Source organism: Nuphar pumila, chromosome 5 (assembly GCF_984573655.1).
Source record: "Nuphar pumila chromosome 5, dmNupPumi1.hap1.1, whole genome shotgun sequence".
Taxonomy (NCBI): domain Eukaryota; kingdom Viridiplantae; phylum Streptophyta; class Magnoliopsida; order Nymphaeales; family Nymphaeaceae; genus Nuphar; species Nuphar pumila.
Genome location: NC_143253.1, coordinates 35,248,860 through 35,320,948, shown reverse-complemented (window position 1 = coordinate 35,320,948; position 72,089 = coordinate 35,248,860). Strand labels below are relative to the sequence as shown.

The 72,089-nt window shown below is 35.7% G+C and overlaps 1 protein-coding gene and 1 pseudogene across 4 annotated transcripts; both read left to right on the top strand.

Moving 5' to 3' along the window:
* Positions 1 to 903: 903 nt before the first annotated feature.
* On the top strand, positions 904 to 13,845 carry LOC149837356 (calcium-transporting ATPase 3, endoplasmic reticulum-type-like; annotated as a pseudogene).
* A 20,906-nt stretch (positions 13,846 to 34,751) lies between these two features.
* QWRF8 (QWRF motif protein (DUF566)) lies at positions 34,752 to 62,209 on the top strand. 4 transcript variants are annotated; one of them, XM_090005989.1, is made up of 9 exons: positions 34,752 to 34,887; positions 34,959 to 35,035; positions 35,343 to 35,416; positions 35,539 to 37,124; positions 46,472 to 46,591; positions 58,601 to 58,717; positions 60,386 to 60,475; positions 61,688 to 61,795; positions 61,875 to 62,209. In XM_090005989.1, the coding sequence occupies exons 3-9, from the start codon at positions 35,413 to 35,415 to the stop codon at positions 61,968 to 61,970; spliced, it is 2,121 nt and encodes a 706-aa protein (XP_089862115.1). In that variant the 5' UTR covers positions 34,752 to 34,887; positions 34,959 to 35,035; positions 35,343 to 35,412; the 3' UTR covers positions 61,971 to 62,209. The 4 variants fall into 4 exon arrangements, with proteins under 4 accessions (XP_089862115.1, XP_089862117.1, XP_089862116.1 ...); XM_090005991.1 differs by having other exon boundaries at positions 34,783 to 34,861; XM_090005990.1 differs by lacking the exon at positions 34,752 to 34,887 and having other exon boundaries at positions 34,922 to 35,035.
* The last annotated feature ends 9,880 nt before the right edge of the window (positions 62,210 to 72,089 follow it).

Here is a 72,089-nt window from a genome sequence, read left to right as displayed (position 1 = left end):
CATGTTCAAATGTGTTCCCTTGTGTGAACTTGTATTTTGTGATTTCTTTACACATGTGAGTTGACTTCTTGGTCATGTTTGTTTCCTACACACAATAGTCGATTTCTTTATGGTATCAGAGAAGACTACTACCTTTGTTTTGCTCTCTCCCAACTCTCTTTAATATTTGTTTTCTATCAAATTAACCGCAAAAAACAATATGTTATGGGAGTCTCAATTTACTTCCCTGCTTATTTCTCATGATTTGGAAGGATTCATAGATTGATTCAATCCTTGTCCAAATCAATACATGTAACAACCCAAATATTTAACTCAAAATTTATGTAATTGTTTTTTTTTTCACAACGGAAATATTAAGGAATCACTCGGTTAAATAAATGGACGGTTTATAGAAATCAAATTGTCATTAATAACCTCAGACTAAATAAAAACTTGTCTATCATTATTACAATTAATGAAATTAATCAGAGCTCCTCAGGACACTTATAGAAAACAGAGTCTCATAACTCCGCAGAAATCATTACCAAGCTATGCATCTCATGAATGAATCATATTTATACTAAAACAAATATAACATCAAGCATTGTATGTACTGGAAGACTTTCTGAAAGTGCATTGAGTTTAAGTTTCTCTTGTTAATTACCCTCTGAGTACGCACAAGCATTCGACATCATAGCAGACTGATATCACACGGGGGTATGTTATGCCTCTCCAATTAATACCTTGTGTAACTAGCCGTATGGGTATCCATTGGTGATGGTTCACGATCGAGAGAGTACTCCTTAATGGCAAGAACTAGAATTAGGATGCACCCTGATAACTTCTGCAGAAGACTTAGATCTACCACTTAGGATGCATTGGTAGTCCTGACCTCCTAACTCTAAGGACTGAAGACCGGGTGAGATGCCTCGCTCTCACAAACATAATTGTTTCATGGAGCTTGTACCATCTACCCCCTCCAAGGTAGAACACGGGTCCGATAACATATATCGTCTTTCAGGTGTACCCAGAACCCTGCAAGTCAGGTTATGTGGGCGAAACTTAATCCTTTATTTTTAGTGTAATACATGGCACCTCGAGGGTTAAAAAGAACCCAACCCGTATTCGGGTGATCCAGTAGTGGGTTTAACAATGAACTAATGTGCAAAAAGCACTAATAAGGTTATCACTGAAAACCAAAGACTCGTACATGAGCCTCATCATGAAAGTTTGTTTGCCCACGACCATATTACCTTGTATTATTCATACTTTAAACCCGAATTGGGTCATATGTAGTTGTCATTCAAGTTTATATTTTTTTTTCTTAATTCACAAGCATACCCTTGTATGCATTTGTATAGTCAATTTCTTGTGTGGGTAATTATGAATACCCCAAATTTTCCAAAAAAAAATTCTTTTTGCCCTTGGCCCTCATCTTCTGAATAATCGGGTCAATTTCTGATCGAAATTCTATTCATTTCTCGAATTCACTGGAATCTAGATTCAATTTCCATATCTGACCCAATCTCAGACCCAGATCTGATATCTGAATCCGATTATGAGACTGGATCTTATATTCTTTCAAAAAATCAAAACAATCAATTATTTATATTTTCTCAGATATTTTATCTGAACCCATCCCAATTCGAGGTTCAAACTCAAATATTCTCCCAAAATCTCAAGTCTAGACCCGTTTTTGAAACCCATTTAACAAAATTAACCTTGTATTTTCTCAAAAACCTCATTTTCGGAAAACATTTAATTTCAAAACAAATATTTTATAAAAATCTTTCAAAAACCTCGTTTGGATCCCATTTTTTTATTAAATTCCTCATATTCTTAGAATTTTTCTCAAAAAATATAAAAGATTTCAAAAATATATATATATTAGCTTAAACCTTTTTCTGAAAAGCCTTGTAAATGAAAACCCTTTTGTTTTGAATTTTTAAAACTTAAAAGGACCATTTTTGAAATAAGCCTAACGACTTTCCATTATAAAAGAGAGCCGCAGGGTCGACTCTTCCCGATCGCCTCTTCACCCCTCTACATCCGATCTTCTTCTTCTTTTCCCCCTCTTTCTCCAATTTCCCTTCTTCCTCCTTTTTCCCCTATATCCTTCTGGTCGACTAGAGGTATCTGGTTCATCTTCAACCTCCATAAAAAGCACCACCACCAGATTGATCAAACTAGGGGCTGGATGGGTCTCCAATCATAAGAGCGTTATTGATAGAAGAGAAATTCATAACCCAGTTCATTAAGTTGATTGTGCATTTTGCAGAAATTTCTAAGCAATGGAGAAAGGTAAGTCATCCAAATTTTGTTATCAATTTACTGTTCATTTGAATAACCATTTTTTTTATCATGTTGTTTTCTTGCATCACCTAAATAATAAAGAGGCATCCGATCTAATCTAGTATTAGATCGGATCTACCCCACAATAATTTTTCATTTCACTTCATATTAATCGTGGCTGGATTACTGCATTTCGTTGGATCCAACACTGCCATGAGAAGTATTCGTGATGCAATGCTAAGATCTGAAGAGGAGATGACCCCTTTGAAGAAAACCCTTGATGAATTTGGGACTTTTTTTTAGCAAAGGAATTTGCGTGCTTGTATGGCTTGTAAACATTGGACACTTTTATGATCCTGCTTACGGTGGCGTCCTACATGGTGCAATTTATTATTTCAAGATTGCAGTCGCTCTTGCTGTTGCAACAATCCTTGAAGGGCTTCCGGCTGTTATAACAATGTGCTTGGCTCTTGGCACAAAAAATATGGCTAAGTTAAATGCAATTGTGAGATCTTTGTCATCTGTTGAGAGATTAGGTTATACAACTGTAATTTGCAGTGACAAAATTGGTACTCTTACAACAAACATGATGGTTGTATCAAAGGTGTGTGTAGTTGAGTCTGTGCATCAGTGTCCTGTTTCCTTGGAGTACACGGTCATAGGAACCACATATGCCCCAGATGGTGTGATTATGGATTCAGGATTGTAGCTTGAATTTCCTGCTCAGTTTCCCTGCCTTCTTCACATTGCTATATGTTCAACACTTTGCAATGACTACATTACAATACAATCCTAAAAAGGGGACTTATGAAAAGATTGGAGAGTCAACAGAGGTTTCACTATGTGTCCTAGCAGAAAAGATATAAGATCCGAGTTGGAAGCAAGATTTCACAGCCTTGCCGGTAAAGAGTCATTAAGATGCTTGGCTCTTGCGTTGAAGAGAATGCCTCCAGGCCAACATATTTTATCTTTTGAGGATGAGGAAAGTTTAACATTCATTGGATTGGTTGGAATGCTGAACCCACCAAGGGAGGAAGTACGGAATGCTATTATGACATACGTGTGATAACAAATCTACTGCAGAATCTCTATGCCATCGAATTGGGGCTTTTAATCACCTGTTTGATTTTGCTGGATGTTCTTACACTACTTCTGAATTTGAGGAACTTCCTCCTATTCAGAAAGCATTGGCTTTGCAACGTATGGTGCTCTTTACCAGGGTTGAGCCTTCACACAAATGCATGCTAGTTGAATCACTGCAACATCAAAATGAAGTGTTTGCAATGACTGGCGATGGTGCCAATGATGCCTCTGCACTGAAGAAGGCAGATATAGGAATTGTAAGGGGATCAGGAACTTCTGTTGCAAAGAGTGCTGCAGATATGGTGTTGGCTGATGACAACTTTGCATCTATTGTTTCCACTGCTGCACTTTCATACCCAACACCTGCATATTATCTTCTGCTATATTGCAATCTCAACTCCACCTTCACCTTCATTTCCCACTTCACCTATAACACATGCACAATGCTTTTCCCTCTTCACTCACACGGTTATGCCCCGCTGCTACAACACTTTCACCCACTTATATTCTACATCTCCACTTAACCAATACTACATAGTAATCCTCAATACCCTCTACATCACCAGTTGCCACATAACACCACCTTCAGCCCCTTTGATTTGCACTTACACCCATCCATTCACCTTTTGTAGCATCATTTTCCACCTTCATCTCTTCACATATGTTACACAACACCCACTCCACCAACAACACTACCAATTTCCAACACTCACCTATATTCAGCATACATCCACCCTTGATGTAACCTCCCACACATACTTACAACAATGTCTAGCAATTGCTGCTATGTGAACACCCCAATTTTTTCAAAAAATTACAAAATTTCCCTTTTTGCCCCTGGCCTCATCTTCTGAATAATTTGGGTTGATTTCTGATCAAATTCCAGTCATTTCTCAAATTCACTGGTTGAAGATCCAAAATTCAAATCAAACTTCACATCTGACCCAATTTCGGATCTAGATCAGATATCCAAATCCAATCCTGAGCCTTATTATCCAATTTTTAATTCAAAATTATAAAAATACAAAAATAGTTTTCTGAATGGCTCAGATAGTTCATCAGGTGTCCATTTAGATCCAATGTTCTTTATTCCTCGATTTGAGATCCAAAACTCGATCATTTTATTAAAACTCTGGATCCAGACCCATTTTCTGAAGTCTAACCCTATATTCTCAGAAAACCCCTCTTTTGTAAAAATTTCAAGCTTTATAAAATTGTTTCAAAATCTCTTATTTTTCCATAGTTTTAGAAGGTTTTCTTTCAAAAACACAAAAAATATAGAAAACACAAAGAAAAGAACAAAAAAAATATAAAAAGAAAAGGAAATTCAAAAACAAAAAAAAACTTAAAACCCTTTTTTTGAAAATATTTCATAATCAAAACCTTTTTTTTAGAAAAAGCTTTACAAAAGACCACTGTTTTCAAAAATTTTGAAAAATAGGGAAACCCGATTTGCAAAATTTGCAACGGTTTTCTCTTATAAAACCATTGCAAAGGGGGTCAAATTCGTCATCGCCTTCACCCCAGCACCCTTCTCCTTCTCATCTGATCCATCGCCTTCCATCGCATTTCCCCCCTTCTTCACCTCGATCCTTCCTCTTTCTCCTCCTTTCCCCCTCTTCTTCTTCTTCTTCTTCTTATTTCCCTGGCTTTCCCCCAATTGGCTGAAGGAAGCCGACCATCCTTATAGCAGAACTACGGTAAGTACTCCTTTTCCTTCTTTGCTTTTTCTGATTTTCTTTTGGTTTTCTCATTTTTTTTTCTTTTGCCCCATTGACACACTCTCTGTAGCCTTGATTTGCATATAGCAATATCGAGTTACAGACCTGCAATATCAAGGGAATAATTGTATTCCAAAATCTCCCTCCTGTTTTGTAATTTATTTATTTTCTTTGTTTATACTATTTGGATTTGATACCCCTTTTGTATTTCATCTGGATCACAATCTGCATTATAACGTCTGATTCAATCTTCCGTTTCATATGATCCTTCAGTTGATTTTAGTTGTATCGTGTTTATGTTGCATTCACATTTTGTTTTTACCTCATAGATAGCCTCTGCATTTGTGTTTACAACATTACAGTTCATCTGTCTTTCATCATCCCCATCTATGATTGTATTTGTTCATGTTATATCCCATTTCCTTTTTCTTATTTTGATTTTGATTTCTTGTTTTACTCTGATCATCTGTTTATATTTGATGTCTTGTTTTGATAACATCCGATCGTATCTCGTTCACTTCTGTTCATAATATCTCATTCATCCTAATTGCAATGTGCTGCATCACCTATTACAATTTATGTTTAGTTTCAGCCGATTTATTGGATGTCCATCATACGTTTCCTGCATTTTCCCCTACGTTATATTTTCTTTATTTCATAGGTTTATCATACCTGCTAATGCATTGCATTCCCTGCTATTGCTATCTGATGTTTAGCATATGTTCTCTGATTGGTTTTGTTTATGTTTCATTTCTAGCATTACAATTCCGTAGGTTTCTCTGTAATTTTAAGCCAAATGCAGCATCTCATTTTGTTCTTTCTTATTTTGTGATTTTTCATTTGTTGCTATGTGATGTTCACTCTGCATCCACCATATCTCATAGAGAAAGGAGCATCATGCGCCACATTAGAGAGTTTCGATGTTAAAAGATGGCTAATAACTACTGATAAAAAGATGGGTATGTATTTCAGAATGGTTGGACGAGTTATGTGAATAGTGCATTTACTGTTAATACACTTAGTGAAAGCTATTATGAAGATAGCTATGTTCTCAGTAATGAACGAACTATGATCCCATTCCCTCTGGCTCTGATGATGGGAGGGGTGAGACATAACAAATTTGTATATATGATAGATTCCATACATACAAGACTTGCATACTTGACAGATTGCATGCATACCGGATTTGCATATCTAACATATTGCATACATACCGGATTTTCGCATCTAACAGATTGCATACATACCAGATTTTCATGCTCAACTATATGATATTCACATATTTATAGGCACACTCTTGTGTGCAATGAACTTTATATAGGCCCACCTTGGGACCACTTTGCTGCTTCAACACACCGTCATATGTATGCACTGGCTTCCCACTCACACACTCTTGCGTGTTACACATGGTCATTTCCACATGAGCAGAGTTTTAGGCATAACATTGTCTAATCCTTTATGGTTTACCCCTAATAAACAGAGTATATGATGGATGATTAACTCTGTAAGCCTGGTTCATTTGGAATCTATGGCATTTCATGGTACTATAAGTCATGTAACAGCCTTATGCGCCTAAGCACAAGCTGGATGTCTGTCATACCGATATATAAGAAGAAACTACTTGCTGGAAATATAAATTTTCCTACCACACGTGGGCGATGTATTGTGAGTGATCAGGACAATGAAATTTATAAATTATTGTTCGATTATCCATTATGTGCGCAGGTCTTGTGATCTAACCTATACATTTGAATGGAGTGTTAACTATAGATCATATTGATCATTGCTCTATATGCTGGAAAACTTTTTTGTAATAGAATCTGTCATGTGTATAGGTTGAGTGATTGGGTCTATGCTTGCAACACGTACATGCATCATTTCTATGTTGGGATAATATTTTGACCCTCTAATGTGTTGTGTGTGCAGATCCATTATGCTGATCTATATATTTATATGTTTGGTCATACAATGCAGCAACTATATAAATGTTAGAATAATCTTTTCAATAGTATAATGGGTGCAAATCGAGTGATCAGATATGTGCACTCACATACTCAATCCTGTCATGAAACACTCAAATAAACAAGTTATGTGTTCTTGCTCTCCCAAGAAAATACATAAAAATTTGAAAGTGAGGTTGTTTCAATCTCTAGCATGTCTGGTGGCAGCCATGATAGACTTACCTACATATATTTTTTTCTATTTATTTATTTATTTATTTTTTCATCGAAGATCTTGATCTACACTATACGTGCCTTCCATGGCACTATGTGCAAAAAAAAAAAACATATTGCCAAGACTATTCTAAACGGTTGTACGCCCTTACATACAATCAAAAGGTGTTGCAACATACTCGTGCTACAGGACACCGAACACATGTATATAGATATGATCCCCTTACCTCTATTGATGAACGAGTCTTTGAACATGTTCAGAATTTCGGTTGGGTCAATGGGCTGTCGTGCTTCTCCTAGGTGCACGGCTTCCACCGGAGTCTATCCCACGAATGAAGAAGGGAATGACAGAGAGGAAAGAAGAGATGGGAGAGAAGAGAAAGGTGTTGGAACGATTTTCACTTAAGGTGAAAAGCAAGAGAACATTTGGAAGTTTTCTAAATGGAACCTCCTCCATAAATTCGTTCCTAATGTGTCCACCATTTGAATCCACCCATGCAAATTCGTGGGAATGGAAGAGGAATTTAGTAACCTTTCTTTAATGGCATTTTTTGTCACCCTTCCATTCTTTCTTAAAATGTCATCTTAATCCCCTTCAGGGAATACATGTATTATATAAGAAAGTCTTTCATGCTTTTAAAACTTTGAGATTTCAAAATCTAAATCCCAATTAAGTCTCCTTCAAAGTTAAATATTCGGCTAGCCCATATCTGTCTTAATTAAAACGTGTGCTAACTAAGGAATGTTATACATGTTTTCAAAAAAAAATCTAGATTTGCATATCATGGCTTTAGCTGAGTTACTTATTTGGGATTTTCGGCCAGCCTTTACCTTAAAACATGTGATTTTCCGATTAAATCTAGATTTTGTGATAAAATAAAATGAGAAGGTTGTAGTGTATCACAACAAAACCTATGTGCATAGGAGATTTGAACTCAAGCTATTTCTTCAAAGAGGCAATGAACCTCCCCAATGCACTATCTTTCATTTTAATGCAAATTATGTCTTACTTAATTTACTTAAATACTTATAGACGTTAGGCATTTTTGTCAAAAAGGAAATCCATGTCTTCTTATTAGAATCCGTGTGAGTGTGGTTAATGGGATTTGAACTCAGGTTGCCTCCCAACTAGACAATACCCCTCACCACAACATCACCCCACAACTTGTTGTGTTTTGTGTCTACTTTAATTCTTTTATATGCAAATGGTTTCCTAATGGAACTCAATTTCGGGTTGGATCCACATAATAATTTTATCCTCTAAAACTCCTCAAGTTGGATTTGAGATCCTGTTTAAGGTTATATACTCCATTTGGATCTATAAACAAAAATCAAATTAATTCTCACCGGGTTTCAAATCCCTCCAAAATCCAAAACCATGTGCTATATCCAAAAGCTCATAGTGGGTTTGATATGCCTACATCATATCTAAGATATTTAATATTAAAACATTCCTTGTTTAGGAGATAATTTCTCTTTTATTTATTTCTAAAAATCACTTGAATTTTTTTAGGTTTTATAATACATCACTCATAATGGCGTTTCAAAATTAAATCTTGAGTATGTTTCATGGAAGAGAAGAGATCAACCCTAATTGAGTTGGATTACCTCATCACATACTAAACTTGTGCATACACAGGTTATTGGTTTGAGAACATCTTTAGATGTTTGGAAGGCCCTGAGAGAAAGATATGCTGCCCACTCTCGGCCAAGAGTTATGCAGTTGAGAGGGCAACTACATACCATGATTAAAGGTAAGAACTCTATCGATGAGTATATACAAAAGGCTAAAGGCATTCGTCATCAGTTGACAATGGCTAGCAAACCCATTTGTGATGATGACATGGTGATGTACATTCTTAGAGGCTTACCTCATAAGTATGCCTCTTTTTTCACATCAATAACTACTTGTAAGATTTATAAAGTTTCAGTAAATTTTTTGAATAAAACTAAGATGTACTTTATATAAAATTATCATATTGACCTGGAATGCAAAACAAAAAATTCAAATGATCCAATTATACTTAGAACATATATATCCTTTGGGATATATCCGCAAACAGTCAAGGAACCACAACTCTCTCCCTGAACAAAATTAAGAGATTTCAACGAGCCAATCTGCTTTGTCTTGTTGATACAAAGAAAATAGTGTACTCACATTTTTCACAAAAAATATCGATGAAACCTCAAAAATACATGGGCCCCACAAAAATATCTTGCGGGCCCCACAAAAATATCTCACCAAAATATCTTGTGGGCCCACATAAATATCCCCTGAAGTTATTAAGTGGGCCTCATAGGAACATAGATGTCATTAGTTACTTTGCCATTAAGTTTGGATCTTGGATTAGGTGGGCCATCTGGATCAGACCCAGACCCCATGTGGATCCAAGATCTACATTCTTGCCTATAAATAAGAGGATACCCCATTCTTTTAGAAAAAAATTCAGTTCTCTCTCACTCCTCTTTTTCTCTTCTCTCTTTTGGTTCTAACCTAGGTTAAGCCTAGTTGACTTAGACCAAGCCCACTTGCAATGAGCTTGGACATGCCTAGCCTGGGCTGATCCCAGTTGGGTCAAGTCAACTTGACCTACTAGGCTAGCTTTTCTCTTTCTTTTCTTGTCTTGGTCTTAACCTAGGTCAAACCCACTTGACCTAGACTGATCCTACTTGAGGTGAGCTTGAACTCACCTGACCTAGACCGAACCTAATTGGGATAAAATCCCTTAGCCTTGACTGCTTGACCTCATGTACCATTTCCTTGACTAGGTGCAAAACTAAATCACATTAATTATTTGTGAATAGACAAATGACTCCCACGACAAGGAGAACCGCGCTGAGTCCTACACTTAGGGGTTTATGTTAGAAACCCTTAACAACTTGGTTACTGTCATTCATGAGACGAGGCAGAAATCGGCTCTGCCTCGCAATGAGGACACTGAGGAAATTACTTACGAAAAGTTTCTCAAACTAGACCCATCGATCTTTGTCGATAGAGTCGATCCAAAACTCGTAAAAAACTGGATCAAAGAGACTGTACATGTGTTCCTAGTGCTGGAAGTGCTAGAGGAACAAAAAATGGATTTCAACACATACCAATTAAAGGACAACACAGGGAAGTGGTGAGACACCACTAAGATTATACAATTCTTAGAGTACAAGGTAATCCCGTATGGTGATTTCTGAAGAACCTTCCTAGATAACTACTTCCTGATACACTCTAAGAACAGGAAAAAGATGGAATTCTTGGAGTTAGAACAAGGTAGCATGAGTCTCATCGAATATACTATAAATTTCTAAAACCTCGAGTAGTACTGCTCCAAGTTGTTCGAGACTGACCAGGAAAGGGCCGACAAATATGTTAACGGGTTGCGAGAAGGGCTACGGTCTCGTGTGATAACCAGTATGCCCTCTACTTTCCAAGCTATTGTGGTGACAACTTTGAGGATTAACACAGACTCAAGATAATGTCGTATGACAGCCTCAAACCTTCAATAGAGAAATATGGGATATGCAAGACCCTCCCAATAAATGCAATAGCATCCCCTATTTCAACAACCGTCACCACAAAAAATAGAACAGAAACCCATGGTGAGTCGTGTTTACGTTGTATCAACTGAACAACTCACACATAATGACCTTATCAAGGAACTTGAATACCCTTGATAGGTAGAAGTTGTGTTGGGTAAAAAGCAACCAAAAAATAAAACAAGATTAAATGAATTCTCAAGCCTAGACACATAGCTCATGAGCTTATGTATGCTTATCTGAATCGATATGTATTTGTTCTTTAAAGTAATGATAAAAAATCTTTGACTTGTCAAATTAAATTTATACGTGCTTGTGCCCAAATTGGTGGCCACCAGGGCGAGCCTATGAGGATGTATAACTCCACGACCAAGCAGTTCTGAGAGACCTTGTACGAGTGTGCATGTTCAAAACCAATAGCTTGGCTAGGATGATTTTGTGAGGGTGTACTATCCCAATATTAGGTGAGTCTAATAAGGACAAGCCTATGAGAATGTGTGTTTCTAAGACCAGGTAATCTGATAGGGGACTTCTTCTAATATGATAAAAAAATTTATGAGAATAATTAGGTTATATTAAATAGTTACATGGAATGACTATGATTGATAGCTAGTTGAAAGACTATGGATTTGGATTTGCTGCCATTGTTGTAGCATAATTTAATACTAGTTTAGATATGAAAAGCATGCCCTTATCGATTGTAGATTGTGATATGAGGTTATGAACTAGGTGAATGATACAACACATCTACTTAGACATCTTGCAAGTGATTGCAAAATTATTTATTTAATATCTAACTGGGTTGAATACATTAACATACTAGTGAAGGAAACATCACGCCAACTTAGTCTTGTTGCTGATAACTTTGTTGATCCAATATGCGAGAGAAATATTCTGAGCTATTCATGTAGTACTCGTAACAAAATTTCATGGATGAAATTTTTTTAAGAGGGTAACGATGTAAGATCCACAATTTTTCAGTAAAAATTCTGAATAAGATGTATTTTATGTAAATTATCATATTGACCTGGAATACAAAATGGACAAAATTCAAAAAGTCAATTATACTTAGGACGTATATATCCTTAGAGATATATCCTCGGAGATATATGCTCCTCCCCAACCATAAAGATAGAGGATGGCCTCCACATTAGCTGCAAAGTGATAGGCCATGAAACTCATGAGTAGAAGTCTGATGCATCAGGATGGGGGTGTGGGAGTTCTCTCTCGACTATGTAGTCCCTCAATCGAGACAGGTGAAAGGTGCCCTAGTCAAGGCTAAGCCACAAATTGTTTGAATGTACCCCTTCTGGATCGTCGTCTTGATCCAGGTTAAGCCTGTATAGCACTCATAATGATAAGGTTGAGAAAGTGAAAACTGAAATTTATTTGTGTATTTAGTTAAGCATGACATGCATCACGTAAAAGGAAAAGTAAATAAAGGCAATTGCAAGTCACACATGCATGGAAAGGTTATCTGATCAACAATGGTAAGTGCATATATTATTTACTTTTTCATGCATAAGACTTTAATTGCTTTTGAATGATATTTTTGTTGTTCACTACAATGTTATCCATATTTAAAATGAATAGTTTCCTAAAAATTTATGTAAAAATATCAGCATATGTTTATGCATACTGGTTCTGATTTACTTTTGTTGCACAACACGTTCTACTAGAGACTTGATGAGTCTGACCCCAATTATATATATTACAAGTACTGAGTAGAGGATCATTTACTATGGTGGGATGTTGTAGTGGGACCTGAGCCAATTTTTTTCTATTTATGCAAAGTTTTGAACTGTGGACATTCATGTGTTAATTGGACATTTTAAACTCTTATATTCATTTTCAACTCTGAAATTGAATTCAATTAATTATGTGATTGTTAAATTCAATTTGATATGGCGAATGGTTTGATAGATCTGTAATCCACCAAATCGCTTTATCCAATTTTTGTTGTGATTTCTAAAACTATTTAAAAAATATATATTCATGATTTTTTGGATAAAATTTTGGGGTGTTACAAGGGGGCATTGTTGGATGCACCATTTTGGCTAGAGGAGAATCTTGATGCAGTCAAGGGTCTGTCACAACTCAAGTTTTCTGGCATAGATGGGTACTCTGTGGATTTTTCCTTTGATTTTGGGGAGTCATCAAATCATATTTATATTCCATGTTTGTTGAATTCTTTCATTACTCGAACATGTTCGAGGTGTTTGGTCATTCTGAAATCATTCTCTTACCTAAGATGACCAACGCGATGGACATTTTATTGTTCAGGCCCATTTCCATCTCGAGGGTTTCTTATCGCATCCTTTTAAAAGTGTTGGCAAATAGGATGTAGTCAGCCATCTTGAGCATTATCATCAAGTTGGAAAGGGCTTTCATTAAAGGGTGTTTCATGCAGTGTTGTGCTCACATTGAAGGCCATAACATTTCTACCTTGAGTAAGCCATATTTTGTGCTTAGTTTGGACATTACTAAATCATTTGACTTTGTTTTATGGCATTTTATTATGCAATCTCTAGTGAATATGTGTTTTGGGGATCGATCGTGTAAAGGAATTGGTCTAGTCTGCTTTGACCCATGTTAGATTGAATGGTGAAACTAGTCAAGTTTTTGACTTGCATTGGGGTCTCAGGTGGGGTTATCCCTTACCCCCCCTTCTTTTCGATGTAGTGGTTGAGGGTCTGTCATCCTTATTTGGGCAGGTGGCAAACTTCTGCTTCATCAACCCATCTTCATTCTTCAGTTTTGGCTTTGCTTCAATTTGTTGATGACTTTATTCTTTTTAGTGAAGCTTCCATTAAACAAATGACTAGGATTCTTTGCATCCTCGAGATATTTGGACTCTTATCGGAGTTGCACACTAATGAGGAAATAGTGAGGTTTTTTTGTTTAACGCAGACACTGTCACCACCGCCGCTACATCTCATCTCTTTGGTTGCAAAATTGATCAGTTGTCGACCTCTTACCTCAGATTGCCTCTTCATAACCGGCTGGTGCGTGCAGATTTGTGGACGCCAGTACTTGAGTGTGTGGAAGCTCATCTGCAATCCTGGTAAGGTCAATACCTCTCCCATGTTGGTAGGGTTACTCTTATTAAATTAGTTTTAGCAGCCATCCCCTCACACTTTATGTCAATGTTTAAGATGCTAACGAAATTAGAAAAGCACATTAAAAAAACAATGCAGATTTTTTTTTGTGGGGAGGCAACAATGATCACAACAAAATGGCTTTGGCTGCTTGGTCTCATGTTTTGAAGTCAACTGCAAGGGGCAACTTGGGTGTCACACCGCTTTTTTTGAGAAATGGGGCACTTATCTCCAAGTGGTGGTGGTCTATTAGCAAAAATGAGGGGGCCTTGCCCTATACTAGGTCTACATATTCTTTGCAGGGCTCACCTTAGGAGTGATTGCCAAATAGGGAACCAGGCACATCTTTAGGGGTGTGGATATTGTGGTGCCGAGTTTTGACGAAATTCAAGACCGGGTTGGGCCCTTTATTAGACGGTTTGGCCATGTGCGTATGGTCCCATTCCATGATGGGCCGGTTTTAGATCGCCTCTTTTTGCTCAACATTTGGTGATGTGGGTTTAGATCCTTTGTCGGAGGAGTTGGTAAGGGCATGTGGGCTTTCCCCTAGATCACACCTATTTGGATGTGTAAAAACCACAAAATTTCAGGAATTTTAAAAAGTAATTGTTGTGGTCAGTGTGAAATAATTTTTATTTCATCTGTTTAATTGATCTTAGTGAATGATTTGTGTTAAATTCCTAAGCTCTAGGTTTAACTTGGGTATTGTTGACAATTAATGGCTAATTGACAATTAAATTAAGAATTTTACTTAATTAGCAATTTAATATAGTTATTATTTTATCATTGAATAAATTAAGTTTGTGACTAATTACCCTGTTAAATTATAATTAACTATGCAAGTTAATTAAACCATTGTTAGTGAGAAATTAATGTGAAGTAATAAATAAAGTTAATTAGACTAATTAGATTTGGATCAAATCTAATTGGATTTAGAACATACCCAATTGGATTAGATCCAACTAGGGATCCAATGTGAAGTTGTGTGGGAGTTTCATAAAAAAATATGAATAAAATAAAATAAAGTATTAAATTATCTAACAAGTTTTTAGGTGGAATTGGAATAACTAACTCACAAGGGGTTCGGGCAATTTTCTATAAACTTGTAAACATTAAACTCTATTGTTCTAGATCATTACTCATTTAAAGACTTGTAAATATTTTGGAATGAGATAAATTGTGGATGTTGTCCTTTTTTTATGGAAAAGTTAAAAAATAATTGCAAATCTCAACTTTTACGTAACTCCTCAAATGTCTTAACGCTTAAATAATTTTATGTTCTGCATTTTTATATATGAATTCTCTTAAAGTGATAAACTCAATTGGTTTGTGTCTACGGACAATTTTGTATTGTATCTAATACTAAGAGGTAAATATATACTCATGCTTGCGCTTAGGCGAGTCGTCTAGTATTTAGAATGGTTGGAATGTGACTCTAGATAAACTCGTTGGCACGTTACTTTTGAGAGTCAAGTAAAACTTTATAACACGTAAAAAAATTTTAATTTTCTCAAAATTTCAGGTTTTGAAAAAAGGTGAAAAAGATTGGATTTTTTATGAACATTACAATGCATAAGATACATACTTGCACTATTATTGCCTATGTTGAGTGTATAGTTCAAGGAACCTTCACAGTGTCATTAGACACACTTGCGTGAATCTTACTGTTATTACATTTAACTCATTTATGCATGTAAACCATGTTATATATTTGATAGCTCGGGTCTAATAAGAACCCACAAGGTTTACAAGAAAGTGTCATACCTTGTATATTACATACATTAATCCATACCCAGACTTGTTATACTCACCTTCATTGGTGAATCGCTCATATGGGCTAAAGGCGCCAGAGCAACATAAAATAAGTTTAGATACATTAACAACATCATGACAAGAATGTTACCTTGAGAGGGTACTTAAGCTACTTAGCTATGTTTGCCTCATGGATCGACTCACATGAAATGATAAATAATTTAATTAATAATAAACCTTGTAACTTATTCACACTGATAGTCTACCTTGGAGTGGGTAGATGGTATAGCCTTGAGTGACATCAGTACATGTAGATTCACCTACACGTCTTATTGAATGTTTATGGGAGTGATGACATCCCTTTTGGTCTCCAATCACTCGAAGCATAAGGACCCCAACTCATACACCTTGACAATGCGGATTTTTCTTTTAAGAGTTGCGAAAAACTTCCTAGAGACCCGGAGTCCTTACAGTTTCAATTTCAGTTGGATAACCATATACCACAAACGAACTTACATTTATCATTCATAACCAACCAACTAAACTCTTTTATTGATGAAACCATAATAGTCTCATACTCAAGTCAAAAGTGAAGTAACAACTGCAGAAAATAAAATGAACTAAAACAAACAAAAGTAGAGCCACTCTATCTGTAAGTGAAGCAGTCTCAAGTAAACGTGACCCTCGTATCTCCTCAGAAGTGAGTCCATTTCACTGATCACATGTGTCTGCAAAAAACCAATTAAGTTGGGAGTCAAAATTTGAAAAATTCTGCGTACAGGTACCTCTAACGAAACAAGTGAGCTAAAGAATATAGATAAGACCTCACATAATAATTTAAAGAAATACAATGATGACAAATACATAATTTGATTTGAGCATTCAAACAACAGGGAACAATTTCTAAGCATGAAGGATCATTTAAGCAATAGCAGAGATCACAATTTAAATAAGCGGGACAGTAGAGATTAAACATCATGGATCCACAAACATGTAACAATTAAGAGAACAGGTAAAACATGCATCTTCTAATGCATAGCAGGATTATGCATGATTTATGTGCAATGCATGAATACTTTATTATTTTTCATTAGAGTTTTACCTTTCCATATGCATACCCTATTAAATGCATACAATTTAAGTTGCTATTTTTAAATAAATTATCATTGCCCGCGGATACACCAAACCGGTAAAATCCCTGATGTTAAGTTAGGTTACCAGGGTAACTTAACACACAAATTTGTATTTTATTACTGGGTTCTTAACTTAGACCTCGACCGATATCAGGAAACAACACCATCCATCGAAACATTGAAAAACAACATCCAATGTCGGGGACACCATGAAAAACAACATCCACTGACACCACTTTCTTGGTATACCAAAACAACAACAACTATGTCAAACACACCACCCCCAGGCAAAGTGGCGGACTCTCCCTAAACCGTGGCTAGCAGAAGACCCTTAATATCGATTTTAGGGGCAACAACAACGCACATGGAGTTTTTGTAAACTCACGATTTTTCTAAAACCGCAATATCCAAGATTCTCACATTAAAGAAGGGACATCAAGGAAACATAAATTACAATGTTCTTTACTTTCTTGTTATTAATTCATCTCTTTTATATTTGCAAATCAGCATGCAAAATTAATAACAATAGCTTGCAAATCAGCATGCCAAGTTCTTCACAGGACCACAACCCATGGCAACAAAGAACTGTGTATCTCTTTTATATTTGCAAATCAACATGCAAAGTTAATAACATAGGTTTGTAAATCAACATGCAACAATAAGCACGCAAATCAGCATGCGCAGCTCTACATGGTCTACCACCCGTGGCACCAATAGAACAGTGCAATTAAAACCATAATATAAATATGGTTTTTTTTTGTGATGCATTTAAACAATTAATAAAGGAGTAAACCACAGCTCAAGACCCACCGGGCCCACAATGATTCATTTCAATCATCGATGCACCATATGCAAAAACCATAACAGTGTGCAATATACGCAATGATATTAACATGATTCCAAATGCACAATCATTCATACAAATTTAATAATGTGTATGATCCATCACACTCATATGCATGTGTTCACCATCCTAGGAGCAAGTACTTCCATAAAGCAGAAGATTGGAAAAGTACAAAAATGTATAAGCATCAATTATAAGTCAGCCTATTCAATATAATGTTATATTCAGCTAGTGCTACTCTGAATATGCCACAACATATTGAACAACATATTGCAATCTCCACTATGCATGAGTTAACCAATGAATATGCACAGGACCAAATCAAGCATTTCCATCAGATAATAAAAAAAAACTATAGCTAAACAAAAGAGACTCAAGCATTGCAATATGTTCTATTTAGATTTATTCGAACTCGATGAAGAATTCCTGCTACTTGTTTTCGTTCGGAAGTGCTAAGACTTACAATTATAATTCATAGTACGTGTGTCTTACATTCCGTTGCAAGGAGTAAGGTGCAAAGGTAAAAATCAGCTATATTAACATGATGATGTCCCAAGGAAAACACCAACTCATTTTCAGTATAGCACACAGAGTTCATGCGACAGCCTAACAACTCACATTTGACATTGATAACGTGCATATGAGCACCCCTTCCCCACAATTTCAAGTTATATAAACCCACCGTAAGAACTACCACCAATCCTATGTAGAATCACGACATTAGTTGTTCATATTTATTTATACTAGTGAAACATGGCACATGCAGCTTACTTGCTTTTACAAAAGCTGAAACAGAGAGTTACGATTACAAATCATTCCTATGGTACTAAACTAATATATTGTTTGTTTGTTTTTTCTTCCTTTCACATTCATATGACTGATCTTTAATATCAAAATTGCCGATTTTCAAGCAGAGCACATAGTTGGGTTGATAATATAAATACGCAACACATACTATGGTATTTTTATATTGCATAAAATGCACAATTTCATATGTGTTAAGATGAAGAAAATGCACATATTAGAGTTTTGACATGGACCTTAACAAACAAAAAATGTAATTTCTATCATGGATCTTCATAGAAATTTAATTTCTATTAACAAACTTATTACCTATGATCATTCAGCCATTGCATTTAACAATTTAGAAAGTATGCAACTTAATTGAATTAATACCCTGTATATCCTGTACATGTTTATACGCTGTCATGTGAAAACCCAAAATCTCTTTTTTTTTTACACCTACTCAGTCGACTTTTGCTATAAGTCAGCCCCAAACTCGATGTGGACTGGGCTTGGACTAGTCAAGGGTTCAATCCAGACCTATAAAGACACCCAAACCCAAGCAATCAAAGGACTCAATCCTTGTCCCTCATAAACAACTTAAATGCAGAATTTAATAGGATTGCCTAGGCATAAATCAATACACGTAACTTCAATAGTAATCTACGCTATCAACAATCTTGTTAGCATGATCAATTTAGGCTATCAATTTCTGATCGGCAAAAAAAGAACAAAATCAGCTCAAGCTATTCCAAATTCCTAATTGCAACCATTCAAGGTATTAAATATCCCATACCCATACAGTCCATGCTAACAATTTTATTCTAAAGGCATACCCAGTTTAGATTATAAAAACCCACACACACAACTCACATGGTCAGATCATTACCCAATTTGGATAGAGTATTGGGTCTAAGGAAAAGAACCCCCAGATCTATTAAATGGGATTAATAAAAATTCTAGACAGGCTATTAAATTCTAAACAAGACAAAGATATATTCCTCTTTCGGCATACAAAGAAACATAGACAGAAATCTCTTTTTGAAAAGGTGGATAAAAAGAATGACCCCATAGAAAAGGATCCTTAAATCCTCTTTCATAAATTTTTTTAGGGCAGACAACTGGATCTACCCTTTTTCATAGATTTTTTTTCATCTAAATCATGCATGAAAACATCACCCATAGTCAATACCTCACTCAAATCAAGAGAGGAAACTCGTACCTCGGACTGGCATTTTTTTTCCTGTGATCGGAGACTGGTGTCGCGATTTGGATGCAGTCACGCTCCCTTCACCACTGGAAGAGGAGGCCGACGTTTTCAGCACCGCCTCACGCAGAGAAGAGGTCGAAGGGGAGGAGATGGTGGTGTACGAGAGAGAGAGAGAGAGAGAGAGAGAGAGAGAGAGAGAGAGAGAGAGAGAGAGAGAGAGAGAGAGAGAGAGAGAGAGAGAGAGAGAGAGTGTCGCCACTGCCGAGCTCAGGCTGAGAGGGACAGAGAGATAGAGAGGAGGAACAGGGAGGCCCTTTTTGTAGAAGGGGGGTCTCCTGAAAAGGAAGGAGCTCCCCTTCCATCATCTGGCGGTTGCGCTCCAGCCCCCCTCCTCCTTTGTGATTTTTGCCTTGTGGGGGGGGGGGGGGGGGGGATAGGGTTCACTCTGAACTCTACCCCCGTCGTTTTTATTGGACAACCCGTATCGGGTTGCCTTATATGTTTATTTGTTTGTTTGTTTTTCGTTACTTACCTGCTACGGGGGGCGTGGCCCGGGTCCGAGGGCGAGACTCGTTATCCAGTCACAGTCTGGATCCGCGACACCCCATTGCAGTGTGGATCCGTGTCTTACCAACAATGTGGATCCACAAGATGGATCCAACTGTAGATCCCTGCACTAAATTTTTATATTTATTATTTCTTTCTTTATATATATACATGATATTAATTATATATATGCCCCCTTATGGGTCCTGGATCCGAAATACGGATCCTAGGCCCATTTGCACATTTCACATTTTTTTATAAAGGAAAATACACGAAAAAAATTCGATTATTACATCCCCACCCCCTTAAAAGAATTTCGTCCTCGAAATTAAAATGTTAGGTATACATTTAAAACATGAAAAATTTGAAAAATTTAAACCTCGATCGATCCTACCCCCTTAGGCTTGATTTTGAACAAATTCTTTGAGAGAATTACAAGAAAAAATGTAATGTACATTATATGAGAATTTATCATGAATACAAACAAGCATAAAAGATTCATTACTTAACTAAGAGTATTAAAAAGTCATACCAGTGAAGGAGACTGCTCTAGAGTACGAGGCACGACTTGTTGACTCTTCAGGACATAGCTCACATACCAAAAATTTAACACTAAAAAGATGATAAAAGTGTAAGTCTTTGTGGTGACTCTGATACCAAACTCGTAACGACCCCAACTCATACACCTTGAAAATGCGGATTCTTTTTTTTTTTAAGAGTTGCGAAAAACTTCTCAGAGACCTGGGGTTCTTACAGTTCCAATTTCAGTTGAATAACCACACACCACAAATGAACTTACATTTATCATCCATAACCAACCAACTAAACTCTTTTATTGATGAATCCATAATAGTCTCATACTCAAGTCAAAAGTGAAGTAATAACTGCAGGAAATAAAATGAACTAAAAGAAACAAAACTAGAGTCACTTTATCCGTAAGTGAAGTAGTCTGAAGCAAACGTGACCCTCGTATCCCCTCAGAAGCGAGTCGACTTCACTGATCACCTGCGTCTGCGAAAAACCAATTAAGTAGGGTGTTAAAATCTGAAAAATTCTACGTACAGGTACCTCTAACGAAACAAGTGAGCTAAAGAATACAGATAAGACCTCACACAATAATTTAAAGAAATACAATGATGACAAGTACATAATTTGATTTGAGCATTCATACAACAGGGAACAATTTCTAAGCATGAAGGATCATTTAAGCAATAGCAGAGATCACAATTTAAATAAGCGGGACAGTAGAGATTAAACATCATGGATCCACAAACATGTAACAATTAAGAGAACAGGTAAAACATGCATCTTCTAATGCATAGCAGGATTATGCATGAATACTTTATTATTTTTTATTAGAGTTTTACCTTTTCATATGCATACCCTATTAAATGCATACAATTTAAGTTCCTATTTTTAAATAAATTATCATTGCCCGCGGATACACCAAACCGGTAAAATCCCCGATATTAAGTTAGGTTACCAGAGTAACTTAACACACAAATTTGTATTTTATTACTGGGTTCTGAACTTAAACCTCGACCGATATCAGGAAACAACATCATCCATCGAAACATTGAAAAACAACATCCAATGTCGGGGACACCATGAAAAACAACATCCACTGGTGCCACTTTCTTGGTATACCAAAACAACAACAGTTGTGTCAAACACACCACCCCCAGGCAAAGTGGCGGACTCTATCTAAAATCGTGGCTAAGAGAAGAACCTCAATATCGATTTCAGGGGCAACAACAACGCACTCGGAGTTTTTGTATCCTCATGGTTTTCCCAAAACCGCAATATCCAAGATTCTCACATTAAAGAAGGGACTTCAAGGAAACATAAATTACAATGTTCTTTACTTTCTTGTTATTAATTCATCTCTTTTACATTTGCAAATCAGCATGCAAAATTAATAACAATAGCTTGCAAATCAGCATGCCAAGCTCTTCACAGGACCACAACCCATGACAACAGAGAACTGTGCATCTCTTTTACATTTGCAAAGTTAATAACATAGGCTTGCAAATCAACATGCAACCATAAGCTCGCAAATCAGCATGCACAGCTCTACATGGTCTACCACCCGTGGCACCAATAGAAAAGTGCAATTAAAACCATAATATAAATATGGTTTTTTTTTGTGATGCATTTAAACAATTAATAAAGGAGTAAACCACAGCTCAAGGCCCACCTGGCCCACAATGATTCATTTCAATCATCGATGCACCATATGCAAAAACCATAACAGTGTGCAATATACGCAATGATATTAACATGATTCCAAATGCACAATCATTCATACAAATTTAATAATGTGTATGATCCATCACACTCATATGCATGTGTTCACCATCCTAGGAGCAAGTACTTCCATAAAGCAGAAGATTGGAAAAGTAAAAAAATGTATAAGCATCAATTATAAGTCAGCTTATTCAATATAATGTTATATTCAGCTAGTGCTACTCTGAATATGCCACGACATATTGAACAACATATTGCAATCTCCACTATGCATGAGTTAACCAATGAATATGCACATGACCAAATCAAGCATTTCCATCAGATAATAAAAAAAAACTATCGCTAAACAAAAGAGACTCAAACATTGCAATATGTTCTATTTAGATTTATTCGAACTCTATGAAGGATTTCTGCTACTTGTTTTCGTTCGAAAGTGCTAAGACTTACAATTGTAATTCATAGTACATGTGTCTTACATTCCGTTGCAAGGAGTAAGGTGCAAAGGTGAAAATCAGATATATTAACATGATGATGTCCCAAGGAAAACACCAACTCATTTTCAGTATAGCACACAGAGTTCATGCGACAACCTAACAACTCACATTTGACATTGATAACGTGCATATGAGCACCCCTTCCCCACAATTTCAAGTTATATAAACCCACCATAAGAACTACCACCAATCCTATGTAGAATCACAACATTAGTTGTTCATATTTATTTGTACTAGTGAAACATGGCACATGCAGCTTACTTGCTTTTACAAAAGCTGAAACAGAGAGTTACGATTACAAATCATTCCTATGGTACTAAACTAATATATTGTTTGTTTGTTTTTTCTTCCTTTCACATTCATATGACTGATCTTTAATATCAAAATTGCCGATTTTCAAGCAGAGCACATAGTTGAGTTGATAATATAAATACGCAACACATACTATGGTATTTTTATATTGCAGAAAATGCACAATTTCATATGTGTTAAGATGCAAAAAATGCACATATTAGAGTTTTGACATGGACCTTAACAAACAAAAAATGTAATTTCTATCATGGATCTTCACAGAAATTTAATTTCTATTAACAAACTTATTACCTATGATCATTCAGCCATTGCATTTAACAATTTAGAAAGTATGCAGCTTAATTGAATTAATACTCTGTATATCCTGTACATGTTTATACACTGTCATGTGAAAACCCAAAATCTCTTTTTTTTTACACCTACTCAGTCGACTTTTGCTATAAGTCAGCCCCAAACTCGATGTGGACTGGGCTTGGACTAGTCAAGGGTTCAATCAAGACCTATAAAGACACCCAAACCCAAGCAATCCAAGGACTCAATCCTTGTCCCTCATAAACAACTTAATTGCAGAGTTTAATAGGATTGCCTAGGCATAAATCAATACACGTAACTTCAATAGTAATCTACGCTATCCACAATCTTGTTAGCATGATCAATTTAGGCTATCAATTTCTGATCGGCAAAAAAAGAACAAAATCAGCTCAAGCTATTCCAAATTCCTAATTGCAACCATTCAAGGTATTAAATATCCCATACCCATACAGTCCATGCTAACAATTTTATTCTAAAGGCATACCCAGTTTAGATTATAAAAACCCACACACACAACTCACATGGTCAGATCATTACCCAATTTGGATAGAGTATTGGGTCTAAGGAAAAGAACCCCCAGATCTATTAAATGGGATTAATAAAAATTCTAGACAGGCTATTAAATTCTAAACAAGACAAAGATATATTCCTCTTTCGGCATACAAAGAAACATAGACAGAAATCTCTTTTTGAAAAGGTGGATAAAAAGAATGACCCCATAGAAAAGGATCCTTAAATCCTCTTTCATAAATTTTTTTAGGGCAGACAACTGGATCTACCCTTTTTCATAGATTTTTTTTCATCTAAATCATGCATGAAAACATCACCCATAGTCAATACCTCACTCAAATCAAGAGAGGAAACTCGTACCTCGGACTGGCATTTTTTTTCCTGTGATCGGAGACTGGTGTCGCGATTTGGATGCAGTCACGCTCCCTTCACCACTGGAAGAGGAGGCCGACGTTTTCAGCACCGCCTCACGCAGAGAAGAGGTCGAAGGGGAGGAGATGGTGGTGTACGAGAGAGAGAGAGAGAGAGAGAGAGAGAGAGAGAGAGAGAGAGTTGCCACTGACGTGCTCAAGCTGAGAGGCATAGGGAGATAGAGAGGAGGAACGTGGAGGCCCCTTTTGTAGAAGGGGGGTCTCCCGAAAAGGAAGGATTTCCCCTTCCATCATCCGACGGCTGCGCTCCAGCGCCCCTCCTTCTTTGCGTTTTTTGCCTTGCAGGGGTTAGGGTTCACTCTGAACCCTACCTTTGTCGTTTTTATAGAGCAACTTGTATTCGGTTGCTTTATATGTTTGCTTGTTTGTTTTTTTCGTTACTTACCTGCTACGGGGGGCGTGGCTCGGGTCCGAGACCGAGACCCGGGATCCAAACACAGTCTGGATCCGTGACCCTCCATTGCGGTGTGGATCCGTGTCTTACCAACAATGTGGATCCATAAGTTGGATCCAAATGGATCCAACTGTGGATCCCTACACTAAATTTTTATATTTATTATTTCTTTCTTTATTTATATATATATATATACTATATTAATTATATATATATGCCCCTTATGGGTCCTGGATCCGAAATACGGATCCTAGGCCCATTTGCACATTTCGCATTATTTTATAAAGGAAAATACACAAAAAAAAATCGGTTATTACACGAAGTTAGGGAGGTTGAGGTTGTCTTTGTGTCCTAGGTGACATACCCCAACTATTGCAGATAGTCCTCGTTTGCAATCCTTACTGAATGTTTAATCTTTGTGGGAATTCTCTCAGTCATAGGTCACTCACTTTGGATATCTAGTATGTTAGGCACTTCGGGTTAATGAGTCATGTGACATAATAAACACTTGTCCTGACCTGATTAAATACAAAGATTATACTCAAGTACCTGGGGACGTTAATTAAGAAAGACAAGATTTGCATTTACACAAGAAATGTTAATTATTCTTTAATATTGAGATACATGTTTGCTATTTGCATTGATATTGAGATACATGTTTGCTATTTATGTTAATGTTGAGATATATGTGTATTTTTTATTTTGCTTCAATTTTATCATGATATGTTAAATTATTGAATTGTGATATCATATTTATGATGAATATTCTAGCAGGTGCAATCTTAATGTTTGTGGTATGAACTTACCGACTTTCACAAGTTTGACCCTATTTCATAGAGATTACATGTGATGAATGATGTTGCATTGCGGTGGTGTGATGCAGGGGTAAAGCTATTGAATCATGTTTTTATCTTTCTGACAATCCTAAGATATTTTTCTTTTTGTAACTCAGTTAGACTGAGATGATTTTTTGACTCATATGTATGGACATGTTTTATTCAATTGATTAATGTTATATTATAATTTATGTTGGAATGATCCTGCTTTTATTTTAATTTATGTGGAGATGAATTTTTGATGAAATCCTTAGTGTGCGGACTTGGATCCAAGTCTGAATAGTAATTGGTTCTAGTCCAGTTTAGAGTTATTAGTTTCTGTAACCCGGCCAGGGTTATCTAATTCAAAAACCAAAACTATTTTCGTTGCGTATCGATTCTCTCATTCGAGTTGAATTGTATTTAAAAAAAAATGGTTATAAATTTTTACTTATTTCGAGTTAAAAAATTTAGGGCGTTACAGAATGACTAATTATTATGGATGAGGTCGTAACTCATGAAAACTTGTCAAGAAATGAATTTTTATGGTGAGTATGTGTTGCCTGTGCAGTTTGTAAGCTGGTTATGCTCATACTTCTAGCCCATTTTTCATCTTCTTTGCAAAGCCTAGACCGCCTGGTTCATGAGGACTCTTTTGAGAGGGACCTCCATCTCAATCTAGGATTGACGCCTAGATGCATTAAGTGGTTCTATGTTTGAAGGTGTTGGTTGTTCACAACATGGTGGGCAGCTTGGAAGGATTGTAACTACAAGACTGTTGAGGGCCGGGCCAAGCTAACTTTTGTGTTGACTATGCACATTCTTTTTTATGTACTCCACATGGTCATGCTTAAATGGCCTAAGGGCAAATGTCTCTTAGACCCGCCCTATCTTCCATGAGTGTCATACTGCTCTAGCTAGGTTGGCCTTGCGTCTTATTCATAAATAAAATTAAGTTTACTTTATTTCCAAAAAACAAAATTGAAAACCCTGGTTTGGTGGTGGGGGGCAGGGGATATTGACACCCTCCCTCGCTTTTAGTGTTAAGGTAAGATTTGCACACCGGAAATATCAAACTCTTAACCTCCTTCAACTCAAATGCCTTAAATCGATCCACCTAGACAGGTTTCAAGAGCCCATGCGGGCTCAACGCTTCTAACTTGCATGGATGCGAATAACTAATTAAATGGTAAGTTCCATCAAACTCCCCAACTTACTCATATAGTATAAATTGAGGATCATCGCGCCTAGGCCTCAGATTCTCTAGGTAGGATGAATATATCTTTGATCTTCATCTAATTTAACTAAAATTTATGTGGGTGTACGGTTAGGTTAATTGGCAAGAAACTGACTAATCTAAGTTAGTCTTGAGTGTGTCTAATTAAATATATGGTTAACCTAACCATCCGCTTGTCTGGTAAGATTAGGTAGTGGACTTTGCAAGTTCAAATCCCAATGGTATGACTGTATAACTGGTGGGGTCTGGCTAACCCCAACTTGCCTATCCAAATATATATATAGTGATTGGTAGCTTTAAAATCCACAGCTATTAAATCCATGGTCAAATGCCCTGATCATCCATCACGTGCATTGATGGACGGCCAGTGCAAAATAAAACAAAAAATCATGTTTTTGACAAGTTTTTTCACTAAAGGGGCATTAGCGATGATTTTTATCACAGCTAATACTCGTTTGATCATTACCGATGACAATTTTGTCGCTAATGCTCCTTTGACGAAAAAACTCATCATTTTGATGCTATTTTTTTTTGTGCATGACCCTCGCGTGATTGAATGCCAATGGGATTGACCACAGATTTAGTACCTAAGCATTTCGAGCTACCAATTTTCATATATATATATATATACACACACACACGGTTAACCTAAGGCTTAATGTCGAACAATATTTGGCATTGCCTAGTCCATGATGATGATGATGATGATGATGATGATAATGATAATGACAATGATCACAAAGAAATAGTGCGTTTTGGGCAAGTAAAAATGTGATTTTTATTAGGGCCGACCAACATCCAGCACATGATGATGACATTGATCAGGACACATGATGCACGATGTTGGTGTGGTCCAAAATCTTTGTCAGTTATCTGAATAGGAATCCCTTTACTTTCTACCACCTTGTCCTTTCACTCTTATTTAGCCAAAACAAGGTATAAAACAATGACACTCCATCTTTCCTAACTCATTGATTGGAAAATTTACCATGGATATGATGTTGTGTCCTATGTCCCCATTTTGTCCACATGTCCTTTGACATGGCATGTCAAGTAAGAATTTTAATATGTTGGATAAAATTTTAAACTTATTAATATTATTTCAATAAAAATATACTTTTAAATATTAACATACTAAAAATTCCAGTGTCCTCGTGTTCTATTTTTTTCAAAACATTTTCAAACTTGTGCATTGAGCCCGTGTCTCATATCGAGTCATACATATATGTAATAGGCAAGCTGGGGTTATTCTGACCCCACCAGTTATACAACGTACCATTGGGTTTTGAACTTGAAGACGTTCCAACACATGACATCTCTGCTGGTCATACCTATATCTTTGTCACATAAGTTGTATCACTTGATGCTATATACGATCTTAAGTATTGGAGCCTGTTTTCATATGATCTATTTGGTAAAATATCCGAGTCGTATTGCCATAGGTGCGGGATCAGGTGAAATCACATTTTACAAGAGAAATGTGATCCCCAGCCTGACAGAAAGACACATGTTAATGGGCACCCCCAGAATGGTTAAAATTGTTGGGGTCCACAGAGTGTATCGGACACGCGTTGTGCTGTCAGAGGGGGGGGGGGGCAAAAACATAATTTGGATGCATGCTAATGTTTCTGCTGTCATGTTTGAGCCATAGATTTGTGTAATTATGGGGAGTGGAAATTCTCGGTTTCAAAACCCTACAAATCACAGCTTTTAGTACGGATGAGGGATTTTAGTGGTAGGCTTCTGTTTTCTCTCACATGGGATGATTTTTTTTTTTTTTCATTTTCTTCCTTTCTTGGTTTTCAAGTCCTTAAGAAATCCATGTGAAGCCCTTAATTTGTTCCTATCTTATATTTCTTTAAAGAAGGCAAACCTTCTTTCATAATGCATGTAACATAAAGAGAGGACAAGAAGACTTGAGGTCATTTTCTAAAGGATCTTTATGCCTTTGAATCAAAAGGACAGACCCACCTTGGACCAACTTTAGTGTTTTACTAATATTTTATCATTTACCATATCTATAATATAGTTCCTGAAAAAGTTTGGGGGTGACGGTGAACAGTAGGGCTCTTGTTGACTGGGTGTGCCTCATGTGCCACACATGGCCAGGAGTGAGGGACCACCTGTCGGGGTTTAAAGAGTGGGCCTGGGGTTAAAAAAGAAGTGACTTCCCTTATTGAAACATCTAAAGGTAGGTCATGGCATATTGCATATAGTTAATGGTTTGTTATATTCAATCCCCACCTCACATCTCCGACCATCAAGTTAGATGTGTGGTGGGGATTGAACATAACTGACAAATCGATAATATACAATATGACGTAATCTGCCCTCAAAGTTTCTGGTAATAAACCCTCAGATTCAACTTTATAGGTTAACTTGGGAGCAATGCGCCTCACCAGGGATTTGCTTCTTTGGGACAGGTTCATCAAGTGGCCCGGTTTTTGGAGAGGTTTCCTTGTCATAATATATATATATATATATATATATATATATATATATATATATATATATATATATATATATATATATATATATATATATATATATATATATATATATATATATATTACACTAGTCATAAAGACCAATTATTTGGAGTCAGGATCAGGTGCCATGACATGGCACACTTTGAGTGTGCCTCTGCACCTGGCAGCCCTCCATCTGCTTTTGGGCACCACAACTGACAGGCAAAGATAGAGGGCTGCCAGGTGCAGAGGCACACCTAAAAGTATGCCATGTGATGGCACCTGTTCCTGGCTCAATTAATTGCAAGTTAAAAGCTCCAACTGTGCTCACTGCATCATATTCATGCACTTGATAATAAGCACACGACGGAGGTGCGTTATGGCTTAGCTTGCTAAGCCTACTTTAAGAACCTGAATGACGTTCGGAGTTGAGCGATGAGCAGCTCCTCATTTCCCAGCCCTTGTAAGAAAAAGTGACATAATTAGGGTTGCTTTCCTTCAGCAAACGCTTAGCGTTATCTATGCTCACAAGGGGCTGATTTCTGTGTCTCCATCAGCTTGAAGTGCTTGAATATATTCATCTTGACCTAGGTCTGTTAAGGCGTCAGACCCATCAAGGTTAGGGGTGTCAATGGGTTGGGTTTAGCCGGACCAAACCCTATAGGGTCCAGCTATGGTGACAAATAAGATGACCTGATTAAGAACCGGGTCTGGACCCAAAGATCTGATTAATACATGGACCCAAGTATAGTTTGTGAAATTTTATACGAGACCCGGACCCGACCTGAGTTCTGATTAAGACCTACAAATTTTCAATATAAAAATGATAAAAATATTACTTTACCAGGTCTGGTTCATGTAGTTATTATTGGGTCCGTGTATGATTTCTCTTATAGTAGACGTGATTAGACCCAGGCCAGGACCCGATACCATACCCATAGAGGCGTAGCTAGGATTCATGTGAGGGGGGGGGGCAAACAGGGGTGTAGGAAAAAAAAAATTGTGCGATAGTCGGGGATTCGGGGGCAGCGCCCCCGTTTTTTTTTTTTAGATAAAATAAAAAATTGCTACAATTATTAATAAAAATCTATTTCATATGGACAAATCAAACTATTTCTGCAGTCAGGGCTGGGCTAGGACTGAACTGGGCTACAAAAATGGATAAAAATCTATTTCATATGGAATCAGGGCTGGGCTAGGACTGGGCTTTTTAAAAAAAAAACAAAAAAAATTAACTGTTTCGGGAGGCAGGACTGGGCTACAGCCCAGTCCTGCCCCCCCCCCTAGCTACGCCCTTGATACCCAAAAATCTAGTTCAAGTCTGGTTCAGGCTGGGTCCAAACAAAACCCGGCCCTTTGACACACCTAATCAGGGTACCTAAACTGGCCCAACTAACAATTAGTTAAGATTTGGGATTGGATTTCATTAATGTTCGGTCAAGAAAATAGAAGCCCAAACCAAAAACACACAATCGGAAAATTATTCAAAATATATGTTTTTAGTAAAAGGAAAAAATATATCATACGGTGGTACACATTTGCATAGATCTAGCCACCCAATTGTATATCTAACCATACATGATTTATTTATTATATTGGAAGGTTTTATCATATCTAATAAACCATAGGATTTCATTTTTCATAAGGTGAAAATTGACGACTCACAATCCATAAAAATAAGGGTGCTATAAAAATGGTAGAAACCATCATATCCCAGTCAACTTTTAGCACATGACAATAGTAAATAGAACATGCTAAACATTTGCTTTTGGAGCTTAGATCAATGTAAATCAAGTATCAAACATCATAAAACTATGATGTTACAATACCACTATAGAAGTGCCCTCAAAACAGATGCAAATTTTTTTTAGGTCAGATATTCTAACAAAAGTCACAGCTCAAACAGGACCCTCATTTAATGTTATTTAAGTCTGGTTTTGGTTGACTAAAGCTATATATATATATATATATATATATATATATATATATATATATATATATATATATATATATATATATATATATATGATAAGAAACCTTTACCGAAAACCAAGTCACTTAATGGGTCCCGCTTCTCTGCGAGGTAAACCCTAGGTGAGGTCAACACCTAAGCCCTTAACGAGCCCATCAAGTAAAGGCACCTGCACATCCGATGAGAGTCAAACCTGGGACAAAGGGGTTAGCAGCTTCTCCCCAATTACACTGCCACTCGGGCGACCAATGTGGGTGTGACTCAAAAAATATTGGAGCTGACACTTTTAAGTAGGGGTGGCAATCGGGTCGTGTTGGCGGGTTGGCATACCCCCAACCCGAACCCGACCTGTTTAATAAACGGGTTACGCGGGTCGACCCGTTTATTAAACGGGTTGGCTTAAGCCCAACCCGAACCCGCCTAAGAGGCGGGTTGGCGGGTCGGGTTGGTGGTCGTGTCAGAAATTGCCACCCCTACTTTTACGTCCATGCCTAAATATTGAAGTTTAAGTTGGGTTGGTTTCTTAACACAAACCCGACCCATTGACTGCCATATATTGACCTCTTTACAAAGGACAACATAAATAGGCAGCCTAAGAAGGATGCTGATCATGCAACAGAAGCAAACAAGGTCAACCTGCAGCTTAACCTCGAGCTGTTATCATTATTGAGGGTCCTTCCTATAAGAAGGATTTTATTCTATGACTTGAAGTTGTGCTGCGTGGGTATGATCATGTGTGAATCCTAGCCATCCATCCTGAATGCATCCTCGCCCTTGACATCTTCCCACATTCCTCACCTGTTCGTACACACAATCCTAGCCTTCTGGATGTATTCAGTTGGACGGCTAAGCCAAATATGCTATGACACGTCGGCATGATTGACATGTATTGAGGTTATTTTCACGTTTTTGAATATTTTTATAAAAATATAATTTATACATTAAAAAATAAATTTTTAATTAAAATTCAGTATTTTTTGTCTAAGAAAAACACTCTTATGGCTGACTGTTCATTGACTGGCCTCCATTAGCTAAAACCATCAAGGTCTCTTCTGTCCACCGGACAGTACACCCAACTTTGATCTTACAATAAGTGATGCCACGCAAACATGATGTTTCGCAAGTTGTCCAAAGTAGATGCAATGTTTGTCAGTATCGTTTGGCCAGAAATTCAGGTGAATAGGCCGATCGATACCAATACAATCGTTATAAATTGGCCAAAAAATAATTAATAAATATTATGCATCAATCAGAACCTGACACATGTTAAAGCCATTAAAATAATATTATAATATTTTAAAATAATAAATTTAAGTATTTTTTTTTATATTTATTAAAAAACAGCCGATTCATGTGGTGAAGGCCCATAATGACAACATTGTACCAGAGCCCTTGTGAGCAAAAACTTTTGTGATCTTGGTCCTATTTTTTTTTTTAATCTCAACAACGGCAAAGAGGGTAACTATTTCCAACCAAATTGTCACGTAGTAAAAGGTAAACCCTGTGGTTTCGGTGCCCATCCGGACTATGTGATTTTTTTTTTTACTGACAGATTACCTCAAGATGTGAGTGCCCATAAACATTGCTTTTTTTTACATGGCCTGGCAGTTATTTTAATCTTTTATAAAAACAAGGTTTTTAAATATTAGTTTTCCTTGAAAATTAGAGGATACCCATATGAGTACATCTCGTGGATGTTAATTAACAGCATTCTCGGGGTCTTTTCATGGAGAAATAGATTCTGCATTAGATTAACCCACCACAGATTTTAGTCTTCCAAGGCGTTTCTTTGAACATAGTTGGAACTACCACAATAAACAAATCAACAGGATTAATGACACATAAGTGTTCAGAGTAATTGAAAAATAGACCCAACATTTGATTTTTTTTTAAAAAGGCACCAAAGTTCTTGGTTGGTAGAAGATATGGACTTTTTACCGTTCAATTCAATAGTCGAGACCTTACACTTGGTCTTATTTGCCAACTTAGGTTTCAAAGGTTCATAAATTGAGTGGGCAATGAATTGACATCTTCCTGTGTCATTTTTATTTATAAAATTTAAATATATTTATTTTTAATTATTGTCATTTCTACGCAACAAAAAAAAAATGGCTTAACTTTTAAGAGAGAAGAACTATACCTCTCATCTTCATTTTTGTCTAATGATGGTTATGTTTGAGTCCTGATACAAATGGAATATCAAAACCCTAATTGAAATGGTAGTGGGTACACCCTAAAATATTATTGCATATAAGGTATATTCGTACTAGATATACCGGTACAAAAATAAAATATCAAATGTTTATAATTAGGAAACTTGTCCCGCAATACTTACAAAAAAATCGTATTCTCTAGTAGAAACTCATATTTATTATATTATAAATGAGCACCCAACTCATTTTCATCTTAGATTTCTTCATACAGACATCAATTTCATTACACAAAAACATTATTTTCATTAGGAATTTTAAATATTATGAGTGGTAAAAAAAATATAATACAATAATGCATGATTAAATATATCTTTAACTATTTTGATTTGTAGCTAGGTATTTCATGAAAATATATACTTAGTGTCAATGTTTTAAAAACTCATATTAATTCTATTAGAAATTATAACAATGTTTATTAGAAGCCGGTTCAGAACACTATTAATAATATCCATTTCATCATGTAAATACTTACGGAAAACTTGACAAACTTTCACATACCAATACTCGTACCACCCGTTTCTAACAACTATAGACAAAATTATATCTATGAGCTTTTCAGATTAGCCAAACAAAATTTAGATGAATTTTCAAAAAATTTGACACATAAATAAGCTTCGAATTGTGCTATAAACTAGATGCTATTTTAAAAAATGTTTTATTTCTTCTTCTTTGATATTGGTTCGGACACCCCATTAAGGGCTAAGAGGTGCTACGTTGATCTATGTCCGTGGCATGAAACCCCACGGGTATCATCCTCCCTTGTCGTCGAGAATAGGGTTATTTTCTTTGCCTTTCGTAGTTTGGCCGTGTCAATCGTGACATGCACGGACACGTTGATTTGGACGCAGGCTCCTATCACCGTGCATTATATTAATATTTTTACAACTGTCATTTACTCTTTAGTAATACTTCAATAAAAAAGTACTTTTAATATTAAAATATCAAAGACTAGTTCTTTTGTTTATTAAAAGTTTTTGTCTCCTCGTCATGGTATCTCATTTTTTAAAATAAATTTCCAACTTGCGAGTCGAACTCGCATCCCGTGTCATGAAGTCCACGAATGTTTGTGACATCATCTTTAACTTTTTACCATGGTGGTGGTGGTGGTGGTGGTGGTGGTGTAATTTTAGGGGTGCACCGGATCCAAAAAAAAATTCTGGCTCTCTCCAAGGATTAGGATCCTAGTAGTGCACGTGGATGCCCATTCTGTGTTGCCATGGCCAACAAAACCTGCCAAGCGAGAACCGAAACCCGCAACCCTCTGTGTTGTTTCCCGCAACCTAGCCGGATCCCGAGGGGCAAACCGTTAAAGAGTACTCTGCTTTTTTTCCCCCTAGGGGTAAAATCTCTGTGTCTTCGTTTTCCTCTCTCTCCCTCTCTCATTAATGAACCGTTGTGGTTTTCTTTCAGAAAGAGTGAAGCTGTTTTGAAGGCATCCCTGGTAGTAGGCCAGAGAGGGGTCAGTGAACAGCCGTGTCCAGCAGTGGGTGAGTGGTGACCATGATAGTCTCGTGACCTGAATACCCAAACCCAAAATAAAAAAAAGTGGAAAAAATTAAAAAGAAATTCTCTCTCTCTCTCTCTCTCTTGCCATTTAGACAGTTATCTCTACACTCCAAAGTGGATTTTGCTTTTTGGGTTGCTTTTGTGCTCCTGTTATGACGTTGTAAATACCCCTTTCGTTGCATTGGTGAGATTTCGGTTGGATCTTGAATGTGAGTCGACATACGTTGTAGAATCTGTTTCTTTGGGGGGTTTTAATTTGTGGTTGTGCTGAATTTTTTCTGTTTTCAGGTTTTCTTGAGATGGGGATTTTGTTCTTGGGCACTATGGTTATACTGTGAATCAAATATGAGGGTTTATCATGAGTATGTATTGTTAGGAAAACTTTGTTTCAGATTGTCTTCTTTTTCCTTTTTGGCAATGTGGGTGCTTGGCGACTATTATTGGGTTTTGATGATTTTGGTGTGTTGATGTTGTTCCGCTGCAGCTACAGCGCAGCACCAGCAGTTTTCGGTCGCAGATTCTGAGCATAGGCCTCCATTGGCACCATCAGACAAGAACATCAATGGCGTCGCTTCTCGGAAGCCTCGAACCAGAGAGGTCAGTTCGCGGTACAAATCCTCGTCGCCGTTCTCTTCTTCTTCAGCATCTTCTTCTTCTCTTGCAACTCCCACTGTTCCATCGCTCTCAAGAAGATGCCCATCCCCGAGTATCAGCCGAGTTTCGGCCTTACCTGATCCGAAACGAGCCCAATCCGCGGAGAGGAGGCGGCCTTCGAACCCTTCTTCGCCATCTAGGCCAACCACGCCTGTTCATGATTCAAAATTGAACAATGGTATCTCCGATTCCAAGCGTTCGCTCGGCCGGTCGCCGGAGAGCTTGTGGCCTTCCACTCGCAGTTTATGTGTTTCTTTCCAGGCGGACAGTTTCACTCTTCCTGTTACTAAGAGAGAGCGGCCTGTTAGTCATTCTTTGGATCGCACATTGGCACCGTCCGCCAATAGGCAATGCGACTCTCCTCTTCAGCGCAAGGCGACACCAGAGAGGAAGAGGACACCATTGAGAGGTAAAAATGCTGATCAGTCTGAAAATTCAAAGCCTTTGGATAATTCTCTTGCTAGAATGGTTGATCACCATCGATGGCCGGGGAGAAGTTCGGTGAAGGGGAATGCCCTAAACAGAAGTGTGGATCTCTCTGATAAACCCAGCAAAGCTGCTGCTTTGTTAGTTCAAGGATGGGGAGCTCGATCAGATGTTATCAATAGAGGCTTTCAGCAATCTGTAAACGAGGGGAACTTTGCAGTTGAACGCAAGAGCGTTGCGAGGAGAATGTCGTTTGATGGAAGAACAGAATATGAGGTAGGTAGAGCTCTCAGCCTGGAGAATTTGCATCTGGCTGAGGGTAGACATTTGCAGGCAGATTATTTGTCTAATGATGCAGATCCCTTGAGCCCCGAGTGTTGCTTGCGTTCCTCTGATTCTTCGTCTGGTGTGGACTCTGTTTCAACTGGAAGCGATCTGAATGTAGAGGAACGCGGTGGTGATTCGAGAAGTTATGGTGGCGGAGCCTCAACAGTTAGGGGAATTGTTGTGCCTGCAAGGTTTTGGCAGGAGACAAACAATAGGATTCAGCGGCAGCAAGCTCGGAGATACTCAACACCTGAACGAGAACCATCATCTGCCGTTCTTGCTTCTTCTCAAACAGTTGGGCGTCCTAAGCATGTTTCATCAAAACCAGCAGAAAGAGCTGTATCAAATCCTCGTTCAAGTAGATCCCAATCTTTACCTTCATCACCCATTAAGCCTGTGGTATCATCTTCACCGTCAAGAGGTTTGATCAGCCCATCCAGGTTAAGAGGTGGAACGATACCTTCAACAAACTCTATTCCTAGTCGTACCAACAGTTCTTCATCCATTCTCAATTTTATTGCCGATGTTAGGAAAGGAAAGAAAGGTTTGAACCAGATAGAAGATGCTCATCAGCTGCGACTTCTTCATAACAGATACTTGCAATGGCGCCTTGTCAATGCCAGAGCTGATGCTGCATCAGCTATCCAAAATGTAGCAGCAGAGGTAGGGGTCATTGCTTTTCTCTTCTTCGTTGCTATTGTTAAATTGCCATATTGGTACTTCTGTTGCATCATCGTGGAATTACTTGAAAAAGGGATAATTTATTTTATGTTCTTTGCTGTTGTTAAGTTGTCTCATTGGTACTTCTGTTGCATCATCACAGAATTATGTGAATTATCTTTGCATGGGTTTCCTGAGTTACTTTAATTGTTTAACGTATGCTTACTCTAAGACCTGAGGAAACTGGGAATTTTCGGTGGTACTTGTGGTACATATTGTTATTCGGATGGATGCTCAAATGGTTGAGATTTGCAATGGCATTGTATCATTTCATAGCTGGTATAAGATTACTCTACCTTGAATCACAATCCTGAGAATGTGGTCATCTACTCTTTTAGTCGTTTGCCCAAATTGGTTTTCCTTCACCCTTTTTCATAGTATAACTGTTTACTATATCATGCAGCATTTTATTTCCATTAGCAAGAATTATTGGATGCTGAAACTATGTCTACCTGCTGTTTCATTTCGATTATTTTTCTGTCAGATAATTTATTATGCCCAAAGTAGGCCATGAGAATAGCACTTGTAATATTTTGTGAATGGATCTTTACCAAGCAGCATCTCTCAGGGAGTCAGTGGAACACTGTAGAATGATTTAAATGCACCAGTCAAGCATTGATGATGGCATGATCCATGCCATTTTTTTATTAACATTATTAGTAAATGATATTGTGCTTAATAAAGGGGAGAGTGCAAAACAAGTTTTATCTTGTTTTATGGACATTTCTTGGCTCTTTGATGTTACCAAGTCTGCCCAATTCCATGTTTCTTGTCATATTGCTGATTTGAAGCAGAAAAGAAAATGGTTTGAGTAGCATGACCATTTTAAAGATTGAAGATAAACTTGCCATGAGTGAATATGTCATCTGTTCCACCTTATGTTGTTTTGGTTAAAGCATGATTGAAACTGCATTTTAGTAAAAACCATTTTGCAATAATATTAAGATTGCATGCGTTATCGTAGGGCGTTTCAGCCCTATGAATCTATGTTCGTTCTGTTTGAATACAATTATGGATGAGTGCATATTTTAGAATGTGCATCAATTTTTATGAGCTTCCTCGAATCTTAGGATTAACTCTTGTCTTGTAATGCCCCAATATTTTAACCCGAAAATTTAATTATTTTTTAAAAATGATTTAAGGCCTTATCGATGACATTGCTCCAACCGGACTAAGCACTAGGAGCCGCTTGAGTGCAAGCACGAGCGTATATTAGCCAACTAGAACTAAGTTTGAGAAAGAGACAACCAAGGACAATAACCCTATCTATGACATTACTCTAACTGGACTAAGCATTAGGGGTCAACTTGTGCGCAAATGCTAGCATTTAATAGCCCATTAGAACCAAGTTTGAGAAAGCGACAATCAAGAATATGATCTCTTTCATAAAAGAAACCGGTATATAACGAAAAGATTTATTTTGGTTTTTGGTTAGAAATCTTGGGTGGGTTACGAGCAATGTTGTGAAAAGTGTTGAGGTGTAGCGAGGCGCTCCACCAAAATCTGAGGCGAGGCGTAAAGCGTAAGCTTCAATTTTTTTTTTTTTGAAAACTTAAAAAAAACTATAAAAATATCCCAGGATATCCGGTAACATACACCCTTCTAAGGTGTACTCAAAATCCGCCAAATGGGGTTATCTTTATTAAGAGCAATAGGTCAAAGCATTTTTTTATATGCCTTTTACCTATATAACACAAACTCTTCTAACAATGCACCGCACCCGCATCGTACCTGCACCCATGTGGGTGCGACACTTGGACACGACTTCCTTTGTATTAGGTGAAGTCAACCACACTAATGTCTATTTTTGTCCAAAAGTAGATTTAGTTAACCCTAATCAGGTCGAATTTTATCTATTATATATATATACATAAATGCATACATACACTTAGTGTTAACTTACAACTGTTCGCAGTGAATGGAGAGAAGGATAAAGAGAGAAAGGGAGGGAGATGCTTAGAGAGAAAGACGACAATCAACATAAAGGAGGCATGCCCTAATGCTATATTATGTAACACAATTTACAAAAGGTTTAAAATATAAACAAATAACAAGAATGCCATTACATCTATGTCACAGGGACTCGGCAAATCGGGTGCCGCACCCGCATCGATGTGGGTGCGCGTGCGGGTGTGGCACCCGGTTCGGTCAACCCGTCCCTGGGTGCATTGACCAGACCCGTGCCGGGGGGAGGAGCCCTCGGACCCCCCTTTCTGCAAGGGCAAAAATTCTGAATCAGGCTCCACAACTCATCAGCTCGACCCCTCCCATGCACAAAGAGGGCGCAGGGAGGGGGCTCGACCCCTCCCCTGCACAAATTATATATATATATATATATATATATATATATATATATATATATATATATATATATATATATATATATATATATATGCCGCAACCCCGCACCTGCACCCATGTGACATAGCATTACATAAAAGAAACAGACATAACATGATTAGACGCATGGGTCTGGATCCAATCCGGACCCTCATATATGGAATAACACATTCAGATGATGATAGAGGGACCTTATGAGAGCATAGAAAACATATATGTTATAACCAATGACAATACCATAAAAAATACTTATAAGATTTATAATCTTAATCATGGAGTTCACACAATGTATCTTAAAATTCATGCTCGATCACATAATTAAAACATCAAAGAAACATCTATATTAAAAACCCCAAAGATAATCCATGTATACACATACGTTAAGAGACATACAACATAAAATTTAATATTTTGCAAAACATGAAACACGTATAAGATTTTATAAGACCACATATTTTTTCAAAATATAATTTTGCAATATACATATCCATAATCTAAAAACATATATTTCATATATAAAAAGACAATAATTTTTACATATTTTAATTTAAAAAAAGAAACATTTATTTTTAATATAACCCTTTTAAAAAACACCTACTATATATATAAAATAGAAAACACCTACCATACGTACCAGAATACAAACTCCTTGAATCCATACCATTCATTAATACAAATATTTTCCAAGACTACGATGTCTAACTTTTATACAATGCCATGAAAATGACACGAATCTCGATGCACTCCAAAATGAACTCCAAGAGCCGAAATATAATGTATTTGAATACAATTTCACCATAAGAAATAAAAATGGAACACAAGTATTGTGAATGAATAATTTTGTTAAGAATAAAATTCAAAATACATAGAAGAAATTCAAAATACAAAACAACCTCACTACAAAACACTCATAACACTCACAAATAACCTAGATCTATCCATCACTCTTTCAACCCTCACCCACCCACCCACCCACCATTATATAGAGAAAGAGGAGAGAAGAGAGAGTAAAGAGGGAGCCTATCTAGCCATTGTAGAGGGTCCAAGGGTTAGTTTGACTAGCCGTTGGACCTATTCCAACAGCTAGTTAAAGTCGACCTAAGTTCACTTAATATTGTTAAAAATATATATATGTATATATATACACATATGTATATATATACATATTTATATATATTAAATCTGTAATTCCTTTGTATTGCCCGATAGGGACATTTTGGTCTTTTTACTTATATAATAAGTTGTTTGTTGGAGACAACTTATCTTTTTTTTCTTTTTCTTTTGAGCATTGGGCCCCCACATTTGGAGTCCTTGGGGCCCCAACATTCATAAATATGACCGTTGGGAGCTCCTCAACGACTCTAAGAGTGGGGAGCTCACAATGGCTCCTCCTCTTCTTTCTTGTATATATATAGGGGTGTTCTCCCTTCATTTGTAAGGTGTTCTTACACCCATATTCTCAATAATATTTGATTTTCTGCCTTTTGGCATGATCCCATTGTGGATTTATGTGTGTGCACTTAAAGTGCTTGTATTCTCTCTTTGTTTATTGTTCATTGTTGGACTTGCAAGTGTTCTACACTTGATATTTGTATTTTCGCTTACTTTATTACATGGTATCAAAGCCAAGAAACTCTTCTTAGCATTTTGTCTCTTTTGGGTCTTGGGATTCTTTGGTTCGAGTTTATGCTTCGTGAAGGATTCATGATCGTTGTATGGCTTGGATTCAAGAAAAATATTTACCTGGTATATATTTTATATTTTTAAGTATTTCTTTTGTTATTTATTTAATGCATTATGCAGGAAAAAACACTTGTTTTTTTATTGTTATATATAATTATTTATTATTATTATTAAAAAATCTCTTTAAATGGTTTTTTAATCATCATTGGACTTGTTTTTTTATTAAATATCTTATAAAACTTATTTATTTTTGAGCAAATTAGATATATGTATATTTTGAAATCATGTTTGAATCTTAAATTTTTTCAAAACTTGTTTTGATATATATATATATATATATATATATATATAATCATGTATGTTTGAGCATGTATTGTTGGCACTTAGATGTTTTATTTGAACAAGTCATGATTATAAATGTCAAATCATGTTTGTATTGTTGAACATGGTTTTGTTATTTTTGATAAATTGTTACATTTTTTAAAATAATTTGATATTTCAAAATAATGATTATGTGTATTTCACAAGTATAATTTTATGAAATTTTGCTTGAACTTGTGTTTAATATTTATCTTTACTCTTAGTATATTAAAAGTAACATATGAAGTGTTGAAAATTATGATCTAGCTTATAAAATATTTTTTCTTAATATTTGATCCCTATGCACTTATAATTGTCTTACATTATGAATAAGATTGTTTGTTCATGCATAAGGTATTGAGCATAATTTCTTATGGGAAGTCATTCACTTTAATACATCTCCTTTATGGATCTTTTTTGGGACAATAATTATGATATTAAGTGTTTATATTGTTGATCCTTTTTGTGAAACTTATGATTATGTTATTAGTCTCATGGCATTATTTTACATGCTTTTCATATGATTTAAATATTGTGTTGCATACTTGGTTTTTAATAGAATACTAAGTTAAGAATCATGAGAAAATCTTTTTTGTGGGAGCTATATGTGTTTCTCTCATGGTTAGCTTTAGTACTTGTCTATTATTGATGGACATGTTTGTCCACTTAGATCCTTGGTGGACATGTGTGTTCATGATTAAAGAATCTTGACTAATTGTATACTTGTTATTTATAAAATATAAATTTTATATTATACCCTTAATGCTTCTTAAGCATTTCTCATGAGAAATAAAAGTTTATTGTTTTTATCTTATGTTCTTCCTTTTATACCCTTTTGTGGGTTGTGCTTGTAGCGTCTCCAATAGACATCCATTGTGAGCTTTTGTGCTTTAAATCTACCACTTGCATATATGCTTAAATTTGCTTATATGCATGTCTTTTATATGAGATATGTGACTTTAAGTTACTTGGATTATTGCATATACATGAGTTCTTTTTATCTCTTTGTGAGAATGTATGCACTTGGTTTTTTGTATAGTTCTTTAAGAATCTTTATATATGTTTTGGTCCTCTTTAATGATATTGATTGTCTCATAGTAGACTTGTAATCTAGATTGAACTATCTCTCTATATAACTTGCTTATATTAACGATGTTTACAATTGCATATGCATATGATTTCATTATATTAAGTCCAAGTTTTTCATCTACCATTATTGGATTTGATTTGAAACCTTGTTTTTTTTAGATCGGTACTTATATTTGAACTCACTTGTTTGGAAAATGATTTCCGTGACTATTTATTACCTTTTTATGGCATTTGTTGTGTCCATCACAAAATTTTATATGATGCATCATTTCTCTTGGCCTTGTTACTTTTTATTTAGAGATGTTGGGGTGAGTCGTATTCACCGTGTTTTATGTCAGTTTAGATTGTCAGCTTATGGTTTGGCTCTAACTGACGATTGTTTAATCTTTGGATCTGAGTGTGTTGTATCACTCATTTGCTATGTCACATGGGTGCGGGTGCGGGTGCGGGTGCGGGGGTGCAACACTTTCAAAAAACTTGGGTGCGGGGGTGCGGCAAAATATATATATATATATATATATATATATATATATATATATATATATATATATATATATATAAAAAGTCCAAAAGTTGGACATAAATGACCCTGGGTGCAGTCAACACACCCATGGTCAGGTTGACGGCACTGGGTGCCGCACTCACGTCACGTCACATTGATGTGGGTGTGGCACCCAGTTGGCCGAGTCTCTGTGACATAGCTAATTTGTTGTATGACTATTATTATGTTGGATGCTCATAATTATGTTGATTTGTGATGGCTATCTATTTTTGAAACCATGGCATTTCGAAAAAATGTATAAATTAATGACATTAGTTTGTTTTCATTACAAGTTGTCTTACCTTTTGTGTCTTCTCCTATTATGCCTCTTATCTAAGTGTCTTTACAAGAGATGTTTGTTCACACCTTCGTGTGTGATATTAGCCCATTATTGGCATTATGTTGTTGATCTAGTTGCTGATAAACTTAATTTTGTGTCATTATATGTAGACAAGAGAAGTTTATTCACACATTTGTGTGTGTTTTTAGCTCATTGTTGGCATTATACTCTTGATTTAGTCGTTGATACATTAGTTTTTAAGTGTCATTATATGTAGACAAGAGATGTTTATACACACCTTAGTGTGTGTCTTTGGCCCTTTAGTGACATTATGTCTATGCTATTGTTCTAGTCGCTGATACACTTGATTTTTGAGGTTTAGAGGCCTAGTGAGGTTATTGCTTGTGGTGGTCAAACTATTGTTGAAGTTTGCAAAATATCACTTCTTGATATTTGTGAGAATTTGAAATTTTCATATTTTTTGCAAATTGGTGTTGATTTGCAAATATTATTCTCTTTGTTACGTGAGATTTTTAAAAAAATCTCTCTTTGAACATTTTAAACTTTTAATACTTGTTTTTATGGAATATGTTTATAAATAAAAACTTGAAGCATTTTTGCATATTCATGATAATCTTATTCTTTATATTATGAGCCTTCTTGTGTGTGCCCCTTTATGGGTTTTGTGAGTATGTCCCTTAAATAAACACTTGTGTACTGTTATGATGGGGACATTGGTTCATAATTGAAGGTACTTGATTCTTTAGATTAAATTCATGCAATGTTATGTGCATTTTATTGATAAAAATAGTTATCTTTTTATTGTTGTTTCATATGCTTTAATTGCATGATGCATATATGTGTGTATTAGCTTGGTTCACATAATTGTATGCATGAATTTAATTAGCTCTTCCTTTTTATTATATACATGATTGAAATGCTTATAGTATTATTTATTTATAATTGTTTATCTCTTCTTGATGAATCATATGTCCTTTAATGATCCATTTTTTTTATGATCAATGTTAGGTTTTCTTGAAAAATAAGTTGATTTTATGGTTATGATTCGATTTCATAAAAATTCATCTTTGAGGAATATGCCTCTTGTCTTTCTTAATGATTATTTAATGTTTTTAAAATTATTACTATTTTGTTTGAAAATTTCTATTCTTGTTTTAAAATATATTGGTTTTAAAACTTTATAACTTTTGGGCTAGGATATTTTTCGTGTACTTGGAACCTTTTGGTTTGTTCTTTCTTTACAGGTTCGATGTGATGGATTGAGAAAATAATACCTTCGATGCATCATGAAGATAGCCAATGAAGGTGCTTGGGAATGATCACCAATAAAGACATTTGAAGACTTGTATTTGCAAAATTCTCTGATATGCCATAAAGATGGAGATTTCCCTTGAAGACTCTTGAAGATTTGGATTCCTTTGATTCTTTTTTTGTATTTCCAAACTTTCGGTATAACTTTTTCCGTCAAGTTTGAGGGAGAGTGTTAAATATATATATATATATATTTTTCTTTTTTCATTAAAGGTATATGCCTGAAACATAATATACTAATTGATCCATTTCAAAGACCCTACCATACCATTGTCTCATCTACTAGCATTCATTATTTATAATACTTCGGGAGCTAATGAGATTATTTTAGTGAAATTTAACTGTCTCAATTCACGAGCAATCGAACCAAAAACTCGAGTGCCTTTGGGATATATATATATATATATATATATATATATATATATATATATATATATATATATATATATATATATATATATATATATATATATTAAATCTGTAATTCCTTTGTATTACCTGATAGGGGTATTTTGGTCTTTTTACTTGTATAATAAGTTGTTTATGAGAAACAACTTATTTCTTTTTTTCTTATTTTTCTTTTTATTCTTTTTGTTCTTTTTCTTTTGACCATTGGGGCCCCACATTTGGAGTCATTGGGGCCTCAACGGTCATATGACCATTTATGACCGTTGGGAGCTCCCCAACGACTCTATGAGTGGGGATCTCCCAATAGCTCCTCCTTCTCTTTCTTGTATATATATATAGGGGTGTTCCCCCTTCATTTGTAAGGTGTTCTTACACCCATATTCTCAATAATATTTGCTTTTTTGCCTTTTAGCATTATCCTTTTGTGGATTTATGTGTGTGCACTTAAAGTGCTTGTATTCTCTCTTTGTTTATTGTCCATTGTTAGACTTGCAAGTGTTCTACACTTGATATTTGTATTTTAGCTTACTTCATTACAAATATACATATATATATATATATATAATATAAAAATATATATACATACTATATATAATATATAAATATATATATATATTTATATATATATATACACACATATATGTACAAGTATATATAAAATAGTACATTCATCTTAATGGCTTGTTCTGAAGCACATTTGAATATATAAAAAATTATATTTTTATGTTGTGTTCTAAGTCTATAAGAGGCTATTGTGCTTGTGATTTGTATTGACCCATAAGTGGTCTTTGCTTGTGCTTTCTTAGTATGATTGTAAGCCCATAAGAAGCACCTTATTGTGTGTTTTCCATTCCATTACATTGCCCTCCACTCTAGTGTGTGTGCTTGTGCTTCCTTCATATTGCAGCCAAACAAAGAGTTGGAACTAAAATAGAGAGCTTTTCATTTAAATAAAGGAACTGGTTGAAAGCAACCATTACATAGTTTCTTTTCATATAATATGTGCAACAACATCTGTCATGGAAATAAAGTCAGTTCTTGCACAGACAAATTGATGATCCTTTAATGACTCCACTAAGCTAAAAATTTTATATGGCTTATCAATTTGACGACCCATGACAATTATTTAGTGACCATCTGATTTTGTTTAGCAAAATGTCAGAGACTAGGTCAGCTTGTGCATATATATAATTTCCAGTATGATTTGTTGGAATTATGGGGTACCTCTTCAGAATCATCTTTTTCTCTACGTGGCAGGATCGCCTTTACAATGTATATATGACTACTTCAGGCCTGCGTCATTGCATCACTCTGAAACGGATCAAGCTTCAACAGCTAAGGCGAGATATTAATTTCTATTTATTACTTAAAGATCAGGTAATTAGTTTCAGTGTTTATTGTCCTATATTACTTCTCAGTACTTATAGGTTGGCTGAATTTGGCTTTAGCATGAGTGTGGATCAAATTGACCTGATTGCTGAAAATTTCTAAATGTAAATTTTGTAAGGGATGCTTCATACCTTTTCTTTTTAGTTGCATCTTTATTAGGTGGCAGTCTTTTTAGCACCTTAATGTAATTTAATTTACAAAGCCTCTTATTTAAATTTTATTATTCTACAATTTAGGTGTTTAATGCTTTGTCAACAAGTTTTTATTGAGTTATCTTGTTCTTCGAGTTGGAAAAAATCTTGGGCCTCACATGATCTAGTGAAGACATTATCCCTGAAAGCCTGCTGGTACCATGCTAATTGTCAAATAAACTTTCAGCAGAATGAAGGTTTTGAGTTATCTAACTAAAATTCTATAAGATTCTTTGCCTTTGATTAATTATCTATCATCAGTCATCTTTACCACTGTTATATTCCTTTTATCGTCATCTTATAATCTTTGTTACCGCCATTACTATTATTACCATCACATTATTGTTTTCTTCATCTTTTATTATTTTTCTATTTTATTATTATGATTATTAATTATTATTACATTTGTTGGTAGAAGGCCATTTTCATCCAGTTTGTGTTGACTGAGTAGGGTCGACTGGTGTATTGGTTTGACCAAGTATACTTTCATAGTCTAAGGGAGTTACAGTGATTATAATCTCTCTAGTCTTACTCTTTTGAGTAAGAGGAGTCATGGGATGATGCTCTACTCCAATGTCCCACTCTCTTTTCCTTCTCATTCCTTCTCCCTCTTCTCTCCTCTCTTCTTCGCAACAAAAACCTTAACAAATCCGTGCTACAGATTCTATGAAACTTGAGGTCAAAGTTATCTGATATTGGGTGTTCGAGGCTCTTATGATCAAGTTTGCTATAGTGGGGTTGCCACTATGCTGAAGTCATTCTGGCATCACACATAGCGTGGTAGGACCTCTATTCTAGCCTTCTATGTCAAAGTTGGTGTGTCTGAAAGGTACAATTATGAATGATCTATGGTGGTTTATGGTAATCTTTTGTGATGTATTGATTGGGGTAAAGCTTTTAATTAGCTAAAAAAGAGTGCAAGGGTTTCTTAATTTTGAGTAGTGTGTGGAAAACCCATTTTGGTCATGTGTGAGTAGGGCTGTCAATGGGTCGGGTCAGGGTTGACCCGGGCCCACCCAATATAACTAATAGCTAGTTTTGGGTAATTATTGGGTCAAGCATAAGAAGACCATATCCGACTAACTACATTTTTTCAAAATCCCAAACCTGGGTTGACTTGTTAATGGGTCGGATTGGTGTCGGGACGGGTTGATTATGAAACACAGGTTTAGAAAGTGTAGAAATATATATATATATATATATATATATATATATATATATATATATATACTTTTGTTCACAAAGGAAGATGCCTTGGTGTATTCATTGTATTCTTCCACTCAGGATAGTCCCTTGCTTGATTATATGTGGATGGTTCAAAGTATGAATAAATTTTTGCTAAATGAGCTCTATAATGAGGTTTGAAAGATTTATACGGCATAAATCTATTTGGAACTCTACGTGGTCGCTCTAAGTGTCTAATTCTTGTGTTTTTTTATTCTTCTATGGGTGAATATTTTTTCAAAAACACTTAGTTGTTCATTATCTTGTCTTCTTTGATATTGCATGACATTCGGATGATCGTGGGGCTCGATAGCTTGAGATTTGTTGCAAGTTATCTCATTAGTGTCTTCATTTAGTGGAGATATTTCTAAAAATTTGTATTCATTTTTATCTTTGGGTAAGACGGTGTCAAAACCATTTTCTTGTTCTAGAAATGTGACGTTCCTAGAAATATAAAGTTTGTTGTTTTTAGCATCATAACACCTAAATCCTTTTTTACTTTCTTCATATCCTAAGAATATACATGGAATTGCTTTAGGAGATCATTTATCATTCTTATAGGTGAGAATAAAGCATCTGCACCCAAAGACCCTTTGTCTAGGATAATCAGGAGAGGCATTATAAATTTTTTCATATGGTGAAAGATTTTGAATTTTTGCAGAAGGTAAGAGCTGCTTCAGCCCAAAAATGTTTTGGAACATTTTTAGATAAGAGAAGAGTTCTAGTGGTCTCTATTATGTGCCGATGTTTTCTTTCGGCCAAACCATTTTATTGTGGTCACATGACCTTTGATGAAGTATTCCATTTTCTCTTAAATATTGTTGAAAGTCATTAGAGATGTATTCACCCCCTGAGTCTGAACAAAAAGTAGATATATTGGATTTTAAAAGATTTGTCACTAATGAATTTTCAAAATTCTCAAATACTTCATATTTATGTTTGAGAAAATATATCAAAGTATAGCGGGAGTAATCATCTACAAAAATAACATAATAAGTGTATCCTCCCTTAGAGGCAGCAGGGGCATGACCCCAAATATCAGAATGAATTAATTTAAGCAGTTTAGTAGCAAAGAAAGACCTCTCTTGCTATAAAATTGATTTCATTTTTGCAAGTATACAATCAGTACAATAGATTTGTTCATTACAAAAGATCTTCATATGAGGAATATTGGATAATTTATACATACTAGGGTGCCCTAATCTTTGATGCGACAAAACTTATCCAATTTTTGAACATTAAGGCAAAAAATCTTGATGAGAATTTTGAACTGATTCATATAGTACAAGTCTCCTTCTTTATGCCCTTCTCCAATCTGCCTCCTGGACTGAAGATCCTATATTAAACATTGGTTAGAAGTGAAGAAAAATCTACATCCTTGATCAGTGATTTAAGAAACAAAAAGTAAATTTAAATTTAGTTTTGAAACAAATCTTATTTGAGGAATACTAAAACTAGGAAATTTTTCAAAATTTTCAATTCCATTAATATCAAGAGAGGTTTCATCGGTAGTGTAAACTTTTCTTTTACTAGTAGAACTGTAACGCCTCAAAATTTTAACCCAAATTTTTAGAAGATTTTTTTATAACAGCAGAAACAACCATTTCATTGGGTTAAGCATTCAGGCGCATTATAGGAGTGATCAAGCAACAACATTAATTTTATTCCAAATAAATACTGACATCAGAGTTTCCAAATAACAGGAATAATAATAAATTGCAATTTAATGAGATTGTCTCGGGAACACAATAAATCAACATCTCGGTCGAAGCCTCGTCCCGCAGTCACTCATAAACTCTATTCTTCACCTGAAAATTGATAAATTTATAGGAATTAAACTACAACTGTCTAAGTAGGAATTAGTGTAATTTTTCTTGCAAGTATATAATGTGTCAAGTATGTGATGTGAGTGCCGAGTGTGATTTTCAGCATGTACAAAAACAAGTAAAGAATCTATACTATGACAACAACAATTTAAGAACACTAACTAACAGGTAACAGTATTAGCAGAATTTAAAACATCTCATAACCACATATTTCATTGCATGTTAAAAGTAAATGCCCACGTGTCAGAAGTAACTGTTTACGTGTACAATCGTAAACCTAACACTACCTACTCACATATGATACCTAAGATTATCTAATTCAAATGTTTATCTTTAATTATCCCGCGGGTACACGCGGGCCAAGACAACCATTTCAGAAGAGAACATTCAGGGGTTTATTATTCATTGGTGTTTTATTAACCCGAATATTTTAACTGAAACTGTAAATCATAAGGGAGTGGCCAGTGACCGAGAGAACCTCTCAAAGGCCCAAAACCAAAACAGGATGCATCCCTAACTTCTGCAGAAGAATATGGAGCTACCTAGGACACATTTGGTAGTCCAGGTCCCCCAACTCCGAGGACTGGGGACCAACGGGCCATTTTTTTGCTTGAAATACAAAACACATATCCCGAAGTTTTGTACCACCTACTCTCTCCAAGGTAAGTCCGAATCTGAGTGGGTTGATCTTTTCATTTAATTAAATTTCCCGAAGTACAGGGGCATTTCCCTAAAATTTACTACCATAGTAGTAGATCCCCACCCTTTGTGATCTTACAAGGGTATACAAGCCAATTTTTGTCTATTTGATTGCACAAACCCACTCAGAGTGCTTCGGTACCTTTAAACCAATCAAGCACGAATGTTCTGGTACCTTTAAACCAATCAGACTCACAAAATTTAAATTTAAGTTTTTCATTAGTGTTATGGCTATTACCCAGAGTATTTCGGTACCTTTAAATCGTCAAGCACCGATGCCCTGGTGCCTTTAAACCAGTCGAGCACACCACATTTAAGATTAAGTTTTTCATCAGTTTTATTGTCATAGCACACAAGCTAATAGCCCAAGTACCCGCATCGGGTAATCAACTCATATTGCCCATTAGGCAGTGTTTCCCAAACAACTCAAAACATATACTTATACCAACCCTGAAATGGAAATGTATTCATAGATATTTATTTACATGCTGGTCACTAACCAAGGTTAAACATAATGAGCAGGAACTATGGCAAAATCAGAACCCCGGTATGTGCAGGACATAATGTAACCCATAACTAAAAACATTTGCATGCATGTGGGTCTTTTTAATAAAACATAACCAGCACATCAGCATATGCTGAACATAATGTACAGGGTATTGTCAACTACAAATGCTCTTAAAATAACGAACACATAGAGGCTACAAACATGCAGCCTCGATATAGCCAATCTATTGTGCGTGTGTGTTACAGCAAGCTGCAAGTGTACAGTGATGGATGCAATGATGGTTACAACAACTATATAGCAGATTGCAAATCTCAGAGTTACTCAATCATGTAACTACGTTGAACAGGTGAGTATTATCCACACTACTGTAGCATAACTTTCAGACCCTATGATTCTTTAGCTGGCACACAGTCTATCTGTATCACACTTACCTTCAGCCAACAATAGAGATGAACTTAAACAACTATTACTATATAAAAGGAAAACTACTTAGATTAAGCCATAGACTGTGAAATAAAAGTTTTTGGTATGGAAAATTTTATATTCAGAACAGAAGATTTGCATACTCGTTACAGGTTATTTAGGCAAGAACGTAACATGCACAACTCTTATTTTAATAAGATTACAACAGTTCTCGGATGGTACACACGGTAACAAAATTTATTCTCTCTTTTTTTTGCTTAGAATATCAACTCAAAACTGGCATGCTACAATCATCGATTGCCTAAGAAGAGGCACAATACTTAATCTTGTTTCAGTCTCAACAGTTCATCTGAACTCCAAGAACGATATACAGGACATTGTCCTGGTTCAAACCTCGATTTCTCATAGGAATTGCAAAAGAATATGTGCAAAATCAATCCTGAAATTCAAGAGAATATACCCCAGGCCAAATCATGCAGTTTCAAAGGTTATACACAAGACTAAATCATAAAATTTACAGGAATGTGTATATATATATATATATATATATATATATATACAGAATTTCAGAGGAATGTGTATGTAGACTTAAATCATAAAATTCCAAATAAAGCAGAACAAAACTGAATCGTGAAATCCAAAGAGACATACACAGGTATAATCCGTGAATTTCAAGAAAATTGAGGACAGGATCAGATCATGAATTCTCTAAAGTGCATAAAAGTCTCTTTTCCACATACCGACCCTGCTTATACCCATAAAACAGGTTCGACCATATGTGAAATCCATCGAGACCATGCCAACTTAAAGAACTACCCCCCCCCCCCCCCCCCCCCTTCGATCATACCTTTACAATAGACATCCGAAACCCCCAAATCATAGATTTGGGGTTTTCGGAGTAGGGTTGACAGAAACCCCCAAGCTCGGATTTCATAGCGGTCGACCCCCCCAACTCACAAGTTTGGGTTTTCCGGCAGTCGAGAACCCAAAAAGAAACTCTGTGTCGTTCGAGTTAGGGCTTCCCCCGTAACCCAACACATTCAATACCCAACAAAAAAATTTACAGAGATCCTACCTTAACCGGCGAGAGGAGGAGGTGGCTGCCGCGGTTGGGAGGTCGCCGGCGTCGATTGCTTCACAGTCGAGCACGATCGAGAGGGAGAGGAACAGGGAGACAGAGAGAGTGGAGAGAACGAGGGAGCGAGAAGACAGAGACAGGGAGGAGAGGAGAGTGGGAGGAAGAGAGAGGAGTGTGCGTGCTTTTGTAGGAGGGTGGCCTCCCGAAAAGGGAGGAGGCCGTTACCCCCCCCCCTCGCCATCGGCGGTTGCGCATCCCCCACCCCCATCTTTTGGCATGCGACAATTTTTTATCGGGTCGGCCCTGTAGCAGCCCTTCCCTCTTAACTTAAATTTTTTTTTCTTTAACGAACTCTTAACAAGGGGCGCGACCCCGGACCCGAGACCCGGGATCCAGCCGCGGGTTTGGACCTGCGCCACCTTTGCGATGTGGGTCCGCAGGTTGGATCCAATTGTGGATCCCTCGATATATATATATATATATATTTCGTTTATCTTTAAATTTTTATAATATTATTACCATTCATCATTTTTTTTTCTATTTCTCTCTCATAGTTATATATATCTATATGAGAATATATATGTAGACTCTTTATTGGATCCTATTACTTTATCCTGGAGTTTACGTAACTATACTGGATCCAGGATCCTTTTTGTTCATAAACCATTTAAGAGATTCGGATCTGAGGGACCGAAGTTTTCATCATATTCTGATTTGGAACTATAGATCCAAATTACCATACATGGATCTAGACCAGAGTTATCGGAAGCGCCCCTATAGTAGGGGAAGCGCACTTTCCCGATACGTGCTTCGGAAGTGCGAAACGTCGCGCTTCCGAAATGCGCGGGGAAGTGTCCCCTTTTTTTTGGGAAGCGCGCTTCCCTTTTATGGGAAGGGCATTTCCCTTTTATGGGAAACACGCTTCCCATTTATGGGAAGCGCGCTTTCCCCTCGCTTCCCTCTTTTTTCCATTTTATTTTTTATTTTTTTTCTTTTTTCGCTTCCCCCTCGCTTCCTAGGTCGCTTCCGGTTTGCTTTCGAGACGGTTCGTGACTCGCTTCTAAGTAGTCCCACGCTTCCCGCTTCCTAAAATTTTTAAAGTGCCTTGCTTCCCACTCCCGCTTCCTGTATCGCTTCTCGCTCCCACTTCCTCGACTGGCAACCATGATCTAGACTACTATTATGGATCCAAATATAAAAATTCTAATTGGATCATCGCCATATTTAAATCTTCGATGTCCCAGGATCCAAATACAATATTGTGGATCCGAACGTTGCATAGACTATTATGATTCCCATAAGGTGTTTTGAGTCCGATATAGAAATCTTCTTATTAAGAATCTGACTAAAAACTTTGTGGATCCGCTCAATTCGACCCAGATCCAATATCACACTTGATCATGATACTGAGGATCCAATAACAGATATCCGATCCATTTAACCGAAATCTTTTACCAAATATCCAATTAAAATATTCGTGATCCGTTAGTTAAGATTCAAATGGGATATTGAAAATCCGAACATGATACTAAAAATCCAGCATTGAAGATCCAGGATATCCGAGATTCAAGTACAACTAAACAATTAAAACAATAAAAAATAACCTCGTACCAGCTTAACGACCTAAATTTCAAGTTTATTTATCTGATAAAAATCATGGGTATTACAAGAACTTCTTTAATTGAAAAATATAGATTTATCATGTCATACGAAATGATGTACCCGTGTCTAAAAGTCAAGAAATCATACCTGGAGGAGGAGATGGCGACACCGGTCACAAATTTTCCTTTGAGTAGAGGTTGTAATGCTTCCACGAGTTGAGAAAGAGATGTTCGAAATTGATTTACTTGAAGAATCTTGGTCAACTTATGAAGTTCCAACCAAAGCAACCTTCTTTTAATCTTTATTCTTGAATTTTAGACAAAATGGTTTAATATGTCTCGGTTCTCCACAATTATGACAAAAAATTACCTCTTCTTTTCCTTCCATCTCCTTTTCCTTCATATACACGATTCTTCCCTTAATTATTGTTCTTATAAAAGTGTTGGGGTTTGTATGTATGAGTGTTGGCACCTGATTTTGAAACGGCCAACACATTGTTCTTTGCTTTATTTTGAGACCTTAATCTAGTCTCTTCCATGCAAACCTAAGCTAAAACCTCTTGAATAAGAGGAAGCTTATCTTCTTGTCTATATATGATGTTGCTTCTCATTTATTCAAACTCGAGTCACAACCCTCTTATGAGTTGAAAGAATTGCTCATTGTTTATTTGCTTCTAGTTTGAGCATCATTGGGAGTTTCCTAAACGGGCTCTAACTTAGCCATTTGATCCTACAACTTTTTTAGAGAGCCAAAGTACTCTCTAATACTCTTGTCACCTTGTTTACCGTTATCTTATCTTGAAGCTCCCATCTAAATGCAATGTTGCATTGAGTGTATGTTTGTTTAATGAAGAGCCATGCTTCATTGGCTATTTCAAACTCCAAAATAGTTTCACATGTATCTTCGTTCATACTTCCCATAAATAATGAAAGTACCTTTGCATGGGGAATTTTCCATTCCTTCAAAGCTTTCTTATAACCTATAAGAGCTTTTTCTTTTTCTTCTCCTTTAAGGACCTCTTCTTTAATGGTTTCATCCTTTTAATGGATTTTGTTAGAGTGAGTTATGGTTCTATTGTGGAACCGTCAACATACTCCCACAATCCTTTACCAATAAGGATTTTTTTGATGGCGGTAGCCCATAAATTGTAATTCTTTCCATCAAATTTTGTTAGAACTACCGTCACCACTTCTTTTTCAGCCATAGAACCAAATAATATAAAATAAAAAGAGAGGAAGAGAAATAAATACTTGAGCAAATTTCAACTCTTTTTGAAGCACCAATGTCTCTATGCATTAATAAGAAAACCAATATTCAAGAAAGTTGGTAGGCACGCTTCCCACGGTAAGGCCCATTCTTCACGCTACCTCAAAATACGCTTGAGAAAAAGTTGAATACCACAAAGGAGTTGATAGGCTCTGATATCATGTCACGAATTGAAGAATATGCTTTTGGAGTGCCACTTATGGGCGAGAGAACACTTTGCAAATATGACCTCTTATGGGTCAATACATGGAAACACGGGAATGAGCCACGATGGGCTAAGAGAACACGCATAAAATAAATAATGTTATTGGAAAATAATCCCTTAGAGAGAGTTACAAATGACAGAGGGGGTAGACCCCTTTTTATATACACAAGAGGCTCCTAGAGAGCCATTGGGACCTACCCAACTGCTAGAATTCTTGCCGAGTCCCAACGACTCTATCAACATTTTCAAAAATCCCATGAGGCTAGGAATAAATACAATAAGAAAAAAAAAGAAAAACAAAATAGAAAATACTTTTTTTGTACATGTGAAAAGACTGAAATACCCCTGAACTTTGCATATAAAGAAATGTACAGAACTGTATATGTAAACATATATATATGTGTGTGTGTGTGTGTTTACATTTAACAATTATGTCACATAGGTGCGGGTGCAGATGCGGGTGCAGGTGCGGCGATGTGACACTTTAAAAAAACTTGGGTGTCGGGAGAGTATATATATAAATATAAATTTTAACAGTTTTAAGTTAACACTATTGAAATAAAAACAAATATCATATCACATTCTTCTACAGGAGGCAGAAAGAACTGCTTCAATTCATCATGCAATAAATCAAATTAACAATCTACCATTCATAAATTCACCATTTTCATCCTTAAAACCAAAAAAATAATTTTTTATTAAAATAAAATTCATAAAAGAAATTGGTTGAACTTAGAACCCAACCCAAGCTTGGGTTCAGTTCTGCTGAACCCGGACTTGGGAGCAAAATCGACTTAGGCCTGTTGGGTTCAACAGAACCGAACCTAGGCATGTTGGGTTCGGGCCATACACCAACGAGGGGAGGAGGAGGAAGGAAGAGAAGGAAGAAGAAAGAGAGGAGGAGGGAGGAGAAGGAAGAAGAAAGAGAGGAGGAGGAGGAGGAGGCAGAGAGGGAAGAAAAAAAAAATGGGAAGGAAGAAGAAGAAAGGAGGAGAAGGTGGAGGAGGAAGAGAGAGAGGGAGAGACTTACCATCTCGACCGTCAGAAGAGGAGGAGTCGGGGAGGGTGAGGAGGAGGATAGGTTGGCAAGGAGGGGAGGAGTCGTGCCCTAAACACCCCCCCCCACCCCGCACCAATAACAATTTTTTTAAAAAAGTGGACCAAAATGGACTAGGTCAAAGTTGACCGCATCCGCACCCGCGTCACATCGCGTCAACACGGGTGCGGCAGGCTCTTTGACGAACCCCTGTGACATAGGACCTCATTGATTGATGTCTAATAGATTGACTTCTAGTTTGACATACATTTTGTTGTTATACTTAACATTGACACACCTTCCCTTGTTAAAAAATATGTCTTCTATCCAGATGCTGTCAATGCTATGTGACACTCATTATAGGGCAAACTGGTATAGAATCACATATAGCTAGGAGTTTTGCACCTGTCCCATTTTTCCATTTTGATTTATGAATCCAACCTCTATCATATCTAATTTTGGCTTAGCATGTTTTATTTCATTTATGGGTGACTTTTTATGATAGATAACTAATCACTTTTTGAACCAAAGATGTTCAGCATTATTTTTCCTATTTATGAGGACATGCTTAGGAATCAATATCATGAATCTTTTAAAGCCAATGAAATAATGGAAGTCAATAAATTTTCCATGACTTGAGTGATTACCCTCGTGAAAATGGTGTGAACCTTAAGCTTCTAACAAAGCAGGGAAAATGATATATGTCTATCGCTATGTCACACATATACTCCCTTTTGGGCTCCATATCATGTCCCTTTATATGCTAGTCATATTGATAACTTCATAAAAGTGGCCATATCCATGTGACATAGGTCTATCATGCTTGGTGATAGAGATATTATGTTTATATATACAAAGATATTACATGGCAGTTTACACAATTGTAATATGCATTATATGTTATTTTTATAATATGTTTAATGTATACTTTTATTAATATATGTATAACCATCTTTTTATGTATAATATACATAATATTTATATTATATTTCATATTATATATTTAATTATATACAATATATATGACTCGGTCTAGTCATGAGCGTGAGCCAAGTCATGCTAAAACTCGGTTGACTCCGCCGAGTTATGTTGATTTCTGGGTCATTCACTGGTTTAACCCAGTAAGTGACCGAGTTGAACCCAGTCAACCAAGTCACTGGGTCGACTCGGCGAGTTTTTAAACCTTGTGTAGAGGTACTGCAAGCTTGATCCTTGTTTTGGTGGTCATTTCTCTTCATGATTTGCTATATATATGGAGGAATTTCTTGATTTGAAACATATAAAGCAATAAAATAGCAAATCCTTTTGGCAATCTCTAAGAATACTGGCCTCATGATGTGGTTGAATGCGTCTCAGCGACCATATTGTAATTGAATGCTATACACTAAACAATTAAGGTTGAGCTAATCTATTAATCATGCAAATGCTATCTCTTCCTTTCTTTTTTCCAAGTAAACCAGCAATAACCTAAATGAATATGAACCTGTGGCAGAAGTCTTGTTTCAGGAAATTATTTGAAATTGGAAGGTTTCATAAGCAATTCCATTATGTACTGTTCTAGAGCTTTTTCCCTCCTTTTGGATATAAATGATTCCTGCTAATTTTAGCATAATGGGTTTTTGTAACATCAACATGCAATTTCATTGAACTCATACAATTCCCTTTTGTTATGGTAAGTTGGGGTCCCAGAAATGATTGTCATCCTCTTTAGGCTCATTGATTCTTCTTAGAGTACATCTCATTCTCCTTTATCTTGTGCTAGTCTTACTCTAGTTTCTGTTATGTTATTTTTATTTTTCTGTATTTCATTTGAAATTATATTCCATTGATTCTATGTTCTTTGATTAATATAGAGCAATTGTTAGCTAAATTGCTAATATTTGCAGCTAGTCAGTTAAGTTCTGCTTTTTAACCATATACATGATCTCGAGTAAAACAGGTGCCTTATCTTGATGAGTGGGCATTGATAGAGAAAGAGCATTCTTCTGCTTTATCTGGTGCTATTGAAGCTTTAGAGGGTAGTACTCTTCGTCTTCCAATTACAAATGGGGCAAGGGTATGTTTTATTTTTATTTACTAGAAAGTATGGTTGTAATCTAATGTGCAATGAGGAAGTACATATGTGCATGTGTTTGCATTTGTTCTTTGTTGTATTTCATGTGGAGTAGTGTAGCAGAAAAGGTACCAAATACCAAAATTAGCTTCTTAACTATTTAAATGCCCTCTTTTGAAAAGATGAGTGATTAAAGGGTGCATTTGAATGATTGTATGATATAATTATCAATATATATTATGCTTGGTTCTGAAATGAACATATTGACCATTGTCATCATATGATATTGAGGGTTCATTTAGAAAGATATAAGAGATGGAAAAAGGAATTAAAGGTTGTGAGAGCATTATACACACACACAGAGGTTCCTATAAGAGAGAGGATGGGTAATTTCCTTGATTTAAGGGATGAGATATCATCTGTATTGTGAAAATATTTAGGTACCACCTAAATATTTCCTCCTTTAAAAAGGTCTTCATTTGCTATGTGCTTTTAATGCATGAATTTCAGCATCCAATGATGTCAAAAAAGGGGTGATTGGAAAATGATTACAATATGACCCAATATTACAAGTTTCTGTACTTCAGGTGTATCTAGACACACCCTAAAAGTATATTGCCATTGTAAGATGATATTTTTTTAGTGTTTATGACATTTTATGTATTTTCTAACTTCAATAGGAGTGCCCCCAGTTTTATGAATGGTGCCGTGGGACATACTAATACAGTACATTGTTTTCAGTGAATACGTATGTATTTTTCTACCTATAAAATATAACAAATGTTCATTGCTGTCAAGTTTCAAAGATTACCAGAGTAGCGCAAGGTTTTCACTTTTTTTATTGTTTGAATGAAGAAGTCAGGACAAGGTTGAAACAAAGTTGTATGGATAAATTAGTTATTTCATTTTCAACATATGAGTTTAAAAGGAGTTGCCTCATGGAGTTTTTTGCTTAGCTTAGGTTAAAGTTTGGGGGGTGTTTGTAAAATGGACAAAAGTTTGGTCATCATTTGGAAATTACCCTATGTTCTGTTCTTTCTTTTCCCATTTATTCTATCTACTTTTGCATTGCAAACTAATAAAAAAAGAGTTTGCGCCACACTTCTAATTGTCTAGGTACTACAGTATCATTAAAATAGAAACCATAAAATTTCTATTTCTTAGAATTGGAACTCAGAATATCTATTGTGGTGGCAGTTGTATGCTTTTATTTCCTGATATTAGAACTCAGAGAGGTTGAACTATTGAATGACCTTGCTGTAATTCAAACAGAAATAAATGAAGAGATGCAGAAAATTTTGAAATATCTTAGCAATACAAAAAAATGTTGCAGATCAGCAGTTCAATAATATTTTAACCATTTTAGCCCTTTTATCCCTCAACATTTGGATTTATATCTACTACTTTTTATATATTTATTTTTTTATTTCCCTCAAAAAAGAAGGCACAGAACTATAGGTGATATGATTATTGGTGGCCTTCCCTTTGTTCGTGTGATATTTGAAGTATCATAGGTGATTTTGTACTAAGTTGTTGCTTATGGTTATATCAGACCTTGGTGGCAGGTATTGACTGGTATTGAAAGCCTCAAGAAGCACTTAGATTCTTTCTTTTGCTAAATTTCTTGAAGTAGGGAACAATTAAGGCATTGTTAGTTCTATAAATTTTCAGGCAGATATCCAATCTGTGAAGGACGCCATTATTACAGCAGCAGAAGTGATACAAGCAATGGGTTTGTCCATATCTTCACTATTATCAAAGGTGAAAACAACTTCTCATATAATATGATATACTTATGAAATTGTATGTAGTTCAAGTTCTGTAGTCATGTTCAGTTGATATGCTATATCCAGTAACTGAGTTTCTTGCTGCTTAATACCAATTCAGAAATTATTTGTTGAATGAATCCTTGTTGTTTAGGTTCTGAGAAGCAGTGATACACAGCACATCTTTGAATTTCCAAAACTTTTTGCTTGTTGATTTTGAGATATTATGCTTTCAATCTAAATCCTGTAGTGATGTTACTCTGTGGAAGCAGTTAAACAATCACTCATTTTAATATCTAGGGTAAAATCAGTCATGGTTCATCAAGTGCTACTTCTTTTCTAACCTATTTTAACATAAGTCATTCTTAAGATTTGATTTTACCTCCTATTTCCTTGTTCTAGCATGCGTGAGAGTATGAATGTCAGATGATGTTCCCTGGGTCTTATCTATTCAAATAATAATGTCATTTTAAGCTTCACTTAATATAAGGTAGTGAGTTCCATAAACATGTATATGATGCTCTATATATCACAATAGGACTATTATCCTAGACACAAAGTTCTGCAGTGACTATATACATTAGTAGCATCCTTTGGGGTTTGATTGGGAGCCAGTAATTGGGTAGGTATTGGGTATTTGGGATGTAGTTAGGCCAACTCTTATGGTAGTGGTTTGGAAAAAATGTGTTCAGGAGCCATTCGAGGAGTTGAGGAAGCAGTTTAGGTTTTGAATATGCACCCAAAAATGGAGTTGGCATATGCAGCTAATTCCAGTAATTGGAGGCCTTGCATTTTTCTAGCTCAACTCCCTCAAAGGCCTAGAGGCCATATCGCTAGCCTTCTAGTTACTTCTCATTTAAGAACATTGTGCTCAAGACTTCTTTATTGGATGAGGTTATCAACCACTGTGCCATCATGCAATGGATAATTGAAAGTTGAAACTGTCTATTGCTCCTTAATGTATAACTTGCAGAAATTAGCTATAAATTATCATTCTTCAGCAGCATATCTTAACGAATTATGATTTCTTTTATAAAGAAGTTATCTATGGTTGCATAAAATTCTATATTTGTTTGGCTTAAAGTAAATTGACCTATGAGTTATCCAGCTATCTTTGATCTCAGACACTGAAGTTTTCGATGATGTTGATTGTTAGTAACTTGTTTTCCATTTCTCTAACCTGGATTAGCATCTTGGTGCTTCACAGTTAGAGAGAATGAACGACTTGGTCTCTGAACTTGCTGACATCACTGCACAAGCGAGAGCACTGATTAATGAATGTGGAGATCTACTATATAGGATTGCAGCAATTCAGGTATCTCTCTGTCTATAGAATTGCTTAAGGTTTGGGCCTTTATATTGGAGAGCCAAAAACAGTGATGACTTGCAAACAGGTAGAAGAGTCCAGCCAGAGAACACATTTGATGCAACTGAAGCGAGCGATTATTGATGGAAAGCAAACAAACCTGGCAGTTGAAGCAATGGTTTGAGACTTTATTTACCAAAGCTAACTCAAGCCATGTTCTGGGTACTCCAAAGAGTGTAAAATATCCCGTTCTTATGGCATTTAAGCATGTTTTTTCTTGCAGAAGATGCATGCCCCATGTCTTTTCTTTTAAACTGGGGTATGAGCCCCCCCCCTTCCTTCCCTATGTAATATTTTTGTAATTCTCACGTTAAAGGAATTCAAAGAAATTCAGAAAGGGTGAGAAAAAAAGAATCCAGAGCATTCTGAATGGGGCAAGAGGAATGAAATTTCTCTCTCTCTCTCTCTCTCTCTCTCTCTCTCTCTCTCTCTCTCTCTCTCTCTCTCTCTCTCTCTCTCATATGAATGACTTTAGCTTCATTTTCCTTATGTCAATAATCAATTAATTTCTAATAGATAGTCTTACTTATCTATAAGATTCACCGCTGAAAACATGATACATACAGTTTTTTATTGATCAAGGTAAAGGGGGACAGGATTTGAAAATAGTTATTTTTTCAAAAACGCTTTCAAAATATTTTGTGTGTTTTTTTGGAAAAAGTTTATATGATTTATAAAATGAATAGTACAAGTATCTAAAAACATGTTAATTCAGAAAGATACCCGAGTTCGAATAACCAATTCGGAAAATGATTGCACTGTACAACAAAAATGATGCATTTTTCAAACAATTCTACAATTTGCCAAAATTTGTTGATGTTTAAAATCACAAATATTGGATGTTAAAATGATCATTTTAACCTTATGTGCGGGCCTTTTAAGGATATACTGACTTTCTTTGTATTGATTTTCGACCTAAAAATTGAATGATGAGTGTAAAACCCATAAAATTTTATAAATCAATAAAGGAGATTTTTGTTCAATTTTCATAATCTAAACTTTGATAAATAGTTGTTGAAGAAAATGAAAATTTTGAAATAGTTTTATACTCTGAATGAAATTAAAAGTTCCAGGAATTCAACCTGAAACTCCACAATTTAAATTGTTGGATCTAGCATTTGGATCTGAATCTTTGATAGATCCAGAATTCATTATATAAGTGAATTGGATCTAATCCAATTACATTAGATTTGAGGGTTGGATACTGGATCCAGGAGGGATCTAAAATCTATCTAGATTTGAATTTAAATTATGTAATCGATCCAAATAGGATAGAATCCAAAATCAAATAGGAAACCCAAATGAGAAATTATAAGCAGGATATTAAAAAATTAAATATTTTTAATTAGTAGAGGATAAGGTGGCTCGACCCTAGTAGGACCCACCTACCAAAGAGGGGAGGGTCGATCCCCCTTCTCTCTCACCCTCTCTTTATGGCATGAGAGACTTAATTCAAAAAGTAAGTAAAATATATATAATAATGGAAAGAAATATAAGAAGAGCAAGTGAAATAAGGAAATTAGAAGTAAGATACAAGGGCGGATTACCTTGTGCTTGGAAAAAAAATCCCAGAAAGTGAAGAGGGTGGGCACCCTCGCCCTTTCCAAAACTTTGTGAAGGCTTTCAAGAAAAGAGCCATTCACACCAAAACTTTCTAACGTGATGACCCTTTTCTTTTTGGTAAGCATACTAAGCTAATTTAAGTGCAAGAAAAGGTAAATAAACAAAATTATCTAAAGGATTTAAGACTTACCTGGATGATGAGAGCACGGAATGGGCAAGAGGTGGTGCACGCCCCCTCACCTTGCCATTCCCGGTGTGAGGCCCACTAAGGAAGGGCAGCCTCACACGCCCAACCTCTAACCTTTTTTCTATATCTCTCTCAAGTCTCTCTTCCTCTCTATCGAGTTCTCTCTCTCAACTCCTCTCTTCCATCTCTTCTCTCTCACACGGTTTCACGTGAGAGACTCCATTAAAGGAGTGGCACAATGTGGTGTTGGTGAAGAGTGCACACATGTAGGCTGCACTATTGCCATTTCTGTGATTTGTATCAATCTTCAACAAGGTAGGGGTCTTTGACCATTTCACGTAGAGGATGAACCATCATATGAGACTATGTTGGACGCACCCTATGTATGTGCATGAACCACCTTGATTCGGTGAGATTGATGGCACTATGGGTGTGAATCCAAAACCATAACGTTTTTACATATGTTTTGATCAAAGAATAATAGGAAATCGATTTCTATTCTAGAATTCGAATGGTTAATATTATGCATGATTGTTTATTTTATGGTTTTGTGGTTGATTTAATTTTTCTTTAAGTATATGTGTGTGTGTGTGTGAATCGTACATATGTAAAAAATTAATGCTTGGGTGCATCCGAGCACCATTCGATGCATTAAGTTTTACACTATTTGACCAAGTTTTTGGAAACATGGTAAGCATAAGATTCTTTGTGTTTTTACCGTCATTTTATGTGATTTAGTGTACATGAATGAGAAATCACATGATCAGCAATATTTAGTAATCATATACGAATTGATGTACCTTTACTGAAATGTGAGAATGCATGATGTAACATCTGCGATTCTGTTTTAGTTTAACTTTTAAATTTAGTTTGAAATAAGGTTAAATTCATGCAAAATTCAAGAGTTTAAGTTGAACTAGGACTCCAGTTAGAACTGTTATTAGTTGTAGATCTAGTAGGAGATCTGATTCAACGATTTTGAATTTTGGTTGGTTCAAAAAAATACAATTTCTTGGTTTTCTTGATTTCTAATTATTATAAAATTAAGACTCAAGTTATGAAAAAAATTGCAAGAATAATTATAAAATTTAAAATATGTGGACTAAATAAGAAAATAAATTTTATATGTATATATATATTATAGATCTTGGATTGGGTTAGGCTCGGATTCAAACTTGAGTTTGGATCCAGTGTTGTTTTAGATTTGGTGCTTGGATATGAATCTTTAATTTGGTTTCAAATTTGGATCCTTTTGTTTGGTTCTTAGATCCAACCCAACTAGGTTTTTGGATCTGAATTGGGTTTTGAATTTGGATCGAGTTTTTTGATCTGGATTATTTTTGGATTTGGACCTAAGTAGGATCCACTCCAGACTTTAGAGAGTCTTTAAACCTTAGAAGGCTCTAGAGAGGGTGGGACCCCCTCCCTAGTGGATCCATAACTAAGTAGATTAATTAGTAATTAATTAAGATTAAATGTAATATCTGCGGTTTTCTTAAAATTCTTGATTTTCTTGATTTCAATTTATGAAATTAAGACTCATGTTATGAAGTAAAATTTAAAATATGTGGCTTAAACAAGAGAATAAACGATTTTTTTATACATTTGTATTATGGATCTTGGATTGAGTTAGTTTCGGATCCAAACTAAGGTTTGGATCCAGTGTTGTTTTGGACTTGGTGTTTGAATATGAATCTTTAATTGAGTTTTGGGTTTGGACCTTTTTGTTTGGTTCTTAAATCTAATCCAACTAGGTTTTTGAATTTGAATCGAGTTTTGGATTTGGATCGAGTTTTGGATCTCAGTCGGTTTTTTGGATCTAGATCACCTTTGAATTTGGACCCATGTGGGATTCACTCCTGACTTTAAAAAGTGTTCTAGAACCATAGAAGGCTCTAGAGAGGGTGGGACGCCCTCCCTTGTAGAGCCATAATTAATTTAAAATTAATTAGGAATTAATTGAGGTTAAAATAATAATAAATTAAATTAATTACTTAATTAATTAAGGAAAATAGTTAGAATATGCATGAATTAGAACTTTTAGGGATCAACCCTAGTGTGTACCAGATGAATTGGTGCTCCAAGGAGGACAAGCCCTCCCCCCTTGGTGGATTTTTATTATATATAAAATAAAAGAGATCATTCTCTCTTATTCTTATTTTCAACTCTTTTCTTCTTCCTCTTTCTTCTTTTTCTTTCTTGAACCTTTTCCAGCAGTCATCAGAGCTCTACCAAGGTTCTAAGATGGAAGACGAAGGGCGATCTCCGATTAGAAACTCCATTAAGGTAGGTACATCAATCACGTAGACATTGATTTTTTTAAACGCATGAAATATGCATTGAACGATTTTCAGATCTGAACCAATGATGGATTAGACCTTGAAAACCTCTCTAAGATTGATTTTCAATCTAGGAAACATGTTTTTATAGATCTATGTTACCAAAGAATAAAAAAGAAAAACGGTTTTTGAAACAGGACGATTTAGGGGCTTTAAAAAAAATGATTTGGGGAAAAGCTTCTTTATTGTTCTTTGTTAGATCCTTTTGTTCTAGCATGATTAATATATTAATCTTAATTTATATTGATAAGATATAGGTTTATAAGTTTAAGAAATTTATTATGTGTTTGAATCCATGTTCTTGTATGCAAAAGATCGATTTAAACAAGGTTTTGGTAAAAACATTTTTAGGGTTTTGATGTATGTTATTTATTTTAGCAATATTAGCATAGATCTGAACAAATAATTATTGTATGATGATATAAACATGATTAGAGCATAAAAAATTATGATTGTATGGATCTTTACCTTTAATCTTATTCTTTCTTAATGGATTTTGCATGATGTTGAATCTTGATTTTTTTGTCATCATTTTTTATCTTGACCTGTTTCAGAAAAAAAGTGGCAACTCCTTAAAAATGAAGTCAATAAATTAAAATAAAAATACTGAAGTATTCTACACATTTAGAGCTTAAATTTAGACTCTTGAATCATTTTGTTTAGAGCAGTATTAACCCAAAACATCCTTTGCAACAGAGCACTGATTTTTTTCCCTGTCTGCAGGACTGTTCTGACCCACGATTTTGTTAGTTTTAAATACCGAAAAAATATTAATCAAAATAAATTGAGAAAAAAATGGGTGAAGATAAATAGGCATAAAAAGATCCTGTAAAAAAGGTTTTGTAAAAAGATTTTTGTGTAGGCTTGGAGAAATTCTGGAAAGCGGGATAAATTTCTACAGATAACAGGATTTGGGTTATATTTTTCCTGAACAGGGTTTAGTCCAGAATTTTTTGTGATTTTTGTACAACTAATTTTTTGGTTATGTTTCTTGGAATATTTTTGACATAGGGTCATTATTAGTAAAAGTGGAAAAGTGTAATTTGGTTTTTAAAATTTTTGGTGGGTTTTCTAAAAATGGGTTAATAGAGACCCGAATTTACACATGAGGACATGTATTATCTTAAAATTTGATCTGATATGCATGCAAACTCAATGTATTTCATGTTATTCTTGATTTATAACCATTCATATGACATACATGTTAATGAACATTGAAACTTATAAGGCATGATCAGTGTAAAGTGAATTGTTATACATGTTGTTGCTTGTTTAAGCATGATCATTAATTGCATGTGGTTGTAGCCTTTATGTATGCATGTGAGTATATGACATAATGATAATTATATATGATATGAGCATTGTGTGGCTTGGTGTGAACCAAGGTTCGATGGAACCTATGGGTGCCTGTGGTGCACCAAAGACTGAAATGATATTTGCGCACATAATCATATAATTGTCTCATGGAGGTCGGGCTCACAATATTAACTGTGAGATTTGGATGGGTCAAAAACAGACTTGCTTATAAAATGTCCAGTGGGAGATTGGGTTGGTGAGCCTGGGTGTGTGTGTGGTATGCACGTGTGATTTAATTTATGAGCTTAATAATTAAATAACACCCATGACCCATTCAAAACAAGTCCTTTAGACTAGGGCACACTTTGGAGAAAGTGAGGGTATACACGATCGAGTATTCACTGTTTTTGTTTTGGAGAGTGGTGGTGCCTCCTGGTCCTCTGCTTTCGGTCATAGGGGGCGAGACTACCATGTGCCATAGGTGGTAGGTCCAAAATCTCTGCAGAGTATGAATTGATTTTACGTGGGACCACTAGGAGTTCTCTCAGTTACGGACCGCTCTAGTAGGACCTCGAGGTGAGGTTGCAGGTTCTTTCAACTCAATGAGGTTAATAAAATACATGGCATGATATACCCATTATTGGATTGGATGAATCGAAGTTAGGAACCTAAGAGTGTACCTTCGGGTATGAGGAAAAGTGACATATAAGAAATTAGAATGAAATCATTGTATTATTTCAGATTGTTTATAAAATTGTTATTTCATTGGCATGATGCAATGTAACATGTTTATCCTATAATATGAATGCAAGCATGATTAGTTATGTAATTGTGATTTATGCTTAATTCTGATATTGTGATGTGATATGACTTTGATGATATTTGAAAATATGTCAATGTCTATTTATGTGATTGGAATAATTGTGTCCACGTGTTGGTGATTACCTACTAACGCTGCAGACTTACGTCTCTACTTATAATATTTTAGGTAATGAGTAGGCCGATGGGTGATGATCGTAGGCTCAGGGTGGTGCCAAGAGAGTCATAGTTCTTTACAGTTTTGAGATGACTTAATATTTTGACATTTGTTTATTTGATTAAGTCATGTTAACTCTGATAAAGTTTGAGACTAGCATTTGATTTATTAAATGCATGGTTTGATTTAATTATTCTAGTTTCATATCTGTGTGTTGTGTCTGTAACCCGCCCAAGGCTTGAACCGTGTTTAAAAAGAGTTTCTGTTGTGTTTCTTGAAAAAATAATAATTTAAGGATTTTGTCATTCAGATGCTTTAATTTTGAACTTGGTTCTACGACGCTATTAAACGTTGGTGCATGCGCAGACTGACTCTCTAGAGCTTAATTCGATTAAGGTAAGGCCAATGATGAAATATTGGGTTTAATAATTTTTTATATATAATGGTTCAATCAGATTCTTTAACAATCAAATTCTTTGACGGTGGTTCTGTATTGAATTTGATACTAGGAGGCTAAGACACACTCGTACTTGCGCTCAGGCGAGTCGTCTAGTACTTGATATGGTTGAAACGAGTCCGTTGATGAGACTGTTGCATTATTACATTATTTTTTTTTCTAAATTTTCAATTTCAAAAATTAGGGTGTTACAGTTTTTATATCAGAGCGAAGTTAAAGAATTTATGACTCTTGGCTTGTCGAGCATTCAGTCATCACTGTAAGTACGATCCAATTTTAATTTTTGATTATTTGATTATTGTTGTTTAAAAATTATAGTGGAATGCGAGAACCTAGACACATTCTAGGGACCTCACATGACAGGCCAGACTGCAAGCTCTTGAAACTTAAACATTTATTTTTTTGGATAAGTATTAATCTTTGAGGGTAAATATTTTATCAGAGTGTATAGTAAAAGCTTGATGAACTATATTTTGGAGGTTCTTTTGTTTAATATTTATATCAATTTTCGCAGACAAAATTTCTTTAAGGAGGCTAGAATATAACATCTCAGATTTTCTTAAAATTCTTGATTTTTTTTATTTCTTGATTTTGAGTTATTATAAAATTAAAACTCAAGTTATGAAGAAAATTTTAAGAATAACTATAAAATTTAAAATATGTGGCTTAAACAAGAGAATAAATGATTTTTGTATACATTTGTATTATGGATCTTTGATTGAGTTAGTTTCGAATCCAAACTTGAGTTTGGATCTAATGTTGTTTTGGATATGAATCTTTAATTGGGTTTTGGGTTTGGACCTTTTTGTTTGGTTCTTAGATCCAATCCAACTAGGTTTTTTGGATTTGGATTGGGTTTTGAATCTGGATCAAGTTTTGGATCTCGATCGAGTTTTTGGATCCAGATCACCTTTGGAGTTGGACCCATGTGGGATTCACTCCAGACTTTAGAGAGTATTCTAGAACCATAGAAGGCTCTAGTGAGGGTGTGACACCCTCCTTTGTAGAGCCATAATTGATTTAAAATTAATTAGAAATTAATTAAGGTTAAAATAATAATAAATTAAATCAATTACTTAATTAATTAAGGAAAATAGTTAGAATATGCATGAATTAGGACTCTTAGGGATCAGCTCTAGTGTGTACCACGTGAATTAGTGCTCCAAGGAGGGGAAGCCCCCCCCCCCCCCCTTGGTGGATTTTTATTATATAAACAAAAAAATAAAAGAAAGAGTTATCTCTTCTTATTTTCAGCTCTTTTCTTTTTCTTCTTCTTCTTTTTTGGACCTTTTCACCAGCTATTGGAGCTCTACCAAGGTTCTAAGATGGGAGACGAATGCCGATCTATGTTTGAAAACTTGATTAATTACAACTAATTTTTCAGTTCTATTTCTTGGAATATTTTCCTGAGACATAGGGGCATTGCCAGTAAAATTGAAAAAGTGTAATTAAGTTTCTGTGATTTTTGGTGGGTTTTCTAAGAACGGGTTAACAGGGATTCAAATTTACACATTATAACATGTATTAATGCTCAAGTATATTTTACATTATGCATCATGATTATGGATGTTTATCTTGAAATTTGAGTTGATATGCATGTAAACTAAATGTATTTCATGTTATTCTTGATTTATAACTATTCATATGACATGCATGTTAATGAATATTGAATATCATAAGGCATGATCAGTATAAAATGAATTGTTACACATGTTGTTGCTTGTTTAAGCATGATCATGAATTGCATGTGGTTGCGACCTTTGTTTATGCATGTGGACATATGACATAGTGATAATGATGTGTGATATGAGCATGTGTGTAGCTCAGGTGTGAGCCAGGGTTCAGTGAAACCTATGGATGCCTGTGGTACACCAGAGACAAAAAAAATATCCATACACATAATTTTCTTATGGAGGCTGGGCTCACAATGTTAACTTTGGGATCTGGATGGGTCAAAACAGACTTGCTTATGGAATCTCCAGTAGGAAGATTGGGTTGGTGAGCCTGGGTGCATGTGCGGTGAGCATATATAATTTAATTTATGAGCCTAATAATTAAATAACACTCATAACTCATTCAAAATAGGTCATTTGGATTGGGGTCCACTTTAGAGAGAGTGGGGGTACACATGACCGGTTGATTGTTGTTTTGTTTTGGAGGAAAACAATATCTCCTGGTCTCTTGTCTTCTATCGTAGGAGGCCTGGACTACTATGTGTCTTATGTGGTATGTCCAAAATCTCTGCATAGTAGGAATCAATTCCGCACAGGACCACTGGAAGTTTTCCTCTGTTACAGACCACTCAAGTAGAACCTCGGTGTGAGGTTACAGATTCTTCAGTTCAATGAGGTTAATAAAATACATGGCATAATATACCTCTCATTGGATTAGTTGGATTGAAGTTAGGAACCTGAGAGTGTACCTTTGGGCAGGCTGAAAAATAGAACATAAGAAATCAGAATGAAATCATTGCAATATTTCAGTTTGTGCATAAATTGTTATTTCATTAGTATGATGCATTGTAGCATGTTTATCCTGTAATATGAATGCAAGCTTGATTAGTTGTGTAATTGTGAATTATGCTTACTTTTGATATTGTAATGTTGCATGACTTAGATGATATTTGAGAATATGCCAATGTTTATTTCTATGGTTAAAATATTTATGTTCACGTGTTTTGGTGATTACCTATAGAGGTTGTGAACTTATGCTTCTACTTATAATATTTCAGGTAATGAGTAGGTTGGAGGGTGATGACAGTAGGCTTGGGGTGGCGCCAAGAGGGTTACAGTTCTTTACGTCTTTGAGAGGACTTGATATTTTATTATTTGTTTATTTGATTAAGTCCTGTAAACTCTGATAATGTTTGAGACTAGTATTTGTTTTATTTTAAATGAAAACTATGTTTGATTTAGTTATTCTAGTCTTACATGTGGTGTGTATTGTATATATAACCCGCCCAAGGCTTGAACCGTATTTAAAAAGAGTTTTTGTTGTGTTTCTTGAAAATCGTGTAAAAGGGGTTTTAAAAAAAATTCTAAATTTTTTATTTCAAAAATTGGGGTATTACACATGATATGTTGTATGCATTTATTATTTCGCATTAAATTGTAATTGTTTCTCATGTGAATATCATGACCATTGTCCCGAACATGAAAGCATGTCATTTTAAGCATGTGTTTGAGAATTTCTGTAGTTGTGGACATTTGCATAGTTAATGAATGTGCGAAAACTCAAAGCGGATTCAGTAGAATCTCGATAGTGCCACACAAGCACTTGAAATTTGTTTGTGTGTCATGCCAATACTATGTTGTGATGGTGTTCTTAGTGCACCTGTGTGATTGCCCAACCTAGGCGCTGAGTCAATGGTCGAATTAGACCAATGGGGTACTCTATGTATGCCCATATAGTATTAATGAATAAAC

Bases quoted from the DNA above. Each gene is read 5' to 3' on its own strand.
- QWRF8 (XM_090005989.1), top strand. The intron at 46,592-58,600 runs GTAATTAGTTTC...CGAGTAAAACAG, and splicing joins ATTTATTACTTAAAGATCAG to GTGCCTTATCTTGATGAGTG. The intron at 58,718-60,385 runs GTATGTTTTATT...ATAAATTTTCAG, and splicing joins CAATTACAAATGGGGCAAGG to GCAGATATCCAATCTGTGAA.